Raw genomic sequence first — 72,089 nt, 5'->3', positions numbered from 1 at the left:
CCTCCACAACTCCTAAGCTGGAGTTTGTAGGGACAATATGGACAACAGGATAGTACTAGTCACAAGTTTTTACTTCTGCTCTCTGACTGTTGGCTGGAATTAAACAGACCACACTCTGATCCCTGTACACATTTGTGTATCCTCGGAGCCTGGCAGAGAGCGAGCGTTTAATAAATGATAGTCCAAAGAAAGAAGGAAAATCCAGACACATTTGATTTCTGAATAAATGATAGATAATACGGTCATGTGTCGCTTAATGACGGGGATATGTTCTGAGAAATACGTCGTGAGGTGATTTCGTCGTTGTGCGAACATCATGGTGTGTACTTACACAAACCTGGATGGTAGAGCCTACTACACACCTAGGCTCTATGGTACTAATTGTATGGGACCACCATCATACATGCGGTCCGTCGTTGACCAAAATGTCATTACGCGGCACATGACCGTACTGATGTACTTACCTGCCTGCTTTCTAGAAACTCAAGAGGTACAGCTTCAATAAAGACGAGCAGACAAACAGCAAAAGAAAAACTTTTCAACTCACTTTAAATAGATGTAACACAATTACTATTAGAAGAGAACAATCAGAAGCAGAGCTCTCTGAAATTTAAAAATCCAGGCAGGGGATGCCTTCATTCCAGTTACATCTTTGAGATTAAAAATAAAAGAATTACAAACAGTAATTATCAGAGACTAACAATGATAACTCCATTACTGAGCACCCAACTTGGGCCACGCACTTCGCATGCGTTAGCCATACCTCTTTCAATAACGCCGCAGGACAGACACGAGCAACCTCATTCCAAAAGGAAAAACAAATCGGAGGAAAATGACTAGTTAGAGATGGAGAGCCAGGCTTCAATCTCAGGTTTGCCTGACTCCAAAGCATAGACTTTTTCTCCAATGCTATGCTGCCTAACTTATTGTTACCTCTAATCAAAAACCAGGTTCACTGGTTGTTACCAATGGAAATTCAGATAGACCCTGGGCTCCTCTGTCCTCTGCCTGTGCTCATGTGTACAGGTGTTGTCAGATTGGCTCAGTGCAACTGTGCGCTTGCCCAGTAGGGAAGCTTGCCAGACAGGGGACTTTATAGGGTTCACCATTGACTATACAACTTTCTTGGGGAGTACAGAAAAAATATGACCGGGTTAAGGTTGACCTCAGCACGAAGCCTGTAAACTATGGTGATGTGTAGACTGTGATTGCAAGAGGGTAGAAATGAGAAGAATGCAATACTTACATTTCTTGAAAAACAATGTTAAATTTATTTTCCCCCTATTGGTGTATAGATACATGCAAAGGGTTGATATCACTATATAAAAAATCACTATTTTTTATTCTATAGTAACAGTCATCTGTGCATGAGAGTTATAAGCTGTAATAAAGGATTTTAAAGAGAAATAGAAGAAAAGGAAATTATTTTCCATCCTCACATATGGCCACCAAGCACACAACCTCCAAAGAAAAAATCATCTATAAGCTACAGATTTAGATTTAGAGTTTCAACACAGAAAGTCTAAGAGAGTTCCAACTCACAAAGTTAGAAACATAATGTGCTGAATTCTATCATCTGATTACTCAGGGCTGAACAATCCCAAAATCCCTAAGAAAGGAAAAAGAAAAAAAATGAAGAAATTCTCCTTAAGAGGATTATTAATAAACTTGCAAACTATTTAATCCTCCATGGCAATCAGTAAGAAATAGTAGCTTTTCATTTCTCAAAGTTTCATACCAAACTTTTGAAAATGTTTCCATTCTCTCCTTTGCACATCATTGAGAGCTTGTCTTAAAATTCAGGTTATCTATAATTTTAGTAACTTCTACATTTCAGTTTTGTCCTGGCATTGTGGAGGATACAAAGAAGTCTAAGATCTGTCTTTTCCTTTATAACAGCAGTTCTCAAATTTGCGCAGCATCTGAGTTATCTGGGAGGCTTGTTAAAATACAGAGTGCTGGTCCCACACCTGGAATTCTGATTCAGCAGCTCTGGGGTGGACCCTAATAAATTATAGTTCTAACAAATTCTTAGTGATGCTGATGCTATGGTCCAGGGACTAGACTTGGAGAACCGCAGCCACACAACTAAGTCTGTAGTCCAGTTAAGGAGGAAAGACATGGACACCTGTGAAGTGAAAGAATTCTATGCAGCAGCATAAGATCAGACACCAACTCAGAGACAAGTAAAAGAGAGCATAAGAGAGAGAGTGTGTAAGAACTCTAAGGAGGGAAGGTTAGCACAGGCAGGAATCATCAGCAAGGAGGTGAAACTTGGGTTGGCTCTCATTAAACGGAGTAGGACGAAGTGCTCACAGACGAGTGCACATGTATTGTGTTTCACAAAGCAACCAAGCCACTCTGAGAAGAGATTCTCCACTGGTCAGCATCGGCTCCTATATTTGAAACGGCATCCTGGGGCCAGTGAATGCAGAGAACTACTGAATGCAGACTAAAGGATTCATGGGCTTTAGGAACCACTGAAGATTCTTTAGTGGAAGAGTGGTGATTTTAGTCAAGATGTAGTGAGGATTTGGGTGAGGACTAAAAAGCAACAACATACACATTTGATGGGTGCTGGGAGAGAGTAGACAGAAGGAGGCACTAGCTAGATGGTAAATACTGTGATCTAGGCCTGAGGTGATAAAAGCCTCAGAGGACTGAAGCCAATGAAAATCAAGAGGAAGAGACAGGTGAAAGAGACGGAGAACTTAGTGACTTACCTGATATGAAGGCCAACGTAAAGAAGAGAGGGGAGTCAAAGTTTACCGAGGTTATGACCCCTACAACTTGAGAGAAAACTATAACAGGATATATCACTCTGTTGGACAATGCCCAAGTATTTCTGCTGACAATATAATATCAGAAGGTACTCACTTTTAGGGATGAATGGGAGACTCTATTTTGGCAAGTTTCAAACTTTCCCTAATCTTACAGGGTCAGGATTTCAAATCTGAATCTCATTTGTGTCCAAACCCATTTAAACTCTTTAAAAAGTGATTTCCTGTTTTAAAGAGAAAAAAAAATATATTTTTAAAAAATTATTCAAAGGGCTTAAATGCTTCTTAGACATCAAACAACTCTTAAGAAAAAAATATTTTGATGATTTAAGTAAAATTAATCAAAAACATATGGATTGAATTTCCTTTCAAATACACATTGTGTTTAGAAAGTAAGGGTAAGACTGCTTCATAAAATGAGTTTGCTCTTTTATCAAACCCAAAATGGCTGAAAACTCTTCAAACATTCAAATTCCAGCCAGATTTGTCCTACCCCAGTTTCAGTGTTATTGAATATCAGAATCTTTCAGGCCATTTTGCTTTTTTTGTTCAATGAATCATGACATTGTTTTCCACAAGACATAATATTTATGGACTGTTTGGACATGTACATCTGCAAAATAAGGTAATGCAGTCAAATCAGTTGAATGCTCCAGTGAGAGCTTCCATACACATCCAAGAGTGCCCATTGCTGTCCGAAACTGATGACGGTGGTTTTCATATTTGGCAAAAGAGACTGTTCTCCTGAGTAAACTCTCTTCCCCAAGAGCCAGCGGGAAACTGATTAGCTTGCTAAATGTGGCCCACTCAGCACCCCCACCATCAACCTGCACGTGCACACACACACACACAAAACAGGAAAACTGTATGGCTTTTGTGTCTTCCTTGTACATTCCAATTTCCCTTCAGCACAAACTCCATTATTTTCATCTTAGACTTTGTCACCCCCCAAACTCTGCTGCTTTCTTCCTATACTCTTAATCTTCGCCTCCCTGATTCCTGCGTTGCATTCCTTCAAAGCCCTGCTCCTCCTCTGTAAAAATAGGTAATAATGGTTATGCATTAGATAAACAGATCCATAATTTCTTCACACCTGAGGGGTAGGAAAAGCCCTATGGGTCACTTAGCTCAGCTTCCTTGTTATCAGCCAAGAGAAGAGAGGTCCCCTGTGAGACACAGCTGGTCAGGAGCCAAACCAGGATTGGAGCGCAAGTCTCCTGAGTTCCTTTCCATTTTTTTTTTTTCCCCATTACACCACATTATCTCTTGGACACCTGTTTTTTACAAGTGACTGCATGATTCCTGAGTGACTGTCCTTTTCTTTAAACCAAAAAGGGACCATTTCCCTGGCTGATTGCTCCATCTTTTGCTCTCAACTTTCTGTAACTATTCCAGCTAAAATATTTATGGTCAGTCTTCCCAAAGGATGCCATGGGCAGCGGAGGTATTATTGGTCAAAAGAGCATTTCCAGGGTTCTCATATCATATTTCCTTATTTACTACTGCTGACTCAACTCATGCCTGAAGTTGGATGGGTTCCACACAACCACACTTAGTTTAGGGCAGTGATTTGCAACTGGGAGTGACCTTTGCCCCCGTCAATGTCCAAAGACATGTTTGCTTTTCACAACTGGGGAATGCTACTGGCATCTAGTGGGTAGAGGCCAGGGATGCTGCTAAAACTCCTGCAGTGCACAGGACAGCCCCCCACAACAAAGAATTATCCAACCCCAAATGACAACACAGCAGAATTTAGTGCCATATTTTAGGAGAGGGGGATGTTATAGACATCCATACAGGAATTTCAGTACATTTCTAGGTTGCAGGTAATAGCTAGACCCTTCTATCTTGAAGCATTCATTCAGCACCTACTATGTGCCAGGCATTGCACTAGGTACTGCCAAATTTACATTAGAAACATAGCATTCTTTAGTCCTGCAAGGTTCTAGATACAGTGAAAGACAGAGTCTTCAGCCAGATATGTTCCTGAGCATGCTACACTACAGACAAATAAAATACAGAACGTGTTGGAAGGCATGACGTGCCTCACCCATTCCTGGGATCAACAACAGCCACTTGGACCTGGTGGAGAACTTTCAAAAGATGAATGTGGTGTCGGTGCCTGAAGCCATCCAAGAACAACCAGACAGGCATCTGTAAAGAATGCTTTGCAAAGTGAAAAATGGCCACGTGCTTTCTTTTGTTGTTGTTGTTGTTCTGCCAAATGAAAAGCAAACTATGCTTTCAATATTTCAAGAAAGAAAAATCTCCCTGTGATACCAGGTCTTATTGACTTTCACCAAAATGTCATCCTATCAGGCTAGGTGCTATCTGGGACATATCAAAAGCCTCTTTTATCAGTGTTATTCCTACTTTGAACACATTCCTTTAATTTAAGTCAGTATGACTGGTTTGTATTAAAATATTGGAAAGGTTCTTGGGTTTCAGACTGATAGTAAATCCATAAAAAAGCAAATGGCTTTTCTATTTCCGGGAAATCTGATTAAATGTTGTGAAAACAAATGTGCTCTGGTGTGGTATATAATGGAATAATATTGAAGAATAAATATCTAGATCCATTGATCGGTAAGCTCTTTGAACTCTGAACAATGTGAGAAAAATACCTTCCCAAGCTAGGGGATCTGGAAACAGGGAGATAAGGAATGACAAATGCTCCCTCGAGGCTACTCCAGATCCTCCACGGTATAGAAACCTAAATCAAATTACGGGAAGACCTCCTCTACAGGCTCAGGCAATACAGCTCTCCTGCCAGGTGGAAAATTTTGTAGCTGAGGGGTTTATCTCTCCTATAGCCCTGCAGAATCCTCAGGTGGGGAGAAACAAACCTGGGGCTTTTATCTCCCTCTCAGCCTCTCTCCCACGACCACCACCTCACACTCAGTCTGACTTGGTAATGGTAGATCCCTCCACAAGATGGCGGTCAGAGTTTATCTGTTTTCTGTGTCTATCTTGACAAAATATTTATGAGGCTCAGTAGTGGTGCCACAGGATCTCTTTGGGGGTACACGAGGTGTTGCAGTGACCCATAATCTACATTGGTGTCTTTCCTCCCAAGGCACATACAATCTAAACAAAAACAAGGTGCTGGCTATGCAAACACTGCTTCGAGGCAAGTTCTTTTTCAATCAGATTGCTGCCTATAAACCCATTCTATAACTGAAATTCAATGCCCGTGGTTGGGATTTGTATTTTCACAGAAAATAATATCACTGTGACTTATGTCTCACAATTTACAAGCTATTGCATGTACTATCATATTTCATGGTTTATCATATTTCTGACACCCTCCGCCCAACACAACACACAGTTATAGGGCCTGGAGGAAGGATCATGCACTTCTCTGAACTGGCCTGACCAATAATCCTACCCACCCCTTATCTCTTTTCTGGTCAGTTTAACAGGGATTGTGCTTAAAAAGAAATAAGACTACCTACTCTTCTGCCAGCCTAAACCCACAGGGAGCTCACTGTCAGTAAATCTGAACCACCTCTCCTGGTTCCTGCTTGAAGAAGAGAATCAATTGTCAGTGACTTTTGTACAAATAAGATGAGTTTTATAATTTTCCATAAAGATACACAAACATCAGACCTTTCCCTGGACATAAGTAGGGCACTTACTATCCTACTCACTCGTTCGGATCTCTATAGTTCGTAATAAACTGCAGCACTGATGTGTTAAATCAGCTTTGATTTAACTGGCAAATAGAGATCTCATGAACGTAGGCCTCCCCAGCTGGAGTGTCTCTTCACCTCGGTAACATCCCAGTCACCAGCATCCTGTCTAGTCCTTTCTCATAATGCCACGTGGCTCAGCTGTGTCTGTGTGACCCTATCTGTGGGTGTCTGAATATTTCCTCTTAAATGTGTGCAGTGAAAGGTCATAGAGGCTGTCAAAGGGCTCCCATCTAGCTGACTGAGAGCATCATTGCAATTAAAGATATAGTATAAAATACTCTATATTGAAACTAAATTACTTCATAGAGTATTCTTCAGAACTAGTAGCATAAGCAATAATTACTGACTTAAATATGTAAAAAGTCACACTTAAGGTTAGAACAATAAGCTAAAAAATAGTAAGCAACTTTAAATAGATTGTGGATTTGCTAGTAGAGAGAAGAAATTATACGCCATTTTCAATTTTTTTCCCTCTGAGATGAGCAACTACCCCACAACCAAATATTCTTAAGTAGGCAGTTTCTCTAACATGACAGCTGTAACATCTTACTGCATTTATTTTCTTTGCAAATCTGTATTCCCTCCAACCACCTCCCGCTTAAGAGGGCGGGCACTGTGTATTGTACTGCACAATGCCAACAGCTGATAAATGTTTGTTGACTGGATGAAACAAATGACAATGAAGAGCTCTTCCAAATTAAAAAGCGAAAGTTTATAAAAATGAGCAAAAGATATGGCCAAAAATATATATTTCCACTAAAGATAAAATAATTCTCATCCACATTATATATCAGGGAAATGCAAACCAAAACAATAATGCAATATTTTCCATCCATCAGATGACATTATTTAATTTAAATAATTATTTAGGTATTAGGTCTTGACAAGTGGAAACAAGCATATTCAAATAGTATAAATTGATTCAATTTGACAACATCTATCAAAATGTAAAATGTGCAAATTCTTTAATCTAGCAATTCCACTTTGAGGACTCCGCAGGAGAAAAACTCGATATATACACAAAAGTGGGAGGTTCAATAAAGCATAGTTTGTAATAGAAAAAAATGGATAAACCATTATATGTCCATTAATAGAGGGATGGTAAATAAATGATAGTCCATCTACACTATGAAGCCCTGTGACAACACCAAAAAGCATGAGGTAAATTTCTCACTCATATTGAAAGACTTCTGAGTCTCACTAGGGAGAAGAGCACAGTTACATAACGAAAAAGACATGATTTTTGTCTACTGGGACAAGGAGAACAAAAGAAAATAAATAAATAAACAAACAAACAAGTGGGACTTCATCAAACTAAAGAGCTTCTGCAACGTAAAGAACACCAGGATCAAAACAAGAAGAGAATCCACCAACTGGGAGAAAATACTTGCAAATCATATATCTGACAAGGAGCTAATCTCCATAATATATAAAGAACTCACACAACTCAACAACAAAAACGCAAACAACCCTCATCAAAAAATGGGCAGAGGATATGAACAGTTATTTTTCCAAAGAAGATATACAGATGGCCAACAGGCACAAGAAAAGATGTTTTACATCATTAATCATCAGGGAAATGCAAATCAAAACTACACTAAGATATCACCTTACACCCATTAGAACAGCTATAATCACCAAGACAAAAAATAGCAAATGTTGGAGAGGGTGTGGAGAAAAGGGAACCCTCATATACTGCTGGTGGGAATGCAAACTGGTGCAGCCACTATGGAAAACAGTATGGAGATCTCTCAAAAAGTTAAAAATAGAAATATCATAGGACCTAGCCATCCCACTACTGGGTATTTATCCCAAGAACTGGAAATCAACAACTCAAAGAGACTCATGCACCCCTATGTTTATTGCAGCATTATTCACAATAGCCACAACAGGGAAGCAACCCAAGTGCTCACTGCCTGATGATTGGATAGAAAAGATGTGGTATACACACACACATACACACACACACACACACACACATACACACACACACACACACACACACACAATGGAATACTACTCAGCCATAAAAAAGACAAAATCATCCCATTTGCAACAACATGGATGGTCCTTGAGGATATTATGTTAAGCAAAATAAGCCAGACACAGAAAGACAAACACTGTATGATTTCACTCATAAGTGGAAGATAAACACACAGACAAAGAGAACAGTTTAGCAATTACCAGGGAGAAAGGGGCTGTGGGGTGGGCACAAAGGCTGAAGGGGCGCATTTATATGGTGACTGACAAATAATAATGTACAACTGAAATTTCGCAATGTTATAAACTGTTATGACCTCAATTAAAAGAAAAGTGTTCAAAATTAAGACATGGAAAACAACTTATTCTCTGGAAAATAGAAAAAGTTTTGAAAACTAAACAAAAAGACATGATTTTTCTAGGAGGGGTTTCATTGTTTTTGGGTTTGTTTGTTTTGTTTGCACATTTGTGTGTGCGGAGTAAACTTTATTGGTGAGTGCCTGGGGTTGGACACGGAAAAAGGGGGCGCTAGAGCAAATCAAACAATTTTGAGCTAAACATTTTATTCCTCTTCTCCTTAACAGCCCTCCCAGGATGTTTTCACTTACTGCTTTGCCTAAGGTAGTGGCCCAGCCTCATGCCTTCTCAGTGGTTTTTCTCTCTCCATTTTGTTTTTTTAGAAAATGTGAGTGCTTGTGTATATATAGCTATGAAAGAGGGGTCTAGAGAAAAGGCACATCGAGTTTGATGATGGGTTCCTCTGGGAGGGGAATGGAAATGAGGGTAGGAAGAGTTTTTCATCTTTTATTCTTTACTTTTTCAAACATCTGCATGGTTTGAATCTAAAACAAGAATGTATTCATGTTTTACTTTAACAAAAGAAAATAAGAAAGGGGGAAGTGTGACAGATTATGAGTGATTCTTTTTTTTACTTTGTTTTATGTCTTCCTGAATTGTTCAAATACTAATTGCTTTTAAGATACTGGAAATATTCAGTTGCCCGGAGCCAGAAGACCAGTCAGGTGGCTAACAGCCAAGTAAAAGAAGGTGGTAGCTAGGAGTAGAGACACACAAAAGTAGACAGACCTTCAGAGATATTTGGCAAGTAAAATAGAGAGGATCTGGTGAGGAATTATGTCGGAAAGGGGAGAGGCAAGGATAAGCCTAGGTTCCAAGGCTTGCATAAGCAAGTAAGGAGTGGTGATTTTCCCTGAGCCAAGTGGCACAAGAAGAAGAGAACGAGGGGTGGAGAGCAGGCAGTGGAGCTCTTGAGGTCAACCTTCAATATGTCCAGATTGAATGGTCTTTAAAACAGCCAACTAGAGATGCTGAGTAGGAGGTCAGAAGGGCAGTCTAGGCAGGAAATGTAAGTGTGGGAATGACTGTCAAGTGGGACAGACAGGTGTTGAATAGAAACAGAAATGAGTGGCGATCAATGGCAAAAATTACCCAGTTATGACAGGACCAGATCTGGTAACCATAAAGTCCACTGAGATAAGGCCCAGCTGCCCTCTAGTGGAATCCAAGCCATTTTAACAGCCTGCACCAGGAAACACACTGAGCTAACTTTCGGATGACCATGGGCAGAAACACTGCAGGCTTTCTGCGGAGGAAAAAGGACCTCGAGGCAAGTCGCCTACCTCCCTTCCACAAGGCTCTGGAGAAAACAAGTTTTCTCTCTTAATAGAATCGAAGAAAATAAAGCTAATTAGTAATCATGTTTCTGAAATACCAGTCTACAATCTTTTCTCTGTAATCCAAACATCCAAGTTTCTAAAAACCAAAAAGTTTTCTTTCTAAACTCTTTTGGTGGCAAAACCTGACTTGATCTGACCTGAGTTTCCATGAGACTATTTATAGTCTTCATTTATCCCCCTTAGCACAAATATCATGCATTTCACTGCAAAAACTTGATTGACTGTGAATGCTGGTCCGGACCCAGATGAGAGTATTACATAACAGAGTAAATGCACCTTATTGCCTTTCTAAAAATCTAAAATCTAAAATCTCTAAAAAACTCAAATCTAAACTTTCCAAGTCTCAAATAGCCCTGAGGTTTTTAGGTAAAGGATCAGGCAGGTCACCAATGGGAGAAGGTGTCCTAACATTTCAATTTTTAAACATAAGGATGTTCACAGAAGGAACATTACCACTGAGTAATTTAGACAAAAGCCTAGACAAGCTCTAGTTATCTAAGATTCAACAGGAGTGCAACACGGACTCAACAAAAGGCACAAGCAAGTACTTAAGTTTGACTTTTCCAGCAACAAAGTTAGCCATCAGATGAGCTGCCCTGTCCTAATAATTTGTGTGCGCACATATGTGTGCGCACACACACATGTATGTATATCGTGCCTATGAATCAAGAGACAGGCATACACGGCACAAGGCAGAGGACTTCACTCTCCCTGAGCTGCAAGCTAAGGCCAAGGCTCTCCCCGCTTTGAAGTCTCCAGGAAATACACAAGGAGACTTAGAAAGACTCTGTATCCTCTGTTTAGTTCTCTTTTCCATGTAAATCTTAAAAACTGAGATGCAAAAAATTTACATGAAGGTTCTATACAATGATTTTCCCTTAAAAAATACATAATAAATATAATAAGCATTTTCCACTGAAACCACGCCAAGGAACAAACACAGTGTGCTCTGAAAGGTCCCTCACTACTGATATGGAAAAATCTATGAGAATCTCATCCCTTGTACTCTTCCGACGTTGCATGGCCTAGGGCCAGGAGCGAGTCAGGGCAAAAATATTGTCAAAAATGTTTATCTTATGTGTGCTAAAAACAGACTAGTTTAAAGTACATCATCCTCTCCAGAAAGCAGTACCTTAAATTCCTGTAGAATTGAAGACTTGTACATGATGTTTATTTATTCATTCAACATATATTTATTGTGTGGCTACTAGGCACCACACATTGTCCTGGATATGGTGAACAAGGCCAAGTGCTCCTAAATCAGGTGTGGGGTAAAGAAGCCAGAGAGCATTACCCCCATTTTACAGATGACAGAAATAAGATTGAGAGAGTCTATGTGTCAACAAGTTTAATACGAGCAGAACTTGCCTGTAGGCCCTCTGCCATAATTCTGTCTGCTAACCCGTGGCCCTCCACCTGCCCCACTGCCCTGCAAACCAGAGGCCAAAGCAGACATTAGAGATAAGGCCTACAATAGTGGCAGAGGTGAGCACAGGAGGGAGTCACAGAGCCAGTCAGAACACACATATTCAAGCCCCAAAGTGAGAGGAACCAAGTAACGGCCCCAAGGAAGCCAAAGAGGAGGGTTCAGGAAATCTCTGTGATCCCAAAGCCAAACGCACCAAAATCCAAATCTAGATTATTTTTAGGTCTTTTCCTAGAATGGATAGAGTGGCAGGACTCATTTACAGCATAGTATATTTATTATGGTTTTCCTCCAGGGCTACCTTAAGATGAACATTCAAGAAGCGTCTTGTATTAAAAAATAGGAAGTAGTCCCAAGAACAACATATCATGGTTTTACAGAGTGCCTTTTTTCCTGCCAAGGACCTCAGAGCACTTTGTGAGGGTACCAGATTTCCATTGAGCAGTAGCTAGACAGGAGGCGTTTCCACAGTCTCTTGAAATTTCCTGAAGCAAGATAAAGGTAATGAAGGGGTCACCAAAGGCCACAGGCACATTGTGTAAAGTCTGTATTCACGCATATTTTGTAGACAGGTGTGGTAAGAGCTAGAAATGTTACAGTTCTGTAAGCTTTTGGCTCCCAAAAGGTTGAGACTGGCCAAAAATGCAGGTAAACAAAATACCAGATGAAAACTCCTCTACAAGAATGCTTTGGAATATCACACCTGGATTTTGGCTCCAAGCCACCACAAACAGAGTATGTGGGCTTGCTGGCGTTGGAACAAGAGTATTCATGGGAGAAATCAGGGGAGTAGATGGCTTAGGGGCCTGACAATGGAATATGTTTTGCCTCTTATCTTCTGGCTCAGATTCAGCCCAGGTGGAAAGTGACTAAAAATGGCTGCCTTATTGTGGCCTCTGGGCTTGGATGTTTCCACTCAGGTCCTAGTAAACAAGGATCCACCTCCTTCTAACAAAAGGCCCCAAAAGAGAAACTTGGAGCAAATGTCTAACAGATCTGCCAAGAACTCAATGGGCCATAAAAAAGAAAAATAATAATAATAATAAAACCAGGAGAAAAAAGAAAGAAAAAAATGAGGGGGGAAAGCCTCCTCGCCTTAACAGGTGGTTAGCAACTGGCACAAAGGCTGTTGTTCTTGTGGTAAACCCATCTGGGGGTCTTGAAGGAGGGCTCAGGTAAAGAAGCAGTTAAGGCATGAGAAGTTCAGATACTAGATTACTATGTAGTCAGCAACGCCTCAGCCTCAAGCGACTCTCAAGGGGAAGGAAATGAGACACAGCTAGATTTAACGGAACATCTAACTATTACATGAATGTTTGAAGCCACTTCATCATCTTACCCATAAACTTGTCTTTCATTTCCAACTTCCTGAGCTACAACCATCGTTCTAGGTCAAGGTTTGTCAACCTCAACACTATTGCCATTTTGAGCTGGATAATTCAGTGGGGCTGTCCTGTGCATTGTTGAGCAGCATATCTGGCCTCAACCCACTAGATACCAGTAGCACCCCCCACCTACCCCACAACTGTGACAACCCAAAATGTCTCCAGACATGGCCAAATGTCCCTTGGGTGCGAAACTGCCCTTGGTGAAGAACCACTGCTGTCAGACAAAGGACCAAAGGGGCTAGTAAAAAGAATGTGAGCTCTGAGGTTGACAGACCTAGACTGGGTCTGAATCTCAGTTCCTATCTGCGTGACGTTAGGCAAGTTATTGACCACTCTGAGCCTCAGTATCCTTGTGTGCCCCACTACTACCCTGTTGGGGTATTGGGAAGATTTAATGAGACATAGCCTGGCGCATGGTGGGTGTTCAATCTTCAGTTTTCTCCCCTCCTGCTCTCTAAGGCTCTCTCAATTTATGGACACCTTCCATATTATTCTAACCTCTCTCCCACTCCTGCACTCAACAAATTCCCTAATTCTTTCTCTGGTCCTCCCCTGTGCACACTGAAATGAAATCAAAAGGCTTGGGGACTATGCCTTCGCTTTGCACTTACTGGCTAGATGAACATGGACAAGCTATTTAACTTCAAGCTAAAAACCAGAGACCTTTGGATTTTCTGATATTAAATCAGTATCGTCATCTTGGTATCTACACAACTGCGTGAGGTTATTACTCCTCTGCTCAGAAGCCTAATCTGGCCCACTATTGCTTTGTGAGTCATGGAAAACGTGAATTGCAGGCTCTCTTTACTCAATCAAGTTTATGTCTTATTAAATTGATTCTCAAACATGTCTATGCATTAAGATGGCTTGCGAAGATTTTCAAAACAAAACACGGAGGCTCAAGGCGCCACCCCCAGAGAATCTTATTTAATAGGTCCAGTGTGGCACTCAAGCAGCTATCACTTTTTTCTTTAACTTCTCAGGTGATGCTGATACATGGCCAGGATTGAGACCTACAGTCCTAGACTCAGACTCTCCAATCTAGTTAAGTGCACCTGCCTACCATCCCTAACTCACAGCTAACTCCTTCCCATCTCCAAGCTTTGCACAGACTACTGCCCATATCTGGATGGTTTCCCCAACTTGTCTCAGGCCATCCTTGGCTTTTCCCTCTTTCAAAACTAACTCCGTTTAGGAAGCCTTCCCACTTTTCTCTGGTACTGGGACTTGCTCACACATGAAAATTCTTAGTATACGCATGATATGTGATGCTTAGAAAATAAAATTTATTTTTAAACCAAAATAAGCATTATACAATAGTATTATATAGCATTGTGCTGCAAAGGAGAAGCTCCGGAAGGACTTCTACAAAGAGCACCCTAATCAGAACATTAGTTTGAACCCCTCTTGTTTAAAGGCTGTCAAAGACAGTTTAGGAGCCATATAAGAAAGACCATGTTGCTGAAGTTACAAAAAACTCTACAGCTTATCTTCTTCAACATACGTTGCTCACCATACTTGTCTCTAAATATATTTTAGACCTTTCTAAATATTAAACCCACCACTAAAGGATGATTCATTATACAGGATAATATTTAAAAATTGTACTACAAGATCTGAAGACAATTTTTAAAATGTTTTAACAATAGCAGCATTGTTGGAATAAGAGTGTAGTCTTCCAAGTTGGTTACTTGGAAAGAAATACCTATTTGAATAAATAAATTATGATATGTTTGTTTTGAAAAAAGTTGTCGCCATCAATCAAAACATCTTATTACTTTAAGTTTAATTACTAATACTCGTTTGAAAGACGCTTGATTAGAATAGTCGTTCTCAGTGAAGGGATATTAGGCAATGTCTGGAAACATTTTTGATTGTCACAATTGGAGGGGGACGCAACTGGTCAATAGCGCCAGGATTGAATACACTGGATTAGATGTTTCCATGGCTCTGTGGCGTGTTTTCTTGTATACTTTGATCTGTCTATTCCCTTTTTAGAAGAAATTTCTTCCTCATCATATCACTCAGTGCAGAGCTGTATAGACGAAGGCAACAGGGGAAATGCTATGTGACTGGAGAGCAGGGTTTTTTTTGGAAATTTCCATTAATCAGGAGTCACTGCCCCAAGAAGAAGGTGTAACAGACAACAGCATGATGTTGCAATTGGGAATATGGGCTCTGGAGTTCAACGGCCTACGTATAAATCTCAGATCTGTCAATCACTAGCTATGTGACTTGGGGCAATTTACTTAACCTCTCTATGCCTAAATTTCTTCTTCTATAAAATGTGAGTAACACTATTTCTTATCTCTTATTATTTTTGTGAAAGTAAATAAATTGTAAAGTGTTTAGAAGAAGTGGCATAGAAGAAGTGTTCAATAACTGTTCATTACTATTATCATCATCATTTTAAGTAAATATGCAAAAGATTAAGGTGCTACACATTTGCAGAGAATGCAAAACCAAGTAAACCCATGATTGGAAGTGATAGGGCACTAGTGCAGTGGCCCTTAACCTTGGCCGGATGTTAGAATCACCTAGGGAGGGTTTACAAAACCCCAAAGCCCAGGCCACACTACAGACAATTAAATCAGAATTCCTAGGGATGGGATCCAGGTATCAGCACTTTTTAAATCTCTCCACATGATCCCAATATGTAGCTAAGGTTGAGAACCACTGAATTAAAGTTATTAACAAAGTATGTCTCTCAGCGAGATGGTAAAAAGAGGGCATATTAAGAAAAAAACAAAAGCTTGCGAAAGAGGTGAGGAATAATCTTTGAATTAATAAATATACTCAGATTATAGAGATACAGCTATAAGTATACAACAGCTCCTAACCTTGAAGAATTTACAATCTCTTTACCAATAAAATATATAAGGTGCTACAAGAACAGGAAGGAAAAAGCACTGATATATAGCTATGCGGGAAAGTGACTATAAAGCAATTTATACAGAGTTGAGCAAGAAAATAAAAGCTCTGTAGAAAATGGGGGAGGTAAGCATGCCCAAGACAGACAGTCTAAGACTGGAGCTACGCCACCTAGGATAGGGTGACGAGATTTTCAAAATTAAAAAGCACTCACACTGATAGTTCAATAAGGAGTTCTGAATAACCAAGGAAAAGTTATTTGTTGTTGATATTTTTTTAAATGTTAATTTTACAGAGATTAAGTACCTTAATTGCTCATCCCAGAAACTGCAGCAAACCAAACACTCGATCTTAAAAACTGGTCTACTCTACTGGGTCCCATATTTCATAATATTGTGCCAACACTGTACAGAATGACAACCCCCAAGGAAACCCACCCCCACCAGCTTAAAAGAAGACTACTAAATGACCCATGTATAATCAAGTGAATCCACTAGCAAAAAGGAATGGACACTCTCTATTCTTACCCCAAGAATCGAATATAGTAGATAACATTTTGTATCGAAAAGACTTACTAACGTTCAGGACCAAACCACCTTTCAAGAGTGATAATACCAAAAAACCCTATTAACAGAAACTTTTATCCTGTTGACCTGGGTGTCAGTCTCTAGAACACCAAAAGTTGTTTTCTTTACTTTTGCCTTCCACTTTAACTTAAAATAAAAGCACGTGCAATCTTCACTCGGTAACGGCTACAGCAAGTGGCTCTATACATCAGAAGTTTTCAGTCTGTACATTTGCCTCTCCAAAGGCCTATTAAACAGACCGAAACCTAACTATGGATGCAAAGCTACCCCCACTCACTGGAACCAGGCACGAATCTTCACATCTTGCTTTATCTGTCTATGTGCATCCTATTATGGACCTATGCAACAGTGCAAGACCACCACACTGGGTGGGGAGGGGCTCGAGTTATAACAGCTGTGGTCTCAATGCAGGAACCACTGTGAAATTCTCCTTAGCTCTGGATCACAATTAGAGTAACACCTGTGCAAAACAGGTTTCTTCTGATCCCCTAGAAAGCCCCTTATTTTATGCAGGCCCAAATTGTGTTTGCTGTTCTTAAGCCGGTTCCCTGCCTCGGAATTCAGACAGTCGTTCAACTGCTCAGTTTCATCCCTCTAAAGCAATCCAGAGAGTTCACGGGAGATATACCAATGAGTCAGTTCATTCCTGCCTCACACAACCCTTCTCTATGTGACTCCCTGAGCAAGATAACTTTTGCAGGGATGAAAAGGAATATCCTTTGTCTATGATCCATAAAGGCTTTTGATGCAGTCAAATCTTCCATGGTATTGATGGCCTGGAGGAAGACCGGGGGAGGGATGTGATTCCTCCGTTTCTGCAGGACCTACTCCACAAGTGAAAGAGGCACAATTGCATGCCCCGAAGGAAATGGTTAGCAAAACTGAGGCAATCACTTATGCTAAAAAGTCTCTGCCTAAAAGGAGTCAGAAGAATGTCATTCTTGGACACTACTGAAAACGTGATTAAGCCAACTCTTCAGAGGTCCACAATAGGGACAGGAAATGTCAGAATCAAATTTTCAGGCTCAATTATTCATCTCATAAATAAATTTTGAGGATAGGTTTGTCTTATGAAAGTTGAGAAGTACAGTGTTTAGCAATTATGCAAACCCTGAGACTTGGCTCCCTGAAACGATTTCTGTTGGTCTTGGAATGCTCTCCAGATCCAAGTAGCTGACAAAGTTTTTTATTATTATTATTAATAACACAAGGCTCTAAGAAAGGTATGAGCTCTTTGAGTGAGTAAAGACACTCTGGCTTAACTTCATTTTTCTAGTCTTACTACGGACCCATGGTTGCTGATTTTCTACTTATACTTTGCTCTTCTTTCGTAGTAATAATAATTCATTATTCAATTCAGGATGAATTCAAAGTCAAGACGTTGGGTCCTTTAAGAAGTGTTACAGAAATATTTGCACAAAGGGAAATCAGTTAAAATCTCAGTAGGTAATGATTGTTCTCCTGGCGTGCCTGGCCTTTGGAAGTACACCTACAGAGCAGCTCATTGCTGTGTCACATCCATCATAACGTACTGGAGCAAGCATGCATCCTATGGGGACTTTCAATGAGGCTTTTTGCACTCTCATAGTCCTCATTTTTCAATAGAGTCAAACAGACTAAAACGTGTGAAGCCCTGTTAAAAAAACACCTGCAAGTCCTAGGCCCTACCCTCTAGGGGCTTGCATTTTTAATCAGTAGACCACACTTGCACAAAGCTAGCAATAAACGTGTTTAAATGAAATGCTTACTATGCCCTCAGCATTGTGCTAGGCATGTGGGGTTTTCAGAAGTAAAAACATGCCTCATCCTCAGAGGATGCAATGGAGTTAGAGAGACAAGGTCAATGCTAGAAAGGAGATCAGTAAGGACTGCAAGGAGCAGAGAAAGGTTCGGCAGAAGGTGTGCTGTTAGCTAGGGCTTGAAGGATGGATCAGACTTAGTTGGAAGGACGGCATTTAGGCAGGAGGCTAAGATAAACCAAGATGTGAGGCAGAAAAGAATATGGTGGTCACATGGGATTCACAAGGGCGTTCCCCTCCTTTTTCTTTTAGGTCTTATTAGATACATCTGATGGGGACAAGGTTAGAATTATTGGAAAGGGGGGGCCGGCCCAGTGGCGCAGCAGTTAAGTTCGCACGTTCCGCTTCGGCGGCCTGGGGTTCACTGGTTCAGATCCTGGGTGCGGACACAGCACCACTCATCAAGCCATGCTGTGGCAGGCATCCCACATATAAAGTAGAGGAAGATGGGCACGGATGTTAGCTCAGGGCCAGTCTTCCTCAACAAAAAGAGGAGGATTGGCAGAAGATGTTAGCTCAGGGCTGATCTTCCTCAAAAAAAAAGAATTATTGGAAAGGATTATTGCCTTATCTACATGGACCTCCTATGGAAACAAAGAGACAAGGGAGCCTTTGAATGAGGGAACAGTGATAGCTGAGGGGATTAGAAGTGTCTGTGTTTGGGAAAAAAGAAAAGGTAGTCAGCAGGACTGTAATTACAATACAGTATGTAAAGTCCTGCCAAGGGAACATACAGTCCTGAGGCAGGAAGATTCCCAGGAAGATATGACTCCTTTTACTCAGCTAGGTGACCACACACACACCCCATCATAGATCTAGTTAAACTTAGTTGCCAATTATGCAGACTCTGAGAGCGCAGAACACTCCAGTGATGTCCAAGTTTCTCATCCTCCTCTCTGGCTTCCTGTTCTCCCATGCATGCACTCCCATAGTTCAACACGGAACCTCCTCATTGGCTTCCACCAAAAATCCACTCATGCTCAAGCATTTCTTGAATTTTTTACCTTGATTACAAATTTAGACAGGCATGAAGAGAGATTGCATGATAGAGTTTGCGACCTTCCATCATTCAGGTGGGTCCACTAGTACCAGTCTCTCCTTTCCTCTCCTCCAAGAAGTGAGAAAGTTATCTAGCTTAAAAGAGTGCCATCCACATCCTTGGAATTTCAATCTATACCCCAAGCACTTTCCTGTATAGGACATTTGTCCATCTAAGTGAATTCTAATGAATGCAATTTTCTCTATGTTATTAAAATTTCCCCTAAGTGAAAGTGAGAAGAGAATATTAGCAGTCTTTCACAACTTCTTCCAAGTTCCCCCCAAAAGAAAAGGTAAAGAGAAGACAGCGCATGGTTATTACTTGGCACTCAATTCCCCTCCATACCACAGACCTTCTTCACTCCATAGCCCTAACTTCTCCCATCCTTCTCCTATGGCCTTAGAGAAATCCGGGCCTGGGTCCTGTAGGAATCCTTTTCCAGCTTGACCTCTTCATTCATTTATTTGAGGGGTCTCTCCCACACGGCTGAACCAGACAAGCTCCTTTCCGACAGCAGAGGTCTCCAAAGAACCTAGATGGAAGTCTGTGAATGGAGCACTATCGTTAACATAGTCAACAACACTAGGCTTAAAGGAGCCCCAGGAAGGGGGTAAAACTCCCAGTCTGAACCTTGTGCCACATTTTCTTCACCCTCAGGGTCAGAGACCACCCTGGAAGGGATATTGTTAAGTGGGCACGCTGCCCTCTGCAGCTCCTCCCTCTAGGGCCTCATCTACAGATAAGAAAAGCTTAGGCGTTTATATGAGCACCTTTGCTCATGGCGCTGGAGTAGTTATCCTCTCTGGCTTCTTTCCCATTTCCTGACCTTAATTTCTGGAAAAGCCATGGTTTTTCCTGCTAGTAGGAGTTTGCCACAAAATGTCTCTTCTCTCCATTAACAAAACCACATTGCATACCAGGAAATCCTATGTCTGTTTTTATGTCTCTTATATTGACAGAAGTTACCACCCTTCTTGTTTATGATTCAGCGTATACCTGGCTTTTTTCTGAACAGCCAACATTAAACAGAGCGTTTTCCCCAAAGGCTGTATTGCCTATCTCAGAATGGCTTCTACAACTTTACTCTAAATTTAAATGGAATTTCCAAAATCATCAAGATTTTCAGCCAATCCAACAAACCCCTAATCTCCCTGCACAGGGCACCCCACAGTTTGGAAGTCATTATAAGGCTGTACTCCTGGTTCAGCTCTGCTCCTTAATTCAAACGATACTGGACGGGACCCCAAAACGAAACACAGATGTCAAACAGAGAACTTAGAGATCTGTTTAAGCTTGGACAAACCCAAATTCTATAGGATTGTAAAAGGCAAAGTCCTCCTCACGATTCTTGTGAGCGCACAGGACTGGTTTCCTTGGGCTTCTGCCTTTATGCTCCTACACATCAATCCAGGCAGGAAGCCCAATCTGTTCACTGGTTCCTACAAAAATCAACTCACACTCAAACATTTTTTGAGTTTAGAACCTTTAGAAGGATTTGGGGATAGTTTCATGGGAAGGATCACACCCCATTGCTCTTCATTTTTCTCTCTTCTTCCTCTTCTCTTTCTCTCTCTCTGTCTCCCTCTGCAGAAACAAAAGAAGAAAGGAAAAGGAATATGAAGACAGAGAAAACAGGCTCCTTGAAGAAGAAACAAGGGCATAGGGTAAATTAGTGGGGGAAAGCTGAGTCCCTCCAATGGAAGCACATGGAGAAAAGATTCCTGGTCCAAATACTTTTAGCTGGAACAAACAAAGGGAAATACGTGATTGGTGATTGAACCTAAATCTATTAGGTTGCACCATATGATGCTGCTAATATTCAACTGTTTATCTCCTATGGAAATAACAATGCCATATGATTCAATCAAACCTAAATAACTAGGCAATTCAGTAAATGATTACTCAATTTGAGGAGAATGGTGGAAAATAATTGTTTGATACATGATTCATTTGTTTATTTTTTGCCTAGTAGTTTTAAATTAATGAAAACACAAGCAGAGATTAAAGTTCCCACTAAAACATGACAAGATCAACAGTTTGTATTTCTTTATATCTTTAGTATTTATATGCGTATATTCAAACATATACTTTATAATAAATTTTTATGCATATTTTAATTATGATGTCAAGCTACTATGTGACAGTCCCATTAGTAATCAAGTAAGTGGCTATTAAGAGTGCTGGGTAACTTTTTCTTTTTAATTTGTATGTAGGTATCCCACATGTCCACATTCTATGGAGAGTAGAGTGGAAAAGATGTCACAATTGTCATTCAGCCAAGGCCAAGGAATACAATGACAAATGAGTCCTGTGTCAGATCTTTTTCCTTGCCCCAAAATGAAAATAAGGGGGTGGAGGGTAGGAATTGCTAGAATTAGGTGTAGGAAAACTCGTAGACGGAATCTGTGATCAAGCGAAACACAACTCTTATCAGAGGAAAATATTGCCCATGGAAGTACAGACACTGTTCTTCTTCAGCACAGCTCACTAATGGAATGAGAGTCTGTGCCAGTGAGTATAAAGTATAACAATACCATAACTATATAAATGGCTAGCTTGAGAATTTCTGCTTTGCAACTTTACTTGCTCCAAGAAAAGACAAATTGAAGTTTAACAAATACAATAATTTTTGTTCCTTGTTTATTTCTTTTTAAAAGAAAAAGAAAGAACAGAAACTTCATACTTGGGAATAGAAAATACCTTGTGGACATGGATTTTACTGCAAGCTATGCGTCTGAGTTAAAGACGTTAATGCTGAATTCGCCCACCAAGATCAAAACTCCTACAAAACTCTTCCAGCTGCAGCATTTATGGCTCCAGGTTTTGTTTCAGAAAGTGAAGAATATGTTCCAGCATTATGATCTTATTTCTCTTTCTTGCCTGTTGCAAGCACAACCATAGTCTGCTCTTTTAATGCTATGGAAATGTTCAGTTGGCATTGTTTTTCTCACAACCATGGAAACACCTGCTTCCAAATTAATTTATAATCTATTTTACACCTATGGCTGCAAGCCACATTCTAGTTTATTTTTTTAAAGAATTTTGGTATAAAGCATATAAGAAAGTTTATAATGTCTGCTTCTTCTCTTTTCTGCTCCCCATGACATAATGTTGGCTTTTACACATTTCATTTTATGTCCAGCTTTTTAAGATTTAATAATATGTAAAGATATGTGATATGTTTCAATATATGTAAAGTTTTTTCCGAGTCTTTCAAAGCATCTCCCAGCACAGATATTGTACACTACACATACTTTTCTTGAATCTTGGTCCCAATTTCTCTTTTTATTTGGCCAGACTAAACCATGCAGTAAAGTATCTTTGGAGTTACTATAACAAAGAAAGAAATCTGAGTGTGGCCTCAATTTCACTAACTTCAAATATGAATGATTCACTTCTGTAAAAATATTTATTTCCTCGTAGATTTTATGGTAAGGTAAAGGGAAGATGTGTTTAACACATTCCAGATGATCCTATGGAAGAAGGATTAAGAAAATCAATTTAACTACTGTTTCTTTGACTTTGCTTTGTTCTATTTATCAATCACAGGGGCACAGAACTTTAAAACTAAAACAATATTTAAGCAATTTTAAATATTATACTGAGACTGTTATTGGGTTGATACATGTTAATTTTTAAAATATTTTATGAAAGTAAGCATTTCTTTCTCACATCAAAGAAAACAAAGAAATACAAAACTGAATCAACTTTAGTAACAGAAATATCTAGTCTAACCAAAAAAAGGCAACTAAATCAATGACAACATATTGTCTTCAAATATCCATCATTATTAGTTCAAGAACGGTGACATTATGCTTACTATTTATAGAAAAATCAAAAATAAAAAAGATTCAAGTGGAAAAATATTTACTCCCTTTTAGTCTTGAATTTTAAAGAGAAAAGAGCAGAGGGGAAGGTGGGAATGGAAGCATTTGCTTTCAATAGCAAAACATGAGCTTGCAAGTCAGGGATAATACCATTCAACCATTCCGGGTTCCCAAACGGGATGAGTCATAATTCAGGAGCATCAAAACTAAAGCTGATCACTTGCTTCTTTCCATTACTGAAAGATGGTCTGTGCAACATAAGGATAGAAACAAATATTTTCAGCCTTGAAGAATTTCATGTGGTATTATTATAAGATAAAGAACTGTTGTTGCAATCACTGCCATCATTTGTGATTATTTTAATTCCCCTATGAGTTAATGAATAGGACAAAGAGGTAGTAAGTTAATTTTTTAAATTAATGTCTTAGGGGCTTTTGACCAATTAAACATTATTCATTTTTTCTTATTAAGTTTCCATGCAGCTGAATGCATACTGATTTTACAAGAGATCATTAATATTTAAGTTTTTCATAATGAGATGTGGGTCACAATCACTTAAAATCTCCTGAGTTATGTTGTTGTTGCGTCACTGTTTATCATACCAGCCTGCAAGTTGACACAGGAGTGTCAGCAGAGGATGCCTTTATAATTCACAGGCTAAGACGCATAATTGAATCCCTCAGAGTCCTAGAACATTCTTTGCTTCACTTGTCTATCTTATAATCTTTTAAATTAAAAAGAAAAAGACTCTAGTGTGGAGGAAACAAATAACAGGTACATTAGCATCCTTGACTTCATAGGAAGGGATTAGTAACATTACCTTGTAAAATGATGAGAAGTCATTGCCTAATTGGTAAGCCATTCCCTTCAGACCCACAGTATTAGTCACCTATTTATTTACTTTTTGTTTCATGTTTTATATTTGCTAACTGGTTTTTCCCTGTCTAAAAGCCTTCATGCCCTGCCACATAGGTGTTTTTCGTGCTAAACTGTAAAACCTCAGGATCAGGGGCTATGGCAGAAAGACACATTATAACAGCTTTATGTAGGGTGGGTAGATGGATTAGTTGTGAAATAAACACTTCTACAAAGTCTTTAGTACTCATAAGGTACTCATTATTTGGGGCACTGTCATTTTCATGGTTCATTTTGTTCAGAGAAAAATTAATTTTACTTCAGTTATCCATTCCTAGGCCAAGTGATTCATTGCCCTTTCACTCAGCAATCTGCTAGATATTTACAGAAACTGTCTTAAGACATTACCAGAGGATGATTAAGACGCCGGGTAGAGGAAGACGCTACTGATGAGCTCCCACCTTCCAGTTACCACCTATATAAGAAGAGTAAAAACATTCTTAAGCAGCAAGTTCCCTTCCTTTCCTGCCTTTTTCTGACCCTGGGGACATCGTGAACTCTGCTGCTCCCTCCCTGGGTCTTCTTCCTCTTCCCAAGGAATTCTCCTAAAAAATGGGCAGTATCCAAGGTTGACACCTCAGTCTTTCATCAATTCCTGCTTAAGGGTTCTCCCAAGATAAAAGCCTCAATTACTACAGCTATGCTGGTAACTCCCAAAACTAACGTCCCATGAGAATTCCTGGCCTACATTTCTCAGAATATCATGCCACTGATGTGTCCAAATTTCATCTTTCCCCAACACCTAGTTTCTTTTCCAACACGCCCACTTCAATTACTTACCGTTGTAACCTCTTTACCTATCCGCAACTCATTATTCCTCTTCTCTACTTTATTTTTCTTCAAAGAACTTATCACCAGCTGATATGCTATATATTTTACTTTTTATATTTTTACTATCCGTTTCTCCCTCTCTTGGAAGTTCCATGAGGTCAGGGAGTGTTCAATGTTTTTGTTCTCTCTATCTCAGTACGGAGAACACACTAGGTGCTCAAGAAATATTTCTTGAATAAGTGAAAAGACAAATGGATAAATGAATGAATGAAGCCCTAGACCAGAAAACTTAGAATTATATTTGAATCTGATCTCACATCTGTCCTGAACATCTAAATCGGTTACAAGTCCTATGATTCGTCCTTTCAACATTTCCTCTCCACCAAGTCCAAACCCTAAATGCCTCACACATGGATTTAAAGCAAAAAGTCTCCAGGCTTCCACCATTTCAATCACTTCCTCCAGATGAATCTTTTTAAAACTCTAGTTTTCATCATTCTACAGAATAGAATTAAATTACATAATTAATTTACATATTGTAAATTACATACACCCTCCTTGGTGTAGCCTCTAAAACCCTCCACAACCGGACTTTGCCGATACATTCTAATTCCCAGTTACAACTCATCACTCTTCTTTCTCTTCCCCTTAGGCTGAACTCCTGACTAAACCACCTTAGAGAAAATGTTCATTCCTACCTCATGCCTTTACTTAGGTACATTTTCACTGGCTAAAATGTCCTTCCTTCTCTCCATCTATTCAAATCCTATATAGTTTTTCAGATCTGATTCCCAGCTATGTTCCATTAAGCTCTTTGAAACCTTCACCAACAACCACAGCCTATATTGATTCTTGCTTTGTCTGGTCTCTGGAAACACATATTGTCTATACCTCACAATCCATTGCTCTGTTCGCCAATGGTTTCATGGCTTCATCCTGGCTCTCCAATGAGATGGTAACACAAAGCTGAACCCTTCTCATGGCCAGACTTAGACCAGTGCTATATCTAACAGGAAAAGTGCAAAAGCCAAAGATACATTGAAAAATATCTTAAAGTTTTACTGAGATTATTCAGAGAGACAGCAAAGATCCTAAAGATCCTCTTTTTCCATCATCTCTGAAGTCTTCGTAACAGCTGCTCAGTAACCACTCTTCTCTCTCCTTCTCACTTACACTCTCTGTCGTTAAAACTCTAGTGCATACTACTGCTTTACTTCTCTCAGTATCCCTTCTCTCTCAATCTATTATTCTTCCTGAATAGCTCTTAACCCTGTCTCTTGGATATCAATTTAAACTTTTGGGGCTCCTTCCAATAGTATACCCCAGACATTAACCAGAACAAAATCCCAGTCCCTGGGACTGTTGAAGCAAAGAGGACTCTTCCTCCTTCAAAGGTAGAGAAAGAAGGAAAGGCTAACAGTATTTACCAGGTTAATTTTTTTGGTCTTGTCATGCCTTCCCCCTACTTAAACCTTGGTGCGTCTCTACAAAGAAGGACATAGTACTTGTTCCCCCAGGGGCATTTCTCATCAGATCCCAAACCTCTCCTACCTCTCTCCCTCATCCTTTGGATGATTTATCTTAACAGCAATCACCATTATCAGATGGACTGAGCCAGACAGTGGACTGTCTAGCCTGAAGCTCCAGCTACACTCCCTCCATGAGAAGCAGAGCAGCAATTTCCATGCCGCTGACATCCACACCACATGTAAGAGCACGTCAAATAAGCGCTCTGCCCACATCAGGCCTTCCCTCCAGATGTTTATTCCTCTGCTGGAGAAAAATAATCTGGTCACCAGGTTGTTTTTCTCAGAGGTCCCTGACACTACTGCATCTGTGGACAAAATAGGTGATGATGTGACAGTGGAGCAGCTTCCGTGCCATGGACTATTGCTCAGCCCAACCCCTGGAGACTTCAGCAGGCAGAAACATCCAGAGCAGCAGCCAGGGGAGGAAGAAAATGGTAGACATGATGTGGCAAATGGAAGGGCAGTGGTAAATGCAAAGGCTATTTCATGAGTACATAGGGGACGCGCCCAGACATTTTCCATAATAACTGAGGGAGCTTTGGAAGAGCTTTGGTCTATCAATAGAGAAAGCGTAAGTCCAGAGCTAAGAATACAATGATACTGTTCATGTGATTTCTATTTTACTCCTTAGCTCTGTACCTGGAAAAACAAGGGATGCATGGAAAATAAAATAAGCACATCTACCTCAAGGGCTCTTGTAAAAACTTATAATGTGTGGAAAGTGTGAACACAGGCCTTGGCACATAATAGGTGCATGATCAATACTTCTCTCCCTACTCTTCTTCCCAACCTTTCCAAGAACAGGCTGGATATTTTCCAAAATTTATTCATTCAAAAAATATTCATCAAGCATTTATTAGGCATTGGAAATACAGTGGTGAATAGGACAGAAGTAATTATACCTTACCACAGAGTTGGGCACAGAGCAGGTGCTTAACAAGTATTTGTGCATTAACAAGACCAATTCCTAGTTACTCCCATCTCAGATGACCCTCCACTGGAATCCTCACATCCCAGAGAGCTCTAACTAGGGTCTGCTGTCAAGGGAAGTAGTTCACATTAACTTTATGCTTAAGGATAACAAAGAGATGGAAACAACTGGGTGTCCTGGGAGAAAAGAAATGGATGAGCGACCTAGCTTGAAAATGAATTGGTAAAATGTCTATCCCCATTAATAGGAATAGAATCTGGCAAATTCCAGGAGGGATAATATCAATGTTTACCTTACCAGACCATGCCAAAGTCTATCAAAAATCAAAGTAGGGTCAAATGAAAATTTTTACTGATAAGATTTGTCATAGTTGTGTGTACATCATTCAAGTTAAACAAGTTAATTACCATAGTTGATAATAAGCTTTGTAAGGGGTCAGTTTACAAGTGGATTCCATTTAAACAAAAGATATTGAATAAAATGGAGCCCTGCACTTTAAAATATACTAAATTTTAAAGTATATCAACAAACTACTATAATAAATTATGATTTCTTAAGATATTAAAATCTGCTTGGAACAGAAGGACCCATAATATATGCCATATCTTGGGTCCCACATTCCGAGAAAACATTTTCTCAGTCAACAAACATTACTGAATGCCTGTTTACCACTGAACAGGTACTCTTCCATTCTCTGGAGAGATGATGATGACTAAGACAAAGAATCATTTGATATGGAGTTTATAGACTAGTGTTGAGAGAGATAAAATAATATAAACAGTGTAACCAGTAGCATGGTAGAAAATGAACAATGAAAGAATAGTAAATCCTTCCTAGAGGGCGGGAGGTGATCAGACAAACTGTCCCAAGAGAAATGGTTCTTAAATTAAGTCCTGAAAAATAAATAGGAGTTTGTCAGGTTGATGTGAATAGAGGTGAGGAAGAGAAGAGGCACCTCAACAATGGCAAAGAAATATGAGGGGGTAACAGGTTCTAGGAACCACAAATGTTAGCTACATATGGTTGTTCCATGGGATAAATCTACATTAGACAGCATTTGCAATAAGGGCAAAGAAAGTACTGCCTTATTCACCACAATGATTCCAATAGATCTCCTTGTATGTAGTAAGTGTTCAATACTGTCAGGTGTCACTTCACGACAGGGATACATTCTGAGAAATGTGTCGATCGGCAATTTCATTGTTGTGCAAATATCATAGAGTATACTGAAGGGGAACAAAATTTGCCACCCCAAAATGTATCTCTTTAACATGAGGATTATTTTAGGCTGATTATTTTTAATAAACAAAAGACTCAGAAAGTTTTTCTTCTTACTTTCCCTTTAACTGCCTAAAAGAATTTAGATATAAAAACCTGCCCCAGGAAGCAAGCTGTCACCTTAGCATAACATGAACTAGGTGGTAGACAGGGAGGAACTGAGAAAAGCCTGTTTGTGGGGCTCCCTCTGCGTTCTTCTGTTTCTGTGTGGCCAAACACTTGTTTTCCAAACATTTTCTCCTTTTCACCCACTGGCGAACTGCCTTCCTTCCCTTTGAAGTCCCTGACTCTCCCCACCGGCAACATCTTCTTTTGTCTTTAGCTGAAGATGCATTTAAGGTGAAAGCTTTGGGCATTTTGGTGAGTTAGTTTTCCTGGGTTTCTCCCATATGTACAAATTATTAAACTTTTGGTTTTCTCCTGTTAATCTGTCTCATGTCAGTTTAATTCTTAGACCAGTTAGAAGAACCTAACAGGATAGAGGAAAATTTCTTCCTCCCCTACAGTACTTAGATAAACCTACATAGTATAGCCTACTGCACACCTAGGTTATATGGTACCAATCTGATGGGACCTCCATCATATATGTGGCCCGTGGTTGACTGAAACCTCATTATATGATTCATAACTGTAACTATTTATTAAATGAATAAGGTCTAAAAGAGTAGACAGGTCCCAAATGATGAAGAGTTTTATAGATTATCAGATTTATAAGGGTTTTATAGATTTATAAGATTTGATCCTCTGGGGGGCATGCTACGAATTTTAAGGCAAGATAATGACATGACTAAATTTAGGTTTTAGGAAATTTCCCCTAGAAGCTCTGCAGAAGATGGACTGAAGGAGAGTAAGAAAGAAAGTAGGGAGACCCGGTTGGAAGTAACTGAAGGAATGATGAGACCTGGACCAAGCCATTGTCAGCAGTTGGAGAGGAGGGAACAATTGGGAGAATCATTTGGGAAATAGTATAGTGCCACGTGACTATTTAGACATGGGCTGGGGGATGCAAAGATGGCAGCCCAGAACAGCTCCCAGGTGTCTGACATCCACCACTAGGAGAATGCCGTTGCAGTTCAACAATATAAGAAACATGAACAAATATCTTCTACAAAACTGTTTATTAAAAACATATTCACATGTATATACAATAAAAATCCTGGACTAAATATGAAGATACATGTTGGATAAGTTGGGATTATTTCATGATTTATTTATTCATTCAAAGACTATTTACTGAGCTCCTGCTGTGTGTCAGACACTATACTAGGTAGTCACTGGAAAATAATTGTGGGAAAAAAACAAATACAGTCCCTGCTTTCATGGAGCTTACAGCTTTGTGTGGGAAATAGACTATCAATTATATTACAGGCAGAGAGGGGACAAATTATGTAAGGCTTTAAAGGCCATGTTAAGGAGATCCTCTTTATCTTAAGAGCTATGGAGGACCATGGAAAGGTTTTAAGAAGTGAGGGGGAGCGGGGGAGGTGATCAAATAATATTTGCACCTGAAAAACATCACTCTGACTACTGTGCAGTAGATTAGGGTGCACTGCAGGGGCCACTTAGGAGGCCCTTACAGGGTCTAGGCCAGAGGTAATTGGACCTTAGATTCCAAAGAACAGGGCTAACCAGTATGACTATTTTAGTTGTTTATAACCAGCTTCTACCCTGATAGGTCAGTGCCTTGCACCATACTAGTTATTGAATATTTTGAATATAAACCCACTGCTAGGGAGGTGGTAGTAGAGATGGAAGGAGGTTGATGGACTGAATAAGTTTGCACGAAGTAGACTGGATACCCTTCCGGCATGCCAACAGGCTTTACCACTGGTCACCTGCCTCTTCTGGCTGTGGACTCTCAGGGAGTAGGAGGTGGTAAGGACACAAGAGGGGAGAGAAAGAGCCTATCCATTTGGCAGCAGTAAAAGGCCATACTCCCTTTCTTATTTCTATCCCCCCAACTGGCACTTAGCCATCTCCATCTCCAGGGACAGCACTACTTAGCCGTTTGGCTTATAAATGAGAAAAAGTGGGCATTAGAAAGTAACATTTCCAGACTAGTTCCAGTCTTTTGTGAAGCAGATTGCCCAATGCTTATTTCCCCACATAGAAAGGTCAACAACTCCCCAATGTTTATTGCAGCACTGTTTACAATAGCCAAGACGTGGAAGCAACCTAAGTGTCCAGCAACAGACGAATGGATAAAGAAGATGTGGTACATATATACAATGGAATACTACTCAGCTGCAAAACAGAACAAAATCATTCCATTTGCAATAACATGGATGGACCTTGAGAGAATTATGTTAAGTGAAATAAGCCAGCAAGAGAAATATAATCTGTGTATGACTCCACTCATATGAGGAATTTAAAATTATGGACCAAGAACAGTTTAGTGGATACCAGGGGAAAGGCGGGGTGGGGGGTGGGCACAAAGGGTGAAGTGGTGCACCTACAACATGACTGACAAACATTAATGTACAATTGAAATTTCACAAGATTGTAACCTATCAATAACTCAATTTAAAAAAAAAAAAAGAAAGGTCAACAACTTATTCAATGATGCACTTAACACGTGCTGCTCTTTGGCCAACATGACCAGACGGAAGCTCGCTGGCCTGTGCAGATCCTTTGCTTCTCCTTCTCTCTGACTTACTTGTGTTCCTGATGCTATGCACAGGAGCCAAAGCAAGCAGAGCAAATGAAACTCACCAATTTGTTTTTTATCGCAACTCAGCTCAGATAAAAGACTCAGTTGATAGGGGGACAATTAAACTTTTGCTCTAAATGAGTTTATAGAATTAACTCTAGGTTTTAGATCCCCATGCCATCTCTGTCCCCAGGTGACATACATAATCCCATGCTGGCTAGAAGCAGAACTTGGCAAGCAGGAAAATTGTGAAGTATACCTAAGGCAAAAATCAATAACCAGTCAATATATTTTCATGGAGCAGCTGCTTTTTCAGAAATCAACATAGTACCTCCTATAGAGGGTATAGGCCGCTGTACCTCAAGAAGCATATAATCTTGCTAACAAAAAAAACACAAGTACTAAACAGTATGTGATCTGCATCAAATAAAGCACAAACAATAAGTCTTCCAGGGTCCTGAAGAGAAGTAAAGTTTGGGGGGGTGACCAGAAACACAGAGGTGGAGCAGCCAACGATGAGCAAGAGGATGTGAAACGGAAGTTCAAGGGAAGCATAGTCCAAGAATGGGCAAATAGTCTGGGAAAGCAGAAAAGACAGGGAGGGAGAGGGCTTTTCAGTTTTTGAACAATTTTAGGGATTTGGAGGGGATGTTGGATTTTTTCGTTTGGTTGGTTGGTTGATTGCCTTTCAGATATATTTTTATCTGCTTAACTGGAACATTTGGGGAGGATAAGAAGTAGAAAGGAAAGACCTATATTGTCTACTCTGGCAGATAACTTAAGAGTTTAAGAAATATTTTCCTATTTATATTTGTTCTTTTTGCTTGTGCTTTTGGTGTCATATCCAAAATATCATTGCCAAGACCAATGTTAAGGAGTCTTTTCCCTATGTTTCTTTTCCAGTTTTATGGTTTCAGGTCTTATGTTTAACTCTTTAATCCATTTTGAGTTAATTTTTGCGACTGGTATAAAATAGGGGTCCAATTTCATTCTTCTGCATGTATTATCCAGTTTTCCCAACACCATTTATTGAAGAGACTATTCTTACCCCAGTGAGCATTCTTGGCTCCCTTGTCAAATATTAGTTGACTATATACGTGTGGGTTTATTTCAACAAGTAGGACCACATCAAACTAAAAAGCTTCTGCACAGGAAAAGAAACAATCGATAAAATGAAAAGGCAGCCCGTGGAATAGGAGAAAATATTTGCAAATGACCTATCTGATAAGGGGTTAATATTCAAAATAGATAAGGAACTCATACAACTCAATAGCAAAAAAACAAAGAGTCCAATTAAAAAGTGGGCAGAGGGCCTGAATAGACATTTTTCCAAAGAAGACATCCAAATGGCCAAAAATGTGAAAAGATATTCAACATCACTAATCATCAGGGAAATGCAAATCAAAAACATAATGAGATATCGGGGCTGGCCCCGAGGCCGAGTGGTTAAGTTCGCGCGCTCCGCTGCAGGTGGCCCAGTGTTTCGTTGGTTCGAATCCTGGGCGCGGACATGGCACTGCTCATCAGACCACGCTGAGGCAGCGTCCCACATGCCACAACTAGAAGAACCCACAACGAAGAATACACAACTATGTACCGGGGGGCGTTGGGGAGAAAAAGGAAAAAAAAAATATAATCTTTAAAAAAAAAAAACATAATGAGATATCATCTCATGCCTGTTAGAATGGCTATCATCAAAAAGAGAAGAGAAAAGTGTTGGTAAGGATGTGGAGAAATGGGCACCCTTGTGCATTATTGGTGGGAATGTAAATTGGTGCAGCCACTATGGAAAACAATATGGAAGGTCCTCAAAAAACTAAAAGGATAACTAACATATATGATCCAGCAATCCCACCTCTGTGTATATATCCAAAGGAAATGAAATCAGGATCTTGAAGAGATATCTGCACTCTCAAGTTCATTGCAGCATTATTCACAGTAGCCAAAATATGGAAACAACCTAAGTATCTGTCTACGAATGAATGGATAAAGAAAATGTGATATATAGACACACAATGGAATATCATGCAGCCGTGAGAAAGAAGGAAATCTTGCCATTTTTGAGAAGATGGACAGACCTTGAGAGCATTATGCTAAGTGAAATAAGTCAGAGAAAGATAAATATTGTATGATAACACTTATATGTGGAATCTAAAAAAGCTAAACTCACAGAAACAGAGAAGAATGGTGGTTGCTGGGGTATCATCATTTTTCCAGGTGGGGAAATAAGTTCTGGGGATCTAACACAGAGCATGGTGACTACAGTTAACAATAGTGTTTTCTATACCTGAAAGTTGCTAAGAGAATAATCTTAAATGTTCTCACACACATACACAAACACTCACACACACACATACACATACACACACAAAAGGTAATTATGTGAGGTGATGAAAGTGTTAAGTAACCTTAACGTGGCAATCATTTCACAACATATACGTGTATCAAGTCATCACGTTGTATACCTTAAACTTACACAGTGTTATATGTCAGTAACATCTCAGTAAAGCTGGGGAAAAAAGAACCATTTTTCTCATTCTATCAAAGAGTTCTAATCAGTCTGTGCTCCTTCCCAAAATTCTTAAAGGCTTTTAGGGGTTCTCAACAGTAACCATTAATAGAAAGAGTGTAGACAGAGTAAGACATAGCAGAATTTCATGGAAAAATCTCCCCTGTGTGCAAACACTTTGAAAACCCCTGAGTTGGAACACAGTTGACAGACGGTGGCTTGTAGGGTGAAACCGATCAGAGAATCCTTGGTATAAGATGTTTACGTTCATGTTGTTGTTTGGAAATTTAAAAAGGAAGGAAGAGTAGAAGATAGCAGAAGCTCATTCCTGGGATTCTCCAGGATTAACGAGCCAGGGACATCACTGTCTACAGGCTCCTCAGTTTAGAGAATTCTTGCGCAGAATAGCAGAAATTAGTAGCAACGGGAATAACTTTCAGGAGGCTGGAGAACTGTGTTGGCGCCACAGCCAGGACATAGCAAAAACCCATAACATGGTGGTGGCTCCATGGTCCCATTGGGTAACTCTTATCTAGGACATTCTGACTTGGTCCATTTGGGATTCCAAGGCTTTAATTCAACATGAAGAAACCACATGAGTTCCAGCAAGCAAATTCCTCTGGGGATGGCTTCCGCTTAAAGAGGGAACCACTTAAAGACCCAGGCAAAGAGCACCAGGGGCCTGGTCCTGAGAGAAAGCTCTGCCTATGAGTAGGCAGTGGGATAGCGTGCTTGTAGATCATAGCACTTCCTTCTGCTCACAAGGCTCGTTATTCTTGAGTCACATGGTTAAGGGCTGTATATCCTAGTCTCCCACTTCTCTTGGGACCCCAAACCCAAGAAAATCTACACAAGCACAAAGGAAGGAAAAGCATTGTGGGCTACAGCAGTATGGAAAGTTTTCATACAAAAACAACATGAATAATAATAGCTACCATGTGTTGAACATCTATTGTTATGGTACTGTGCTTGGCATATTTCTATATCACCTAATTAAATTTTCATAACTCTGACAGAAATGTTGTCTTCAGAGCTACCAATAAGTAGCAAAGAGAGAATTCCAATACCAGCCTGAGTCTGAAACCCAGTCTCTTTCTACTGAACTCTAATATTTCCGTTCAGGAAAGCTATTGAAGCACTTAGTATGACTTGATATTGAAAATAATAGGAAGAAGAAAGAAGGAACAGCCAAGGTGATCCACAGGAAAAGCACAAGGCAAGTCTAGATGAAGCAAAAATACAGAAGAGATGAGGCTACAAGGGTAACTGGTATTATTGGAGCGCTCACAACAAAGAGAATAGGATGTGTAGGTGACCATGTGAATGGACTGGTAGGCTTTAGGAAGATAAGAAAGAGTGGAAATATAGTCAAGGGAGATACCAACACAAAAAGAAGTTGGTGACTATCCCAGGGCTGGGTTCCAACATGACAGGCATACTTGGCTTGACAAACCGGAAAGTGCTTGAAAGAAGAAAGCCTGGATGGAGATGAAAGGAAAGAAACAGACACACCCACCTGCTGGAAAACAGAAATGGACCTACAGCCACAGCAGCTGATACCCCGCATTTTCAAACGGGCTGAGCTCTAACACAAAGGACTGACAGATTGTCAGCAACTGTTTCCAAAAGAAAGACTGTGATCACAAGACCCAGGACATATCTGGATCTACACCACATGTCACTGGGGCCAGCACAATGAAAAGCCTCTACCCCGAGGGGCTCAGTTAACTTAAGGGAGTTTATCTCTGAGAATCCTTTGTTTTTCATGCATTCCTGTGGGCTAGCACTGCCATTTCCAAAAGGTTGACGTGTCTCCCATTTTCCTGATGGGGGAGATTACTCACAGAGGCACTGACCACAGCAATAGGGATGCTTCCAGGCACCAGCCCGGGGCAGAACCAGGAAGTTCAGCTTTGGTATCTCCCATTCACCCCCATCCCAGTTCTCTCCTTCATCTTGGCGTATTCCTTCCTCCTCCTCAGGTGCCTACCCTGAATTCTAAAGAGTTTTGTTCTGAGAGGGATCTCAATTTATCATTTCAGGGATTCTAGAACCTCACTGGGTGTAAGAAGCACTCTGGTTTACCCATCTCCCCACCCAGAGATTCTTTCCAAACTGGTTTGGGGCCAGGTCCCGAAGTCAGTCCAGGTGATTTTCATGCAGATGGAGAAACACTGCATAAGGTGTTTGTTGGTAATTGAAGTATTCATTGATAATGGCTTAGGTTTTAATAAAGACTTCTTGACTGGAATTATGTAAATCTGAAGATATGACTCTCCAAAGGTGGAATGTTGGCTAGAGAAGGATATTTGCAAGGCAGAAGATCACCTCTGGTACTCTCTCAACTGACATTTTTCTACCTATAAACAAATAAGGCTCAAATCAAACTCTAAAAGACAACTACTCTCCTACACAAAAGGTTGACCCTTGGAGCTTCCCTCTCACGGTGCCAATACATATTTCTGCCTTGATTGTCAGGATAGATCCACAGAATCGTCTGAATATCTCCAAGCTATCCCACATAGGAACATAATTATATAGAGAACAGAATTTATTAAGTTTAAAGGCGTTGCCATTTTTCTCAGTCACAGTGAAAACCAAGCATCAAAACCAGTCACTACATAGTCAATGACCATGCCTCTATTCTTCATAGCATTAGTTACTCTGCCTACACCTTTTTCTTTTATTAATTTCATTGTGTTATAACATCTTCTTTACACATTTATAATTACCTTGAAAACAGTGACCTTACTAACATGAGCTGATAATCAAAAAGAAGGAAAAATAAAAGGTTAAATGCATATTCTATGGGTCACATTTGACCTTTACTCTTTCCACTTTAAATTGCCATTTCCCTCACTGCTTTAGAGACATCTGAGAAACAATATGAAATTTTATCCACCTTTGACCCTAAGACAGACGTCTTTGGGAAGCCTGTAAGCCTAAATTTCAACAAGCTCCACAAGAGGGCAGTTTTCCAGGTTCCTGCAAGGTTGGATTTGATCTGCCAAAGACTACTTCCAATTGGCTAGTTTTCTTTCTTTTAAACCTCTCCCATTAGTTGGGAAAAGGGGATGCCAGCGGGGAGGGCGCCATAATTTCAAAGGACACATTTTCAGTCTTACCTGTCACTGACGTAAGAACCATGTTCCAAATTTGGAAATTCTGGTTATTTTCCCAAAACCTCTAAAGTTCAAATATATGACATACACATCATATTGTCCTCTGAAGCAGAAGGCACTTGTAAAAACATGTCACTACTTTGTAAAACCAATCATGAATCGCTTCATTGTTGCTCCCATGTGAACATAGTTAATTAATACAAAGTAAAGCTTCTGATTGTTATTTTAAAATAATTTCTCAGCAGAGTTCATTTCAAATAAATAAACCATATTCTGAAACCTACCCCTTACTTTTTAAAAAAGTTGTAAACATTAATAGAGCATATTCCTAGAAGATTCTGAGAGTTATTTCCTACAAATTTGGAGAGTTAAGGTTCTGGTTGAGGGAGCTGGTAGAAAAAACAAAGGACAAAGACTCTTTGGAACTTCTCTGTTCCTCCTTTTACAGACTCCAGGGAGTTTGAACATGTACAAGTGTTAAAAGTTGTCAGGACTCTAACAGTGTATTCATTTAAGAAAGGAAACCCTCTGTAGGCTCTACTTGCCATCAGTATTACCAAGAAACCTTTAACTTCTTTTAAGTTAAAATTTTCAATTTTAAATTGAATCAGGGTTCATTTGCTCATTCAGCAAATACTTATTCACTACTTTCTATGTGCCAGAATCATATAAAAGAATCAACAGTGCATTAAGCAAACAAAATTGACCTCATCCTCATCTTCAATTGGTTGGGAAAGAGTTTTGGAATATGATCAAACTAATTTTGAGATTAAATGTTCATAGGTTAAAACACATATTTAAAAAACGTTTTGGGGCCAGCCCCATGGTTGAGTGGTAAAGTTCAGCATGCTCTGCTTTGGCAGTCTGGGTTCATGGGTTCACATCCCAGGCACGGACTTACACCATTTGTCAGCCATGCTGTGGCAGCAACCCACATACAAAATAGAGGAAGACTGGCACAGATGTTAGCTCAAGGCAAGTCTTCCTCACCAAAAAAAAAAAAGTGTTTTGTCCTCTAGGAAGTAAAATGAAATTCTGTAACATGACTTTGCTCAGACATCGAAAGTTTATTAAATCATGATCCAAAACTTCTGTCTTCAAGCCATTTGCTCCAGGGCAAAACCATTCATCTATCCTTGGAGATGTTATAAAAATGAATGGGGACAGGGATCCGAACATATTTGAAAAGAACTATAAAGTATTATACAATTACTCCTCCCAATTCTCAAGGCCTAGTTCAAACTTCATTTCATTGTTGAAATCTTCTACAAATTTCACTAAGCTCCTACAAGCCAGAAATAACTTTTACCTTTGGGGGCTCTAAAGCACTTACCACATACTGCCTTATATCATGGTCCAGTTGTGCATTCATTTATCTTTTATTGAGTACCTAATATATCAGCAGCAGTGCAGTGCAGGGCAGTGGTTGAAAGTGGGGGCTCTGGCCTGGATTTCCAGAGGTGGCTCCCATTTCTGTATGACCTTGGCCTCAGTTTTCTCATCTGTAAAGAAAAATGATGAGTCCAACCACGTGGAATTATTATGATGATTAAGAACACTCCTATAAACTGTCACAGCCAAGAGGAGCCTACGGAAATAGGATGACTAAAGGTAATATGGTATCCTGGATAGATCTGAGAATAGAAAAAAGAAATTAGGTGAAAACTAAGGAAATTCAAATGAATTAGACTTTTGTTAATAGTAATGAATCAATATTGATTCATTAACTATGACAAATGTACAATACTGACGTAAGATGTCAATAATAGTGGAAATTGAGTGTAGGGTATATGGAACTTTCTCTACATCTTCATAACTTTTCTGTAAATCTAAATCTATTCTAAAATAAACAGTTTATTTAAAAAGTAAAAATTAGAATTAGAAAAAATTGCAATGTTACTATATAGGTAAAGCATTTAGAATAATACGTGGACTTAATATCATTAAAATGTCTACATTTTACATTGATCTACAAATTCAATGCAATCTCTATCAAAATCCCAATGGCATTTTTTACAGAAAGAGAAAAACAACTCTACAATTCATACGGAACCACAAATAGCCCAAACAATTTGGAGAAAGAACAACAAATCTGGAGGTATCAGACTACTCGATTTCAAAATATAAAGCACAAAATATACAGTACTGGGACTGGCCCCGTGGCTGAGTGGTTAAGTTCGCGCTCCGCTGCAGACAGCCCAGTGTTTCATTGGTTCGAATCCTGGACGAGGACATGGCACTGCTCATCAAACCACGCTGAGGTGGCATCCCACATGCCACAACTAGAAGGACCCACAACGAAGAATATACAAGTATGTACTGGGGGGGGGGCTTTGGGGAAAAAAATAAAATCTTTTAAAAAAAAAATACTAATACTTCCAGCACAGTTATTATTTTCTTCACTGTAATAAAGTGTCTAACTTCATTTTTTGATGTTTGGCTACTGACAGCTTTTGAGTCTGGCCCTCCTGCTTCCCTCCCACCCACATCTGGGCAAACTGATAAAAAAAACCTGGGTGTTCCTCTCCTTTGTTGAGCATGAAATTCAAATCACATGAAGCCCTGGCCCATGTGCAGGAACCCTCACCCCAGCCCCACCCCTTAACTACGATTAAAAACCCAGGCTAGGCTCCTTCTCCTGCTCTCTCAAGGCATTTCAGACCTGCTTTGCCCAGAGATCTCAAATTTGCAAGCAATAAACCTTTCATATCCTCTTGGTATATGTATGTGACTTTATCAGTCTCAAAATCCAAACCAATTTTAGGTTGGGGAGGGGTGTCCATCCTATCTCGGCTGGGTAGCTACGACAATTATCATCGTCCTTATCATTCCGCCTCACTGGGCCTGCACTCCCACGTGACAAGTGTACGTGGAGCTGAAGAAGACTGCCCTATTTACACAGGGCACATGCTCTCCAGTTGGCCACAGTCTCCTCCACTCCCAATCACCTTGCTTCCAGCCTCTTGCACTCATTTACTCTACCTGTCCAGCCTTTATAGGTGGGCACCTTTGCAGTGCCAAATCTAAGAGAAAGGGCCTAGAGACAGGTTTGCAGCTGAGTTGTGGCTTCCATTCCCATTCTCAGAAAGGAGTCACCCTCCCCTTGCCCTGGCCCCGGGATAGCCCAGCCCAGCCCAGCGCCTGCTCACCTTCCTAAAGAATGCCCTGGTCATCCCTGATCTGGAGGCATCCCAGCTTCAGTGCTGCCCTCTCTTTCCCGTCAACACCATCTCTGTGGGCAAAGCCTCGAGGCGGGTGGTCACTTGGCTCCCCTTAAGTGTGTAAGGGCTTCTCCTGGTCGTCTGTGGGCTGCTTGTAGGGGTTGGAGGTCTGCTGCAGGACCCTGTGGGTCTCTCACTGGGACTCAACGTATCCTCAGACCCAGGACTGTCACTGAGAGGAGGGATGGTGAGAGAGAGGTGACAGCGTGGACCACTTCACTCTCCTCTCGGAAGGATGACACAAGCGCTCTGACAAAGGTCGGGGACCCCTCATGCTCCTCTGTAGGCAAAGGTTTTTCACAGGAGAGGCAGAATTTGAACGCTGCTTCGATACTTTTGCCACAGTCTGGACAGATGGTGATCATGCTTTATGGGGTCTGACCCCAGATTCACTAGTCTGGAAACTCTATCTTAGCGCCCTTCTCAGTTGCCCCGAGGAAACTTCCGCTCTGGCGGAAGGTGTTTCGCAACTGTGCCGCGCACGTGAGAACTGCTGTGATTTCTGAATTATAATTTTTGTGTGTATATCATAGTAACAATTATAGATCTGTTCATGTCTTATGACCTTTAATGACTTTACATTGTCCATAGGATCAAGTCTAAATGTCTTAATATGTCATTCCAGGACCTGAACAATGGAATCTTCCCAGACTCATCAGCCACCTGCCCCATAAACCTATACTCTTCATATATTTGTGCTATTTCTTGTGCTTTTACCTGGAATATTCATCAACCCATTCTTCTCATAACAAAATAATTCTCATCTTTTGAAGTCTTTTGTGTATATTATGACCACTTCTCTGATGTCTTCAGAAAAATTAATTACTGATTCCTCCATCTTCCCATAGCATTTTATTTATAAAGATTATAAAAAAATTATAATCTTCTAGAGAACACTAACACTTATTCATCTTTATATTTATTTTTTGAATTGGATTTGTTAATTTCAAATGATGCTTTCTTGGAAACATAATGACCATGATTAGCGAAGCTAACAGATCCAAATACAGTATTTTTCTGTCTTAAATTCCTTTAGAAAGGACGTATACCACATTGTCATCCACTGGGTTTTAGGTTGCCTTGGGATTCGTGATTTGCTGTCAGGTCTTCACTCTCTACCTTAATAAGCCAATCCCAAAGGGATGATATCCCATCTATCCCTCCTTTTGTTCTCTTGTGGGTCAAAAGCATCAGTCACAGTAGCTCTATATACTAAAGTGAATAGCCCCATATTTATGAACATGGCCAACCTTCATTCTGTATTCAAATACTTTAACTCTCAGTGTTTATTCTCTTCAATTTTATCTCTGAGGATTGCTGAACCCTGATACTCAGGGTTCTCTCATCTGACCAAGAGTCTGCCTGAATATATCTTTTATCCTTAGGCACCTAAGCATCCATAAAAAATGCTGCTTCACTTTATAGAGCGCTGGAGGTTTCCTCAAAGACAGCCAAAGTTGACCAATAAACATACGTCTTTTTTCTTTGCAAAATTAATATATTGATTACAAAAATTCAAATAATACCTAAAAGTAAGAAAGCAAATCTCTCCTTAATCCCCCAATATCACAATTTATTGTATAAAGTATAAGACATCTCATTTCCATGTACACTAAATGTTTCATATATATTAAATACTTTTTCTCATTTTTATACCCATAAATCATATTATATCAACCACTCTACTTAATAAACAATAGAAATATTCCGATGTCCATGCTTCACTTCTTTTGTTTTTATTTTGTCCAAGCCATATAAACCTATTTAGAAAAGAGCAGTTATGATAAGAAGCAGAATATGGAATATGGCAAAGAAAACAAATGTCACATGTGTCTTACGGACATGCTTTTTCCTCACTGAAGCAAAAGGGCCAAGTTCTGCGGCATCAAGACAATCCTCAAAAAGAACAGAGCTTCATTCTTGAACTTAAACTGAATCCTGACCCACTTTATTTCCACATCTTTGATACTATTAGTTTAATGTATTTTGTTAACCCAACTCAGACTCTTACATCAGATTCTTAACAAGTAGGTACCTTGACAAGAAAATTTCCCTAAACTTCTAAAATGATGATGAAGCCAGCATGTTAGATTTGGTGGCAGACTTTACTAAAGCTATGAAATCTGCTCTCCACCACCAGTTGAATTTGGGTACATCTATTTGTGCAGTGTGCTAGACAAAACCATGCTTCTACAAGCCAGATTCAGATTATGCCCAGCATCCTCTCAAAAATCAAGCCAGCACAGAAAGCGATCTCATGCAACATTGGTGCAATCATTCAGGAACGTCTATATATTCAGTGACTGTACTTCCAAACCCAAAGCACAAGAAAATAGATGTGATTCCATAGGAATTCCATGTCCTAGATGATGAAATCATATCAACGCAAAAATGTAATCCAAAGCCTGAGGTAGTATAGCCATTCTCACAGAGGAAACTTCCAGAAATCTATTGGAGAGAACTAAATGCAAATGCCACCTCCTAGGCAACTTGTTCAGAGATGCATGGGAGCCTAAAAACAAAAAAACAAAAAAAAAAAAATAGGACACTTTTTCAAAAAACCTCCCTTCTGGTGGACATCACCCCAAAAGGACCAAGACATGATATCAAGGCAGTCAACTAAAGTAAACCTCTGCACTGTAAATATCTTTCCAAAGGAAGAACTACAGTAACTGGGACCCCCACCTGCTTCCTCCAACAGTCCCCACAGCATCATCCATGGGCCATAAGTAACATCAGTGGAAACACAAGAGTGCCAACAACAAAGATCCAGAATATAGTCACTCCATCAGCAGCTAAGCTCTGCTCATTGAATCTCTACCCCCAGACATGTGCAGTAAACCACACTAGCTGTGCCCATCAGAAGCCAAAGGGGCTTGATTAGAAGTAGGGTTAAAAAAAGGGAAGTGGGAAGAATGTGTAGAAGCTCACCAGTTAGCGATGCAACATAGCCTCTGACTCCTGGGAAACCATAGCAGTCAACAATTGATGCTGTATACTTGCAACCTGGAGGAGCTTCTTGTTAACTAAGATTTCATGCAGCCCCAGAAGTGAAGGGGGAATGCCATCAATGGTGACAGACGGCCTGTCTACACGTGTACTTAGACGAGATTGGACTGTGCATCATTAATCAGGCAGCTTTGAGCCCTACTCACACACATGAATAGTAATGTCATCAGCGGCAGCATCTCCTAATACTAAGCACAAAAATAAATACTTCAACATGAAGTGTAGACACAGGCCAAGGGAGGTCTCTCTGGAGTTTTGAATTCTCATCATAGACTAAAGATGATTGATGGTGATGGTGCTGCGGTTAATGGACATATTACTGTATTTCCCATCACTTTTCCAGTACATATTTCTGATTCCCTTGATTATTTGCAGCCTTCACAAATGTTAGTCTTCCTGAAATCCCCACTCCACTTTCTCAGTTGCCCCAGCTAACCCGTGGTTTCACTGAGCCACCTGTGTGCTCCCTTTCATTTCTGTCCATGTAGCGTGCAAGCTTTCATTGTTCAGCTACCTGAGCATTTCTCCTTTACCCGGCACCCTCCCCCCACCATTTCGCCCAGACTGTACTAGCCTATCAAGATGAAAACAACACTATGACACTCGGAACAAACTTCTCCTGTCAGATGCACACAGGGACCCTCTGTTGCACAATCTGCGCTTGTCCCTCATGCAATAGAGATTCAACTCGCAGATACGAGATCCAGACTGCAGATCAGAAGGGAGACTGACTTCTGCCCTTCATTTGGGCCAAAGAATACTTATCTCCTTATTTCCAACTTCTTCTCAAGTTGCAGCTAGACCTGGGGAGATGTAAATATGTAAGTAAAACCCAAGACCATATTCGCAGGTTATCCCTTTCCAAATGCCAGCACTTCTCAGTTGCCTTATCACAGGCTGACTCAACTCCTTATTCATAAGGGGCCAATAGCAAGAAAAGGCAGCTCAGTGTGCCAGGAGGGCTGCAGGAGTTACTGACATATACTGATCTTTTTGTTCTGACACACTGGTGTGTGGGCTTGGGCTTTGGGCAAAGTTTCTCTGTCTCTCTTTCTTGCAGCCCCAGGCTATCCTTAATCCATAGCTCCACTGAAGAAGTCCTTTCTGGAACAGACATAACATAGGAAACTTCAATGATTGTTGTTGGTGTTTAATATTTATTGAACACCCACAACTGGACCAAGCACTCTACTGATGGATAGCTTGCATCTTATTAGAATTTTCCGGGTGGGGGAAACACTATAGCTGAAAGCTAAAAGCTGTTTAGCCACTGTAAGAGCAACGAGAATACACATTCCTCGAATATCTCTAATTGCTTCCCATAACACAATGCAATTTTCTGTTTCTTCCATTAAAAATAGTTATTAACATACTCTGTGAGTACATCTCTATGGTACTTTTTGAAACATTCAACTAAGCCCACTAGTAGCTTGAGCGGAAAAAAAAAAGTCATCGTGTTGAAAACGTTTTTAAAGATTTTGTTTTTTCAGAAAATGTGTAACATAATTAGAAATAAGATTCTTTTTCAACCTGCACAATGTTAGTCCTTGTTTTAGTTGCCTGCCTTTCTCTTCCTCAGAACCCAAGGTTGGAGCCTCTGACGAGTTCCATCTACAGAGACCAAGTCTATTGCCTTTCCTGAGATAGTCCTAACAGGAAAAAGAGGCAAGTAGCAGCCACAACCCTACCATTCTTACAGATCTTGGCAACAGGTCAGTTTCCCCAGACCCAGAAGCCTCCATCCTGTCCCCTATATCTTCATCATTGACAAACAGATCTGGACACTGCTTGAAACTTAATCTTCAGACTTAGAACCCTGAACCCTCTCCACTCCCTACCAGCCTTCCTTCCCAGAGCCAGACCCTGCATGTCAGCAGGAATCCTGAAAAGTGAGAAGTATTTCCAGAGTACCTAGATCTTTTGTTGGTGAGGTTCTGCCTGCCCAGTTGGACTGGAATTGGTGATCCTTTGAATCATTGCTTTTATACATAGAAAAAAATCTAGATGCATATACACTAGCAAAGCATTAATAATCTTTATCTCTGGGTGGTAAGGAAACACATGATTTCAATTTTCTCCTTTTACTGTATTTTCCAAATGTCCTGCAATAAGACATATTACTTTTGTACTCAACTCAAAAAGTTTTTGTGTTTTGCTTAAAGTTACCGAGATATACCATTAGCCTTTCCCTATGTTTCAGCTTCAGTAAATTCTCTCTTCTCTTTTCCAAATCTAGCCTGGTGAAAAAGAACTTTCTTTCCACAAAGGAGACCATAATCTGAAGAACAAACTCTAAGAGAAAATTTTTTTTTTAAGGTTTTAAAATCTTTTGTAACATAAAAGAGCAAGCTTTTGAAATTGTATTCTTAAAACATACAAAAAGGAAGATAAGAGATTTATTAATGATATAAGGAATCAAGATTTTCATGGCACCATGAAAATTATAAAATAAAAATTTAAGTTAAAAATTACAAAATAAAAAATTAAATTAAAATGATGTAATGTTAAAACTGAATTAGAAAATGCAGGGGCCGGCTTGGTGGCATAGCAGTTAAGTTTGTGCATTCTGTGTCAGCAGCCCAAAGTTCACCAGTTCAGATCCCAGGTGTGGACCTATGCACCACTTATCAAGCCATGCTGTGGTAGGCGTCCCACATATAAGATAGAGGAAGATGGGCACAGATATTAGCTCAGGGCCAATCTTCCTCAGCAAAAAGAGGAGGATTGGCAGCAGATGTTAGCTCAGGGCTAATCTTCCTCAAAAAAAAAAAAAAAAAAGAAGAAGAAAAGAAAACAAAATGTAAATCAAAGCCACAAAGTGGGGACAGTAGGACACAAGGACTTATACCCTAGACACAAAACCAAATAACCCTCAGCTTTGGAAGTCTCCCTATCCCCCATCCCCTCCCCAAGTGCTTTAGTTGCAAGACTTGGATCTTTCTGTGTTAATGGGAGGGCTGCCTTCTTGTAATCTCATGGTTTTTCACTCTACCTGGGAAATGTGTTTCCTTCCAAAATGGATTATTTATGTTGTGCTGCAGGTTCTGTAACCCACTTTCCTCAATCGATCCACCAGTAACAAAGCTCACCGTTGTGCATTTGAATTTCTTTACTCTGAAATTTACAGATTGCTGTCATTTGTTTCCTCATTGCAAAATCTCTTTATATGACTTTAGCTTCAGTAGAATTTAATACTTTTGAAAATCGAAAAGAAAAACAAAAGACTATGAGACACCACTTCACACCTATTTAGATGATTATAATCAAAAAGACAGTTAATAACAAGTGCTGATGAAAATGTGGAGAAATTCAAACACTCACACCTTGCTGATGGATATAAAATTATATGAACAATTTCCAAAATATTGTTTGGAAAACAGTTTGATAGCATCTCAAAAAGTTAAACATAGAGTTATCATATGATCCAGTAACTCCACTCTTAGGTATATATACTCAAGATAGATAAAAACATATGTCACACAAAAACTTGCATGAGTATGTTCATAGCAATGTTATTCATAACAGCTAAAAAGTGGAAACAACCCAAATGTCCATCAACTGATGAATAGATAAGCAAAATGTGGTATATCCATACAATGACATATTATTTTACTCAACCATAAAAAAAAATTAAGTACCAATACATGCAACAGTATAGACGAACCTTGAAAACATTATGCTAAGTGAAAGAATCCATATACAAAAGCTATATATTATACGATTCTATTTATATATAATGTCCAGGCTAGGCAAATCCATAGAGACAGTAAATAGATTAGTGGTTCCCATAAGGAAAGGAGGAATGAGGTGACTGCTAATGGTACAGGGTTTCTTTTCAGAGTAATAAAAATGTTCTGGAATTAGACGATGGTGATGTTTACACAACTCTGTAAATATACTACAAACCACTAAATTGTACAATTTAAAAGAGTAAATTTTATGATATGTGAATTATACCTCAGTAAAGCTATTATTTTTAAAAAACTGAATTGGAGGGGCCAGCCCGGTCGCACAGCGGTTAAGTGCACATGTTCTGCTTTGGCAGCCCGGGGTTCGCCATGCTGTGGTAGGCGTCTCACACAGAAAGTAGAGGAAGATGGGCACGGATGCTAGCTCAGGGCCTGTCTTCCTCGGCAAAAAGAGGAGGGTTGGCAGCAGATGTTAGCTCAGGGCTAATCTTCCTCAAAAAAAAAAAAAACTGAATTGGAAATATCAATATAAAATTATTTTTAATTTATGATTGTTTTCTATCATAAATTTCTATCTCTGTCCATTAAAATCTCCTAGAGATTTTCTAATCACACTGCAGTAGCAATGAGCACTCCTAGCACCCAGATTTTGATCTTTAATACCATTCCCCAATTTAAAAAAAAACAAAACAAGACTTCTTAGAGAACGGCTGATTCCACGCCTGGGCAGCAAATATATAAAGTCAGCCTAGTGCAATTTATGCCAGGAAGCAATCAAACTTTCCAAAATTAATAGGATTGTGTGACAAGGAAAGGCTACCTTGAAGGGACTTCCATAGGACAAAATTATGATGATTTCTGCTATTACGGAACAATGATTGAAACTGATGGAAAATTACTGAATCAATGAATAATCATGAGTCCATAATCGTATTCTTTGAGAATCAGTCTTTGAGCAAGAAAAAAAGCAAAACACAGAAACTTATTTGTCAGAATCACTTGAAATAGCCATTCAACCAACACCTTACTTTGAAAACATGTAAGGGGGAAATCAAACATTTATTCTGCCTTTTCAGCATAAACGAGCTTTCAAAGTAATCAATAGCCTCACTTATAAATACATATATATTTAACATATATCTTATTATAAATTATATATTTTATATAAATTATATTTTATATAAATTATATATCTCCTCACTAATATTTGAGCAGAGACATGAAGGAAGTGAGGGAGCAAGACATGCACGTAGAAGGAGCCACAGATGCAAAGTTTGTGAGATGGGCACGCATTTGGAGACCAGTGAAGTTGTAGAGAACTGAAGGAGAATCCTAGATGATGAAGTCAAAGAGACTGTGGGAGAAATACCTGTGAGTACCACGTAGGGCTCATAAAAATGACTCTATCTAAGTCACCGGAAAACAATGGCCTTTTTTGTTGTTGTTGTTCTATTAGTGTACATAATTACCTCCCATCTTTCCCTTAATCACCTTCATCTTTTAGTCTAAGGATGACAAACATGGTTGATGACATACCTCAATATGGTGCCTAAAATAGATTTGCTAATTGATTATAGCTTTAGAATCCTTTTCTGCTCTCATTAACTCAAATTCACCTATTTGTCATTCCTGTCCCATAATCTTAGGAAGTATTTATGTGTAATCTTTGTCCTAACTGGGCCGAAAATCTATGTTGTATAGAAAATACTAAATAAACTAACGGGCTCATTGGTTTCTTAAACCTGTTAGCAGCACTTCACTTCCTCTCCATCTTAGTGTGGGTCCCCCAGAAAGCAAAACCTGAAAGGAGGCTTAAGTCCAAGCTCTCTATTGGAGAGTGTGATTCAGGGGTCAACAGTGAGGGCTAGGGGAGAGAAGAAGGAAAGGAGAGCCAGTACAAAGATGCCTTATTGACCTGGCCACCTTTACCATGACTGGTTCCTCAATCCCACAAAATATCCTAAAATTTTTCTCAGGACCATCTATCTTGGGGAAGAAAGGGGAAGTATTTATCCATAGGCTCCCATTACTGATGAGATCAGGTCAGTCGTTCTGCGGAATGACTCACCGTCTGGATTTGCCTGATTGTTTCCCTGTGGTGTATTTCTTCTACTTCCTGAATTTCCTATAAATAAGAAAGTTAGTGCTAACATCTTGATTAGATTCAATTGACACATTTTTGGCTAGAATTCATCATGGATGCATTCCATTACATCAGGACACACCAATAGCTGGTTGCCCCACCAAAGCAATACAAAGATTTACCACTGGATTTGAGTGAAGGGTCCCTCCATTATGCTGTGGTTTCCCCCCTAAACTAGGAAGTCATTTGGTTTCTTTGGAGCCATATTAACGTCAATTAATTCCTCACCAATCATTCATCTAATGGTTTCACTATCAATTGGTACTCGATTGTACTCAATTAATTTGTACACACAATAAATATTGTTTAATGTATGAATAATGTCAGAGGCAGCTGGAGATGGATTTCTCATCTTCCGTCCTCTCTATCACCACTCCAAGAAGTGGATCCCAGATGGCAACACATTCTAGAGACTGGAGTTTACACAAGACAAATAGTCTCACATCATTGTATATCCTGAGAGAGTGCTTGGGGCCCTTTCACCCTTTCCTCACGGAAGTTTTGTATCTTGAGATGCTGCTACTCTTTAAAGTTAGTGCTCGGAAAGTACGAAGAGGAATGTGTATTTTCTTGGGTATTGGTTTATGAAAAAAAACACTCATTCTCATTCATTTGTTTGGTTAGTTCCTCCCAAAGTGCTCAGTATTCTTGATTGTAATTGGTCATACCTAGGTAGATCTGGCTGTGTCCAAGGTCAGAAAGGAAGATTGACTTTTGTTACCCATAAAAGATTTATTCATTAAGATGACGCTGGTAATTTAGGACATTCAAAATTTCCTTTTTTTTTTAAGATTTTATTTTTCCTTTTTCTCCCCAAAGCCCCCCAGTACACAGTTGTATATTTTAGTTGTGGGTCTTCTAGTTGTGGCATGTGGGATGCTGCCTCAGCATGGCCTGACGAGCGGTGCCATGTCAGCACCCAGGATCTGAATCAGCGAAACGCTGGGCCGTCGAAGCGGAGTGTGCGAACTTAACCACTCAGCCACGGGGCCGGCCCCAGGACATTCAAAATTTCTTGAATCCCACAGACTCCTTAAACAGAAGTTCCAAACAGAAACCTGCCCCTCCTTCATTACTATCTATCTCAAGAAACGATACCACCACTCACTCATTCATACCAAAAACCCAGGGGTTATCCTTGTTTCCTCCCTTTCCCTCATCCCCCACATCCAATCAATCAACAGAACTTATCAATTCTACCTCTTAATCATCTCTTGAACCTATCCTTCTCTTCAGCCCAATTGTCACCCCCGATATAGTTTTGATACTGGCATGGCATTCCAAAAGTTGGCCTTTCAACTGTGCTAGTACCTTCCAAATCTATCTCCACAGTTCAAGCTGAGAGAGCATTTCTAAGTGAAAAATGGCTCATGACACCCCCTACGTAGAATATTCCCATGGATTTCCTCTGGAATACCAGTGAACCCAAGGTTTTTACAAGAACTTATATAATCTGCACCATCAGCTTCTCTCATCTCAATTTCCACTCTTTCTCTCAACATATGTGCTTTGATCATTACCAAACTTCTTTTGGTTCCTCATATGATTCCTCTCTTGCCCACTGGGCTTCATGAATAATCTTCCACCATCTCTCCCAAGCACCACCTCCTGCCAGCTAACTCCTCCTCAAACGTAAGGTCTGAGATAAACGTCACTTTATTAGGAAGACCTTCCCCGGCCATCCTCATCACAATTTATTGTACATACTTATTTAATACCTGCCTTCTCTGTTATCCCAAAAGTTCCAAGAAAGCTGCAACTAGATTTGCCTTGTTTGCTTCTCCATCCCCATCAGAGTCTGGAGAATATAATAAGATGTTTAATAAACATTTGTTGAAATTATGTTGAAAACTATGCCACAGAAAGACTATGGGCTATTTGTGCTAGCATATTTTGTGTGCCTTAACTGAAGATTTTATGAGTATTAGGAAAACATTAGAGGCCAGCCCTGTGGCCGAGTGGTTAAGTTCGCACACTCCGCTTCCATGGCCCAGGGTTTCACCAGTTTGGATCCTGGGCACAGACATGGCACCACTCATCAAGCCACATTGAGGCAGCGTCCCACATGCCACAATTAGGAGGACCCACAACTAAAAATACTCAACTATGTGCTGGGGGGATTTGGGGAGGGAAAAAAAAAAAAGAAGATTGGCAACAGTTAGCTCAGGTGCAAATCTTAAGAAAAAAAAGAAAAACATTATCTATAAAAGTATTTTAAGGGTCAGCCCCATGGCATGGTGGTTAAGTTTGGCATGCTTCGTTTCAGCAGCTCCAGTTCATGGGTTGGGACCCTGGCATGGACTTACACTACTCGTCAGCCATCCTGTGGTGGTGACCCACATATAAAGTGGAGGAAGATTGGCACAGATGTTAGCTCAGGGCTAAACTTACCCAGCAAAAAACCAACAAATAAATAAGTAAAAGTATGTTAAGTTATTTAGAATACAGTAGTAATTACAGAGCTGTTTCTTTTGCTCATTACTCCTTGAAAAGCCTAAAGTACGACCCCTTCCTAAATGCTGGGCTATAAATTTTTCCTAGCTCAGTTTTGTCCTATGTTTTGTAGTGGGATCTAGGAAACAGTGATAATAATACCTATCTGGAAAGGCAGATAATAAAATGGAGATGATACATTTCATGTGCCTGGCAGGAAACAGGTACTCCAATACATGGTAGCTACTATTAAAAAACAAAATAATAGATGGATGCATGTTGGGATGTGTGTGTGTGTGTGTGTGTGTGTGTGTGTGTGTGTATGTGTTTCTTCTGAATTCTCTCAAGACAATTGCTGTAATTATGACACTGATTAATTTTGTAAGATACTCTAATATATGGAGTTATTCCAAGGAGGACACCCTGACTCGGGTCTGAAGGCTTCTTGAAAACCAAGTAGACTGATTGGTGTGTACTGGCAGAACAACCAGCTCATCTAACAGCTGGAGTTTTCAAATCAGGGGTCTTAATCTGGGGTCTACAGAACCATAGAGGATCCCTGCATGGATTTCAAAATGTTCATGAGCTCCTTAAAAATGAATGCAAAATTTTGTATAGGTGTGTATGTGATTGTTCACTATTCTGGGAAGGTGGCTCATATTTTTCAATAGCTTCTCAGAGGGACTGTGAATAAGAAAAAGTTAGGAATCATTGCCTAAAGGTTTCTTCAGCAAATCTGGTGCTCTGGCAAAAATGAAAATGTTTACAGTGTGATGGCTGTGTCATCTGGCTGGCCAAAGCAATGTTTTCTGCTAAAGCAAAGATTAGAAGTCTTGGGGTCAAAATGATCTCAACTAAATGGTTCTTCTACACTATGTTTCCATCTGCCCAACATGTGAGCCATTAACACATTGTTCCTGTTGATGATTTTTATATCCTTCCTGCAAGGAAATCACACTGAGACCAGTTCAGAAGAATCATTTATCTAATATATTGGAAAACCAAATCCATGAGCCTCCTATATATACTAACAATTTTATATTGCTAAAGAGTGACTATTGGAAATTAAGCACACATTGACCAAGACTGCCTCTAAGTCATTCATCTACCAGTCTTCATAATATATATACTGTTATTCTAGTCCAAAGAATAACAAGCTCGCCATGTGTTGAAATAATTTATTTCAACACTTAATGCATCATCTGTCCTGTATTTCCACATGTTGTGTCATCACCATTTGACCTCAACCCATTGTTAAATATTTAATAGTACTGTTGGATAAACAATACAAAGTATCGTTTACTTTTGAATGTAGCATTTACATGAAAAAAAATAAGCCAATACATGCTTCAAAAGGTACAATTTTACGTTATGGTACTAATCTTTCTAGCGGATGGAAACTGAAATATAAGAAGAAAGGAAATTATGGGGAGGATGAATGAATCAGGGAGAGCAACGACAAATGAAAAGATGCCATAACTCTCCAATAAAGAATAAGGGCAGAAAGTAACTGCCACCCAAATGTTGGCACAAGGGGAACTGCATATTCCCACTTCTCAAAACTTAGGCATGATGATGGATTGTTTTGAGTAGGAATCTATTCACAATAAAATGAAGAAACTATATTCCACAAAACACTAACAAATTATTTTTAACACTTACTGAGTGTAAATCTTATGGTGACAGAAATTATTCATTTCAAAGAGTGACTGCAGTCTAAGAGAAACACCAAAAAAATATGTGTAAGAGATTTTGATGAGTTAGCACACCCCTCCTGGAAATTGTGCTCAATACATTCTTTTTGACTGACTATAGACAATCAGCCTTAGGAAGTATGAAGACAAGTATAAGCCTGCACCAGGAAATCTTTATAACCCATTGAGTTCCTTTGAGATAAAGAATTGAAAACTGCATTTATTATCCTATTTCAGCATGTTTTTCAATGGCAGGCAAAATACAAAATGGACCTACAAACTATAGTTGAGAAAAATTAAAGAGAACCTAAGTAAATGGAAAGATATACCATGTTCATGGTTTTGAAGACTCAGTATTGTTAAAATTTCAATTCTCTTCAAATTTATCTACCCCATTCATAATCCCATCAAACTTTTTTTGTAGAATTCAAAAAGTAGATTCTAAAATTCATATGGAAATGCAACTATAATATCCAAAGCAACCTTGAAAATAAACAAAGCTGGAGAAATTACAGTACTTTACTTTATTACTTACTATAAAGTCACAGTAATAAAGATAATGTGATACTGGCATAGGATCAAATATAAACCAATGGAACAGACCAGAGAACCCAGAAATAGATCCAAACTTATAAGTCCATCTCAGTTTTGACAAAGTGCAAAGGCAAAAAGAATGCAAAATGAATTTGGAATGAATTCCCCTATAAGGAAAGATTACTAAATAAAAAATCTATAGAGGATACAATAGGATGTCTAAAGTCATGTCTAATTGGCTTGTGAAATTTGGACCTATGATAAACATAATATTTCACTTTTTGGGCAAATTAGATATCAGAAATGAGACAAGACTCATGTCAAATAAAAAAATGCAGATGACAACACAGACGATCAAACAGCAATTGTATCAACTATTGATTGCAATACTAAACAGGAAGCACTTAGAAAAGAACTAATTATTAAATGTTCAAACCACTGCTACTCTATGGAAAGCTAGAATGCGGTAACAGAAAACAAAATATACAAGAGTAACTACAGCATACCAACTCACCTTCAGTCGATGAATAATCTAAGAAGGTACCTCTTACTTTGATTGACATATTGTTTCAACGATAAAGTCAGGAAACAGAACAGCAAATAACGATTTGCTCTCCTCACACTTTCCGTGCAGTAGACAGTGTAAATGGAATCAGGGTTAAAAGTGCTAAAGGTCACACACTGACACTTTCAGTCATATCCAAATATACTTTTGTTGTCGTTAGTGCCCTGGAGTCGATTCAGACTCCTAGTGACCCTGTGTACAGAAGAGCAGAACCCTGCCCGGTCTTTTTGCGCCATCCTCTCACCTTCCGGCACTACAACAAACAATGCTCCACTGCTATTCATGGGGTTTTCATGGCCATTTTTTTCAGATAGGTGAGTGGCCAGGTCCTTCTTCTTAGTCTGTCTCAGTCTGGAAGCTGCACTGAAACCTGTCCATCATGGGTGATTCTGCTGGTATTTGAAATACCAGTAAAAACCCACAGATGGGTAGTATAGTTCCCTCTGACCCATAAAAGAACCCTGGCCATGGCAGTGAAAGCGCCTGAATCTTAACCACTAGACCACCAGGACTGGCTATCCAAATATATGCATTATTTGCATTGTCAATGTGACCTAAAATACAGTAAACTATTTAGAAGTTTCTATTAATCCAACATAACATTCCTATCCTGAGGCATAATTTGAATTCTTTACTAAGGTTTATTTTAATGATTTAATTATGTTAAACTTGAATATGCTGATATGGCTAGTTTAAGTGACTATGTGCCACATATCTTAGATGACTTCTGGAAATGGAAACCCAAAATATTTCTAAAATTGGAAGGGAAAATAAGGCAATAAGAATGTTACACAGAAACAAGTAGTATCAAAATGATGACCGACCCTACAAAATGATTGACTGACGCTACATAACATCAAAGCAACAATGAAAAGAGGAAAGTTCAAGTGATCCATTAATTGTTTTCTGAGTACTATATAAAAAACATATATTCTAATGACTTTTTGCTTAATCAACTGGTGGTTTGGACATCTTGGATAAACATTGCTTTTATGTACTCACATTTCTTAACTTTTTAGTTCTGCAACAATTCAGCCAATACAGAACTATTACCCCCCACCCACTTCAAATCCTCATTCTAGCCTACGAAATTGCACAACCCCAGACCATGACGCAGTAACTGTTTTTGTACCTGGAAGAACAAAATCTGATTTTAAAATCATTCAGCCTACTTCTCAAGTGCTTAAATTCTGTTGTTTAATCAAGATTGATTATTCACATTTGAAATCTTAATATTCATTTTGAAAACATCTAAGTTCAAAAAAGTTGACATTTAATTTTTAGGCAAAAAGTAAAATCTACTCAGTTCATGACTTTCAAATTTTCCATCCATCACCTCATCCCACCCCCTCCATAATCTCTTGTTAGGGACTGAAATGGAACCAGGTCGGTTCTGGTCTCAAACAACAATTTCATATCATTTCAAACAGCTATCTCAGGAGCTAGGTTGAATTATTTGCTAAACTCTAATATTTTAAATTTATAAACTTCAGAAGGAAGATAGCTTTAGAAGCTGACATAAAAACAATCAGAGAACAGCAGTGTTTTTGTGTGCTGCCCAGAAAGTCAGTTACAAAGTGGTCCTATTGTGTTTCTCATAATTTACATTTACTTTTTTGGCAGAGCAGAAAGGGAAAAAATAAGAAGTCAAACTTGGAGGCAGACAACAAAAATGAAAGAAGGCATTTTTATTTTAAAATGTCCCCTTGACATTTAGACATCTACAAACCCAATATTTAACATTTACAGAGATAAAACAGTAAAAGAAATAGCAGCTGTTTTTCTGTGATGTCACTTAACAGGTGTGATACCATTTCATACCACAGAAATTGGATGGATCTCTTGCTGATACCACAGGAGGCCCAGAGGGAACCAGTATTGACCTGTGTCTCATTTCCTCTGATTGGCCAGAAAATAACCCCAGGCCAACAAGAGACGTGATGACTGATCTGTGCCGATTCGGAGCAGACAGTCTCCCAAACAGATCAATACTATCCAAGGTGCAGCTGAAAAACAGGATGAGCTTGTATCGTTAAGCAAACACCAAACTGCTTATTCACAAGGGCAAAAGCAACACAGCACTTGTGTTTTCCACAGTGTGTTTGTCAGTGACCTCAACCCTGACCCACAGGGCCACCCTCTCTAGGGCAAGAAGCAACCCTGTATTGGGTCTGCCTCCGATACTGGAGCATTCCTATGAGTGGTGGCATTTTTTACAATGAGAGCTACTGTGCCTGCTTTGGCCTAGCCTAGACAATTACATGATGCCAAAGCAACTAGTCAATGAAATCGATTTAGTCAAAAGACCGGTCTGCGTATTTGGCATTATGTAAACAAAAAATAAAATAAAACCAGAATTTTTATTTTTTACCCATCATACTGGAATTGGGTAGACACACCTTGGAGTAAACGAATTTAGAAAGTTTTTATGATACCAGTTGTTTCTATATACATAAGTTAAAATGTCTGAATAAACCAAATACTTTTGCTCAAACATCCAGATAAATATTTTTTTGATTAACCTCCCAAAATTGCCTCTATTCTAATTTTCATTTAGTCACATAGATCCTCCCTCTCCCCAAAAAAAGTCATATTGTGAGTATCTGTATGCTCTTTTTATATCAACATATTATATCAGCACATATATCGACATGTTATATGTGCACATGTAAATGAACGAGTTAAATCTAATATGAACATGCAAGTTACAGCACTATGTTCAATGCTATAAAGTTATAAAATATGAGGAAATTATTATCTTTAAAACAATCTTCCCAAGATTATTGAGAAAATAAACTATGGGTTAAAGTGTGACCCTACATTCCTCTAGGCAAGATGACTTCATACACGACCTGGCATGAGTAAAATTTAAATGTTTTGTATGGTCCTAGGGTGGAACACTTAATTACAGTTACATTTTCCAGCTTCCAGAGGCTACAGCAGATTCAGGACCAATAACTGTATTGAAACACCAGGCAAATATAAAATCACATAATTATGTTTGGGTCTTTAAATTTTATAATGGCTATTGGTGCAACTGATCTGAGATCCAACCATCTACCATCTCAGATCTTTTATTTAGAATATTTATTTTCAAACCCATGGTTTGATAAACCTAGCTAAAACAGAAGCTGTGTCTCTTGCTGCTATTCAAAGACAAATTTGTACCAAAAAGAAAATCAAGTAACAACAATCAATAGCTTTTCTCTTTCCTTGAACTAAGTTTTCCCTGGGAAAAAAAGACTTGAAGGGGACAAAACAGACTTTCCCTCCAGCCCTGTCTAAGCACTATATCCATCTCCTGAATGAAGAAGAAATAAATTCAACTTTGGAACTCTGCCATTGAGTGGCGGCTCCTGCAAAGGGGACAGTTTGCTATTAATTGTTAATGTCGTCTGCCATTAGAGGGCACTAAACAACTCTACATTACCGCTGCATCGGAGGGAAGAGAGAAAGGAAGACGGGAAAAGAAAGAAGGGAGGGAGAAGGGGGGGAGAGTAAGAGCAGAGTCGGGGGAGAGGGAAGGAAAGAGAAAAGAGAAGGGGTGGGCACACGGGAGGGAAAGAGAGAAGACGGAAGACTGAGACAGAGAAAGAATAAATCTGGAAAGATTAAGAAGTATGTGGAGCCCCCAGAGCCGTCTGAAGTGAGCAAAAAGCCAGACTCGGGCCGCCAGCGCCCCTCCCCTCCCGTCCTCAGGACGGTAATTATAAAGCGAAAAGCAGCGGCGAGGTCACCCGTTTTTACCAGCCTGCTGCACCGAATGCGCGCGGTGCAGGTGCGGCGGCCGCGGGCTTTGTGATTCATGCCCACTTTCAAAGGGGGGCTTGGGCCCGTCTGAGAGGCACCCAAACAACTGTCTTCTAATATTAGCACGGCTGTATTTCGGGATCTATTATAGTCTGTCCAGACAGATCCCATTGTAATGGGATCTTTTATTAAAAGATTAGCACTATCTCCTGCAGTTGGTGGAAAAAAATCTGTTATCACTGAGTTATTTGCAGTTGTGGAGGGGGTAGGAGGGGGGTGGTGGAAGATGGAGTGGGAAGGAGAGAGGAGGAGTTGGGGGGGCGGTCTGGCGGGGGTAGGCTGGGGGGGGGGGGGGCGAAGAGGGGCGGATTTGAAATCCGTAGGAGAACAAATCCCAGTGACCTGCGAATGTCCAAGAATTTTGTCTGCATACTTCGCTGTCTGTTGTCCTGCGGGCTCCAGAAGCGAAAAGAATAGAAATTAAAAAGGCAGCTTTGGAATAAACAATATAGCATTTTCCGTGAAGTAATCGTTTTATATAAAAGGAAATATCGCCTCCTCAGTTTCATTCAGCGGTGCCAAAAATGTTATAAATGAGAGACCCGCCAACTTTCAGCGAAGAATGCCAGCCACTGTGCTTAATAAACTGAGGCTACAGAAGTTCATTATCGATGTTGCAATCTTTTTTATTCCGCGAAGAGAGAGAGAGAGGAGAGAGAGAGAGGCTGAGAAGGAGACTGGGAGAGACAGACGGAGACACACAGGATAGAAACTGGGGAGTCTCGGGGCGGGGAAGGGGGGCAGACCGCCTACGTCGGCGCCCCCGCTCGGGGCTCCGACTGCAGACGCGGCGAAGTGAAAGGGGAGAAGAGAAAGGGAGAGGGCGAGACTGCGACGGGGGGGCGCCGGGCCGAGGTGTTAAACATTTTTGTCTGCTTCGGACTCGTCGAAACCCAGGGCCGCGTCTCGGCTCGGCCCAGCCAGGGTGGAAGGGGTTGGGGCCGGGGTTCTCAACCACAACTTGGGCCGGGGATGGCCGCAAAGTAAGGCGCGCACAGACCCAGACACAAAACCTCGCCGGGGCCCGCGCGCAGGCTGCGGGGGCCTGCAGCGGCAGCGCGACCCGGCGAAGCGGCGGGGCCGGCGCGCGCCGAGCCCACCGCGAGCTGGAGATCTCGGCAACTGGGGGCTCTCTGGGCGTCTGCAAAGTCTTTCTGGAGCGGAGGAGCCGCGGTGCGGAGACACACGCCCGGGTTCCCCCCGCTCCGCCTGCCGCCGCCGCAGCCGCCGCCGCCGCCTCCTCCTCCAGTGCCCCCCCGCGCGCGCGCGCGAGCGCGCACACACACACACTCACACACACACACACACACACACGCCACCCCGGGCGCGCCGGCGCTGCTTGCGAGCGGCGGCGTGCAGGACTTGAAGTGGGTGTTCTTCCCCACTCCCCACCCCCGAAGCGTCGCCCCCATCCCCCGCCCCGGTCGCCTTCCCCCTCCCTCTCGCTCCTACGCAAATAAGAACTCGGCGATTCCCCTCCTGCCGCTTTGATTTCGGGCACCTCCAACAGATAATTGGGAAGGGTTTCTAGAAGGTGGGAAATGTCACCTGATTCACACTGAACTTTTAAAAGCTCCCCACCCCCAAGGAGACGCGCACACCCTCGCTCGCTGCCGCCCTCCCACTGCCCCACACACTGGGAGACCGCCCACCGCAAACCGCGGAGACCCCCGTCTAGATTTAAAGCGCGGCTGCGCCCGGCTTCTGACGTCCATTGAATCGCGCGGGCGGCCGGCGGCGAGCGCGGGGCTGCGCCGGGATCGCTGCGCCCTCAGCCGCTCGCCTCTGCGACGCGCGCCGCTCGCCAGAGCCACCCGCCGCCGCGCCCGCTCCCCGCGCCGCCGCGCTCCTCGCCCCGCGCCTGCCCCCAGGATGGTCCGTCCCAGGCACCAGCCCGGCGGGCTTTGCCTCCTGCTGCTGCTGCTCTGCCAGTTCATGGAGGACCGCAGCGCCCAGGGTAAGCGAGGGGGGATGCGCTGGGAGGCTCGGCTTGGGCAGGGGTTTGTACTTTTCTGTCGTCTCCACTTGGTCTGCTCTGAGCACCGCTGCTCTCGGAAGATGTTGGACCAACTTAGCGACTCTGGGATGGAGAGAAGTGGGAAAGCTGAAGGCAGTGACACTCTAGGACTGGGAGCCGAGTTTTGGAGCGCGGTTATCCTGAAAGGAAAGGGAGTGAGCTGGAGTCTCTCTCATTAGTTAGGATTAGATAGATGCTCCAAGTTCTGGACATAATGAGTTTAGATGTTATCTCCCCCGTTTGGCTCTGAAAAAGGGGACAAGCATCAGTAGCCTGGAGATTTCTGTCGACTCGTTTGCAATCTAACCTCTCTCCCTCCCACATCTTTTGGATACTTTTAAAAATGACTGGGGGGCGGGAGGGATACTGAAATTTCTTTGATGGCTGGGGGACGTGATTTCAGAAACTTTGCCCAAACTTGGAAATGTGGGTGCTGAAAATTTTAGGGGGAAGTAGCTTACTGCTTAGTGGATGTTTCTTCCAACCCCCTTCCCCCAACCCCTAAAAAAAAAACCCCACCAAATTATTACTCCAGAGTGTTTTGAGTAGTTTACAGTTTTTTCCCTCTGACTGTTAACTTTCTGTCGAACAGTGAGAAACCCACAACCGATTTAAATTCTGAGGTGCATTCAAAGCAAATTTCTAAACTTTGTTTTTTAAAATTAGATTTATTTCTATTAGTCTTTCGGTAGAATTCTTTTTAAATAATAATAGCAGCTTGCGGTCCAATCATTGTTAAAGTTATATAGATAATTTACGAGAAGTCTTCCTGGCCAAAACCCGAACGTTCAAAAGGGGGAAGGAGGAAAAATTACTTACAAAGATTTCTTGGTAGGTGTGAGATAGGTGTCTGTTACCGTGAAATGGTAGGAAGGGCCCCCCCTTTCTTTTTCCCCTACGCTTTTCTTGAGACAGACATGTAACTTTCCTTGCTTTAGCGTTAACATTTTAATTGTGTTGTAAACCGTGCCCCTGGGCACTGCCCCTCGCCGTCTGCACCGCACCACTCTGAGTTGCCCGCCTTGGGTGCCGGGGACGTGGGCGCCGGGGAAAGCAGCCCTTGGAGATTTCGAAAGATCGCGGTGGCCGCGGGCGTCCTCTGGGTCTGGCGGATTGCAAAACGGGCCCGTCGGGCGGGCTGCGCCTCGAGGTCGAGGCCGCGCGGGGCAGTTCCGGGCAGGGCCCGGTTGCTTTTTTGCTTTCATTTTTCACAAGTGCCTTTTGCCTGATCTGTTCCTCTGTGTGTGTGTGTGTGTGTGTCTGTCTCTGTCTCGCGCTCTCTTTTTCTCTTTCTCTTTCTCTCTCAAGTTCTCCTACTTTCTTAACCCCTGTCACAAATAATTCCCGTACCGCCTACATGAAACCAACATGTAAAAACATCCGTCGCATCCTGTTTTTGTCAGGTTCTTTAATCTGCTGTTCGAGTCGCTGCAGGTTATGAAATGGGACGAATAAAAGTAAACAGTCTAGTAAAAGTCAATGCAAGCTGCACGTGTTGTGTCTGGGTCACTGGTAACTGACATTGATATGGCTGGGGCGCTCTGCCTTCTAGCTCTCGCCCTCCCTCCCCCTCGCCCACCTCCCACCTCTTCAATCTGGGCTTTTTCGCCGTCTCCTTCCCCACCCCTTCACCCCTTGGATTTATTTTCTGCTTTTCTCTCCCGTCTGTCTCTTCTCCACCCTCACTCCCTCCCCATCCCCCCACCCCCCCCACCCCCCCCCCCCCCCCCCCCCCGGTCTCCGAACCTTGCACGCGGATACCTCCCTCCCCCTGCCCCGCGCTTACTCACCCACCTCCCTACCCCTGTCCCCTCGCAGCTGGGAATTGCTGGCTCCGCCAAGCGAAGAACGGCCGCTGCCAGGTCCTGTACAAGACAGAACTGAGCAAGGAGGAGTGCTGCAGCACCGGCCGCCTGAGCACCTCGTGGACCGAGGAGGACGTCAATGATAACACGCTCTTCAAGTGGATGATTTTCAACGGGGGCGCCCCCAACTGCATCCCCTGTAAAGGTAGGACTCTTCCTCCCCAGTTTGCAGGCCCTCAGTAGAGGGCGTCGTACTCTCAGCTTCCCCATTGCCCAGCTGGGGTTTGGGACTAGGAGAGCTTTGTTCGTGGGTTCCTCCTGTCTTCCCTCAGCCCTGGTAAGCCATCCGGGTTGAATCTTGCCTGCTACACGCTACAGGCAAAACGAGGTCGGCATAGGTTCCAGGACTTCTTAGCCAAGTCTGATGGTGAAGCCAGCCCACCTGCGCTCTTTGAGAGAGATTTGGGTATGGGGCGCAGCCCGCTGTACCCCTCCTCAAAGTTCTAAGAGAGAGCCTGGGCCCCTCCGGCACCAACTCATGGCTGCATGTTTGCGCAAAGCGCCCGCAGACCTCCTGGCTGACCTGCTTACTGCCTGGCCCTGGTTTTAATCCGTGTCTCTTTCCAACTCGTAGAAACGTGCGACAACGTGGACTGTGGACCCGGGAAAAAATGCCGAATGAACAAGAAGAATAAGCCCCGCTGCGTCTGTGCCCCAGATTGTTCCAATATCACCTGGAAAGGCCCAGTCTGTGGGCTGGACGGGAAAACCTACCGCAACGAATGTGCGCTCCTCAAGGCCAGATGTAAAGAGCAGCCAGAACTGGAGGTCCAGTACCAGGGCAAATGTAAAAGTATGTCCTCCCCGACCGCCTCCTCCTGCTTTCTGCCTTAGGTAGCCCCGCTGGAAGACCCCCTAGGGGATAATGATACCAAGTAAAGGAAGCTTTTTCTAACTGCTGAAGACTCCTTAAGAACACTGAACGCACCAACCTAGAGGCAGAGATTTTTCTCTTGAAAACCACAGGGCTTCCCATGTGCTTTCTGAAAGCTGGATGCTTCCGTTTTATGATTTCCTTCATAATATCAAATGCTTAGTCCTTAAGGACCAGAAGGTGCCTATTAATGTGTGTTTCCCTCTTTGTTTCAGAGACCTGCCGGGATGTTAACTGTCCAGGCAGCTCCACGTGCGTGGTGGACCAGACAAATAATGCCTACTGTGTGACATGTAACCGGATTTGCCCAGAGCCCACCTCCTCTGAACAGTATCTCTGTGGGAATGATGGAGTGACCTACTCCAGTGCCTGTCACCTGAGAAAGGCTACCTGCCTGCTGGGCAGATCGATTGGATTAGCCTATGAGGGAAAGTGTATCAGTAGGTATTCTGGATTGAGGAAAGAAAACAGAAAACAGGATCGAAAAGGCTAGTTCTAGTATTAAAACTGTGAGGTTAACCAATAAATAAGCCCAAAACCTCCCCAAAGGCATGGTTTCACCAAAGGGAGAAATACTCTCCAGTTTGGGTAAACTGTCGTGACCGCAGCATTCCTCAAGGAAACCATTGTCTTCCGGAAGCTTTGGCATATATATTGAAATGCCAGCAAGAAACAGGAAGCAATTTTCTGTCTTAGAAACTTAGAACTCACTCAATTTTACACATTTTTTTAAGTGCCAGACTTGCTGGAAGCAAGAAATAATTACTTAACAGTTCCTAAAATCTGTTATCAGATTCTGATAACTGATGGAATTCTTTCTTTTTTAAAAGATCTCTCTTGTGGGAAATAATCAAACACATATGTAACTCAAGGATACTGTGAAATCCTGTTCCAAAAAAATACTATTTTCATGCCCTAATATGGTATGTAGGAAACTGGGGGTTTATGTGTGTGTGTGTATGTGTTTGTGTGTGTGTGTGTTTGAGTTTCAGTTTTATTATCAAGCATTTTTGTGTAATATCTCTATTATGCCCACTATTGAGTAATAACATATAAGTTATATGTTTATATTTATTGATAGGGGACTAGAGAAAGGGGGAAAAGGGGAAATTGATTTACTCATCACAGGTGTATTATATCCTAGAAGCAAAGTCCTGTGAAGATATCCAGTGCACTGGTGGAAAAAAATGTTTATGGGATTTCAAGGTTGGCAGAGGCCGGTGTTCCCTCTGTGATGAGCTGTGCCCTGACAGTAAGTCTGAGGAGCCTGTCTGTGCCAGTGACAATGCCACTTACGCCAGCGAGTGTGCCATGAAGGAAGCTGCCTGCTCCTCAGGTGTGCTGCTGGAAGTAAAGCATTCCGGATCTTGCAACTGTAAGTTCGATTTTTAACCTTGCTGCAATTTGAAGGCTTTCCCAGGCAAGCCCTAGGGAATGGAGATGTAAAGAGCACAAAAACCTCCCCATGTAAGCTCCTTTCGGTTTTAAGTTAGGTAGCCGCTCAATTTCACCAGCAGTTCAGTGATCCCCAGGAAAATTCCATGGAATGTTTCCTGCCTTTTAGGATTTGTCCAGTGGTCATCAACGGGGTTGCCTCTACAAACTTGTTTCCAGTCATTTGCCCCTAATTCTTTTGCTTTAGTAGCGTGCTTTGCTGTTTGCTTTATTAACACTTGACTCTAAACTAACTGCTTCAAAAGTTTTTTTTTTTCTTTTTCAAAGACAGCTGTATCATATCACACACGGGCTGCTGCTTTCGCAGTTGCCTCTACTAACTGAATTAAGGACCCAAAGCAGTTATACCTAGAACACAAGAGCGCTTTTTATCTAATTTCAGGAATCTGCCCGTAAAACCTGAGCCATTGATTCTTCAGAACTTTCTGCAGTTTTTGACTTCATAGATTATGTTTTTTTAAAAAAATTTTTTTAAACTTATCGCATAACAGCAGATGCCCAAAAAAGAGCATCTCACTGCAAGTCACATAAAAATGCAACGCTGTAATATGGCTGTATCAGAGGGCTTTGAAAACATACACTGAGCTGCTTCTGCGCTGTTGTGGTCCATATTTAAACAACAGCTCCCCTGTATTCCCCCATCTAGCCATTTCGGAAGACACCGAGGAAGAGGAGGAAGATGAAGACCAGGACTACAGCTTTCCTATATCTTCCATTCTAGAGTGGTAAACCCTCCGCCCATGTTCAGTGTTGATATAGCCTTTGGGCAGAAAAAAAAAAAAAACAGGAAAGAAAAGAAAAAATATATTGTCCATACTGTAAATAAGTGTATGCTTATTTATTTGGGGGGAAAAGTATACATAAAGGACCTTTGTCCTAAAGCTGTCTCCCAGGCCACCTTGTTACTCATTGGACCCGGAGAGGCGGTCATTGTGAGGTCTACTGGATGAGGCCCATAGTTGAGAATTGTAGACATTTATTTATACTGTGTCATGTTTTATAATTTATACATAAAATGTCTGGTTGACTGTACACCTTGTTTTTGAAGAAATTTATTCGTGAAAGGAAGAGCAGTTGTTATTTATTGTGAGGTCTCTTGCTTGTAAAGTAAAAGCTTTTTTTTTTCCTTGTAAACCATTTAAGTCCATTCCTTACTATTGACTCACTCATCTGTCTCCCTTCATTTCACTGTTGTTAGACTCTTTTCCACTTTAACAAACTTGCATGTCAGTTTCTGTCATGTTTATTTATTGGATTCTCTGCTGCCTGTTCTGTACATACATGATCCCTCGGGTTTTGTTTACAAGGAATCTTGACTGACCAAAAGGCATTATAACTCTGACTTAAATAGAAGGTACAGAGAATACATCTTGGGGGAAACTCCTATTTCAGTTCTCATGTCGTGACAAAGACTTCTGTGAGAGAGGGGGTGATAGCAATGTTAGAATTCTAGTAACGTACCTTCAAGATGTTACAGATCCAAAGAGATTGAGTGATATGGGTGTCGGGAGACTGAAGGGAGCAGAATGCTACACTTTCAGCCTTTCATTAGGTGTTTCCTTTAAGCTAGTCTGCTGTACCTTTTAAATCAGTTCTTTTTCAACCAGTGTGTCACTAAAAGTTATATCAAAGCTTTATCAGTTCAAGTTTCTTGCTTTTCATAATACTTTTTTCTGATGCAATTTTATATTTTCAAACATGGCAAGTTAAATATAAATTCATTTAAATATATAGTTTTGTACTTTTCTACCATGTAAATGTGCAATGTATATAAAAGTTATAATGTGTATTTGTAAATAAATGATGAGTGAAAAAATAAAAAAATTTTAAAAAGCCAATGGTCTCAATTGCTGATGATGTAAAAAAAATCGTTTGGGCTTTTGAGTAAAAATGTATGTGATACATTTGCTGAGAAATAGAGTTATCAGTGAAATTGGTGGCCAGGACAGTAGAAGCTCCAAAGCAAGGTAAATTACAGATTACCTCAGTGGAGTTCGAAAGATAAAGGATCTGAGGTCCAGCGACCCCTTTGTAGGAGTAACAGCATACCATGGGGGTCACTAACCATGGGAAGAAATGGACTGTAGATGAGGGCTCCTCCCTGCAATGTACCAAACCTGAAGTTTTCCTCTTTAAAAACACCATCTTCTTAGGGGCCAGCCTGGTGGCACAGGAGTTAAGTTCACACACTCCGCTTCAGTAGCCTGGGGTTTGCTGGTTCGGATCCCGGGTGTGGACATGGCACCACTTGGCAAGTCATGCTGTGGTAGGCGTCCCGCATATAAAGTAGAGGAAGATGGGCACGGATGTTAGCTCAGGGCTAATCTTCCTCAAAAAAAAAACACCATCTTCTTAGCTGTCCTTTTTGTAAGCTCATCTCCATAGCCAAGTATGTCCTTTATCTTCATGTAAATAAAGTGGATCTTAGATCTTTAAAAAGCAAAGCACATCACAAGGAAAAGTAAAAATAGACCAATATTGACAAGCACATTCTAGAAATCAGAATATCAACTGCAGAAATAGGCATAGTATTGGAATTCTAGGGATGTGTGGTGAGGATGAGGTGGGAGTGGATTTCCACAATGATGTCCATGGTTCATGGGGATTAAATAATGGCACTCTCAAGGTAAGGACGTATGTCAATATTTTGCAGTTTATGTTAGACAGCCAAGTCACACAATTAGAGCCTCAGGTTGGCATTTGGGGCATCAATTGGTGGTCCCTATAATACACTGTAATACTTAACTAGATAGTCAATACAAGTTTCCAATTTTTTGTGTGCTAATTCACTGCCTAAGTGTTTAAAAATGTCGAAGATGTGCAAGATGCATTGAAGTGATGATTGGTAATGTGGGAAGGAAAGAGCAAAGAAAAGCCATATTGCCAACATTACTAAACAAATATGTTCTTTCTTTGAAAGACCATGACCCAAGTTCTTAGAAATTTATCCTTTTTGTGAAAACCCCCTTTAATGTAAATAATTGTGTGTTAAAAATGACTGCGGGAGACTGTTGGCTCTCAATTGTGGTCACCAAATGAGAAATTTGGTGGAGACAGACGGGCCTCTTGGGTAGGCAGAGTTTGTATAATGATTAGGAGCCCATAGGGTTTTGTTAGCCTTCAGCCTTGAGTTTCCAGAGGAGGGAAAAGGAGGTGCAGACGCACAGGCTGCCATTAACCACAGGCAGACAAGGATCAGAACTTCAACGCCCAGGAGCTACTGGCCTGCCACTAGGGATGGGCTCTCGAGAAAGGAAAGAGCCAGCAGATACGGTTTCCCAGCCTTTCCTGAAGCTGATTTGTTACTTTTTCCTGGGATGCTGCAGATGCTTGAAAGCTGCCATGGACGATCAGAGTAAAAACGTCAAATTTAACAGGCACTGATGTGTGTCTTGGCAAGGGGGACTGATAAAATCAACAGCTTGCCTTTTAAACAACATCCGGATTGTTTATTTAAAATTTGTATTTTGTATTTGTCAGCATCAATCATTCCTCTCAAACACCAGACAGTACCTCATTTTCCTTCTTAGAGTTTCCCACTTTTCCAGTAATCCTGTATTACGCTAATGAGTACCAAAAAATAGAAGTCTCTTTTAAAATTAAAATTAGATTAACATCATTAGGCTTTTGTGAGAATTTCAACTATTACTTTTAAAAAAATCTAATTCACTTAGGCATATAATGGAATTAATAGAAACAGTGGCTAGTGACTAGCTTAATTAGTATGACTACATACTAATCATCATTAGGGATTGGAAATATAAAGTAATAATGAAAAATCTATCAGAATAATGTTCATCGGATATCCATTTAAATTAAGATTTGCATATGCTATATGGGAATGGTTCCTACAGTGTGGCAAAAGTGAAATCTGGCATAACTAGAATCATTCTCAGGCCAGCCTGGTGGCACAGTGGTTAAGTTTGCATGTTCCGCTTCAGTGACCCAGGATTCCCTGGCCTGGATCCTAGGTGAGGACCTACACACTGCTTGTGAAGCCATGCTGTTGCAGGCATCCCACATACAAAGTAGAGGAAGATGGGCATGATGTTTGCTCAGGGCCAGTCTTCCTCAGCAAAAAGGAGGAGGATTGGCAGCAGACGTTAGCTAAGGGCTAATCTTCCATAAAGAAAAAAAAGAATCATTCTCAAACATGACAGCTAAATGCAATACCTGACCTTAGACTGGATCCTATAACCAAGGGGGGAAATGCTGTAAATAACATTATTGGGCCAATTGACAGAACTGGAGTACTGGCCATAGATTAAAGTATTGTATCGATGTCAAATTTACTGAAATTGATTACCATCTGTGGTTATGTAAGAGAATATCCTTATACTTAGGAAATACACACTGAATTTATGGGAAGGGACTAAAATGTATGTAACTTACCCTTAAATGATTTAGAAAGAAAAAATATAGGTTTATATAGGTTTTTTCCCCACATATATTCAAAGAGAAAGCACACAAATGATAAAAGAAATAGAGCAAAATGTTAACAATAAGTGAATCTGAGTAAAGGTTATTTGGGTATTTTTAGTACTATATTTTTGCTACTTTTCCATAAGTTTGAAATTATATCCGAAGTTTAAAATTTTTAAAAGTCATTTTCAAGAAGGAATGGTACACAGGAGACTGCTTCTCCCATTCTCTAGGAAAGCAACTGAAACGTCAGTCATTAAAAAAATCATTTTGGGGCCCAGCCCGGTGGCGTAGCAGTTACATTCGCAGGCTCCCCTTTGGCAGAGAGTGTTCATCACTTCAGATCCTGGGCATGGACCTACGCATCACTTATCAAGCCATGCTGTGGCAGGCATCCCACATATAAAATAGAGGAAGATGGGCACAGATGTTAGCTCAGGACCAATCTCCCCCAGCAAAAATAAGAGGATTAACGGTTGATGTTAGCTCAGGGCTAATCTTCCTTTAAAAAAAAATCATTTTAGGGGGCAGCCAGTGACGCAGCCATTAAGTGCGCATGTTCTGCTTCGGCTGTCTGGGGTTCACCGGTTTGGATCCCGGGTCCGGACATGGCACCGCTTGGCACAGCATGCTGTGGTAGGTGTCCCACGTATAAAGCAGAGGAAGATGGGCACGGATGTTAGCTGAGGGCCAGTCTTCCTCAGCAAAAAGAGGAGGATTGGCAGCAGTTAGCTCAGGGCTAATCTTCCTCAAAAAAAAAAAAAATCATTTTATATGACCAAAAGACTCCAGAAAATAATTCCAATGACTTTACCAAGGCTACTTAAAGAATCAAAATTGGCAATGAAAGAATTCCTGATATCTAAACTATATCCAAACTGAGAAAGAACCTTTTCTTTTCTGTAATCATCTTAAAATTGAGAGTGATTAGTAGCTTTTCTAAAACACTTCAAACACCCAAAATTCCCATTCTCCCCACTGCTTGCTATCTATTATTTGGATGAGTAATTTAACCTCTCTGTGCCTCGGCCTCCCTCTGTGTAATAAGGATGATGAAAGTGTCTCCCTCATAACAATGTTGTGAGGAATAAAAGAGATAAAATGTATGAAGTGCTTCGATCAGTGCTTGGCATATAAAAAACAGTCAGTAAATGTGTCCTCTAGGATTATAATAATTGTTACTAATTAAAGAAAAAAAAAGGTGGAATCGTGGCTCATCAAGCAAACTCTACCTTGAAAATGCAGCGAATGAGGAATGGCACCAATCAAGACCAGAAGCACAAGGGTAAACATTTCTTTAATGGAAGGTAAATATAATTTTAAAGTATTTTAGCCATGTTAATATTTAACAAGACTTCATGAAGTTCTAGGTGCCATAGCAAAAGTGCCCAGTTCAGAATAATAGGTTTAGATATACTATTTCCCACGGAAAGTTAGAAAAAATTCACTTACCCATCAACATTTCCAAAACCACAGAATGTGCCTTTTGTCCTTTTATTCACACACCTAACACAATCCCTAGTAGTAAACTAAATTAAATCATCTTCTTTAATTTTAATATGCTTTCCTACATGAGGACTAGAGATTCCTAAAGATAGTGATAAACTACTTCCAAACTATTAAAATTCCTAACATAAATTATGCAATTACCAGATATAAAAAGATGGTGTATTATTTAATTAATAAACAAGTTTATTAAAGAACATTTTTCAAAACTTGGGTCCTAAGAAAGACACATTTCTGTTCTTCCCATTCCACTTTCCATTCAGATCAGCACACAGTCATTCTTCAGCCAAAAGTTGTCATGTAAATAGACTCCAGGCATGCCTGCCCTGCCTATTCAGCAGACCTGCCCAGACATGTCCGAATCCCAGCTTCTATTTAGCTGGAATCCCCCCATGAGTACTGGATGGTCCCTAGGGTTTGCCATCCTTGGACCTCAGATATCTTGGCTGGTACCATCAAGATTCCTGTGGCTGAGCCCTTCAGATACTTAAAAACATATTCTCTGGATTACACCAAATGAAGTCTTGGCAGAGCTGTAATTTGTCATTTTTCTATTTTAAGAATATGGCCCAGGAACCAACTGGTACTATTGGGAGCCAGATATTCTCCCACCAAAGGTCTGTGGCTAAAGAATGAGCAAGAGCTTTTTTCAAGAATTAGGGGCCTGCAGGCAGTTAGAGGCGAAGTCGCCATGCTAGTGAGGAAGAAGAGGCTCTACACTTATTCTAGTTGCAAGAAGACATCTTGATAGATCTCTCTCTTTTCCGGGACTAAAAAAAGTGCTGAGATGATTTTATGATCATGATGCATCCCCTAAGCGGGGGTGGCAGTGAAAGACCAAGGCAAAGGCCAGTCTCTACAGTTTCCTGAGATTGCTGTGGCCTTATGGCCCAAAGACAACAGGTAACAGAGGGGTTGGATTACTCAAAAGGGCAGCAATACCTGGAACCCCTAAGGTAGAGTCTACTGTAGGATCAGTGCCCCAGGAGAAGTTATCGAAACGGACTTAGGACAATTTATTCACTGGGTTTGTGGAACCAGGACCCAGTCAATAAAATTTCAAATATAAACAGGACTACTCAAGGTGTAGTACCTGGGTCAGCAGCATCAGTATTACCTGGGAGCTTGTTAGAAATACAAGATCTCTAGCACTACCCCAGAACCACTGAGCCAAATTCACTGAGGTTTGGGTCCAAGAATCTATGTTTTAACAAGCTCTCCAGGTGATTCTTATGTATGCTAATGTCTGAAAACTACTGCTCTAGAATCATTTCAAGCTTTGAGTGAGCCCTAGCTACCCGATGTTCTAAAGGCTGCCAGAATACCCATTCGTGGGTCTCTGGTTGAGCACCATTTTCAGCCCTGTTCCCTGAGCCTGGCATGGCCAGGATTTCCATACATAATTTGGCTTTATGCTGCAGGAGCGCATCTGCTGGTGGTAAAGGCACTTGGCCATAGACATCATAAGGTGTATTTTTTCTAACAGAATATTCTTATCTTCCACTATCTTAAGGGAGACTTTCTCAATGAGACTTAAGCTGAGCTGGCTAGAAGTTGTGGACTTGCCTCCACCATCCCTTCCAGTCACATATATTGACTGGTAAGTTTATCAAACAAGGGAACTGAATTTTGAATGAAGAGTAGTGACGTTCCAACACTGGTCCTCCCTTAAGTTGATATTTGGTTTACGTCTCATCCCTGGCACTGCCTGAAGCTTCTTCCAGGAGTTCTGCATCATCTTCTTAGAGTAGTGCTTCAGCTTCATCCACAGATTAGGAAGTTGAAACTGCCACTCATCTAACCCATGTCTCCTAAGAACAGGGAGATCTGAGCAACCAGATGCAGCAGACAAGCAGGCTTGAAACAATTGTAAGTGACATCATCCAAGGGGTGCATCCAGACGCAACAGCGTCCCAAGGTCTGTAGCCACAACCAAGAATGGGCTTCTCTCTCCATTTTCTGCCATTCTACCCTTCCTGGCCTCATACCATTTCCTACCTCCATCACCTCAATGATTCTCTCACCAGAACCTTGGTTTTGTGAATTTCTGTTCATTTC

General features: G+C 40.8%; 1 protein-coding gene and 1 long non-coding RNA gene across 5 annotated transcripts; one reads left to right on the top strand and one right to left on the bottom strand.

The window, feature by feature from the left end:
* Nucleotides 1-20,214: 20,214 nt before the first annotated feature.
* LOC138919951 (uncharacterized) lies at nucleotides 20,215-54,283 on the bottom strand. The gene is made up of 3 exons (XR_011430549.1): nucleotides 54,032-54,283; nucleotides 38,128-38,296; nucleotides 20,215-20,846 (listed from the first exon to the last, which is right to left on the bottom strand). It is a non-coding gene; the product is annotated as an uncharacterized lncRNA (long non-coding RNA).
* Nucleotides 54,284-58,580: 4,297 nt separating this feature from the next.
* FST (follistatin) lies at nucleotides 58,581-65,941 on the top strand. Of its 4 annotated transcripts, none has more exons than XM_023625236.2 (6): nucleotides 58,581-59,849; nucleotides 61,728-61,919; nucleotides 62,349-62,567; nucleotides 62,864-63,088; nucleotides 63,796-64,023; nucleotides 64,750-65,941. In XM_023625236.2, the coding sequence occupies exons 1-6, from the start codon at nucleotides 59,765-59,767 to the stop codon at nucleotides 64,830-64,832; spliced, it is 1,032 nt and encodes a 343-aa protein (XP_023481004.1). In that variant the 5' UTR covers nucleotides 58,581-59,764; the 3' UTR covers nucleotides 64,833-65,941. The 4 variants fall into 4 exon arrangements, with proteins under 4 accessions (XP_023481004.1, XP_070101921.1, XP_023481007.1 ...); XM_070245820.1 differs by having other exon boundaries at nucleotides 64,486-65,941; XM_023625239.2 differs by having other exon boundaries at nucleotides 63,793-64,023; nucleotides 64,486-65,941.
* The last annotated feature ends 6,148 nt before the right edge of the window (nucleotides 65,942-72,089 follow it).

The sequence above is a fragment of the Equus caballus genome, chromosome 21, assembly GCF_041296265.1.
Source record: "Equus caballus isolate H_3958 breed thoroughbred chromosome 21, TB-T2T, whole genome shotgun sequence".
Lineage (NCBI taxonomy): Eukaryota > Metazoa > Chordata > Mammalia > Perissodactyla > Equidae > Equus > Equus caballus.
This window is presented reverse-complemented; position numbering and strand designations above follow the sequence as displayed.

Excerpts from the sequence above, each read along its gene's own strand:
- FST (NM_001081811.2), top strand. The coding sequence starts at position 59,765 with ATGGTCCGTCCCAGGCACCAGCCCGGCGGGCTTTGCCTCCTGCTGCTG. Across the intron at positions 61,920-62,348 it reads CAACTGCATCCCCTGTAAAG|AAACGTGCGACAACGTGGAC; the intron begins GTAGGACTCTTC and ends TCCAACTCGTAG. Across the intron at positions 64,024-64,749 it reads GCATTCCGGATCTTGCAACT|CCATTTCGGAAGACACCGAG; the intron begins GTAAGTTCGATT and ends TCCCCCATCTAG.